Source organism: Armigeres subalbatus, chromosome 1 (genome assembly GCF_024139115.2).
Source record: "Armigeres subalbatus isolate Guangzhou_Male chromosome 1, GZ_Asu_2, whole genome shotgun sequence".
Lineage (NCBI taxonomy): Eukaryota > Metazoa > Arthropoda > Insecta > Diptera > Culicidae > Armigeres > Armigeres subalbatus.
This window is the reverse complement of record NC_085139.1, coordinates 80,689,549-80,751,853: the sequence shown is the minus strand read 5'-3', so window position 1 is coordinate 80,751,853 and position 62,305 is coordinate 80,689,549. Positions and strand designations below refer to the sequence as shown.

At 41.0% G+C, this 62,305-nt stretch overlaps 1 protein-coding gene and 1 long non-coding RNA gene across 2 annotated transcripts; one reads left to right on the top strand and one right to left on the bottom strand.

The window, feature by feature from the left end:
• Positions 1–6,176: 6,176 nt before the first annotated feature.
• On the bottom strand, positions 6,177–7,150 carry LOC134213905 (uncharacterized). The gene is made up of 3 exons (XR_009979581.1): positions 6,631–7,150; positions 6,418–6,564; positions 6,177–6,347 (listed from the first exon to the last, which is right to left on the bottom strand). It is a non-coding gene; the product is annotated as an uncharacterized LOC134213905 (long non-coding RNA).
• A 15,593-nt stretch (positions 7,151–22,743) lies between these two features.
• LOC134227533 (dihydrolipoyllysine-residue succinyltransferase component of 2-oxoglutarate dehydrogenase complex, mitochondrial) lies at positions 22,744–53,281 on the top strand. Its single transcript, XM_062709099.1, has 7 exons — positions 22,744–22,876; positions 23,004–23,193; positions 24,741–24,826; positions 50,471–51,163; positions 51,902–52,046; positions 52,114–52,419; positions 52,480–53,281. Exons 2-7 carry the CDS (start codon positions 23,098–23,100, stop codon positions 52,612–52,614), a joined length of 1,461 nt encoding a protein of 486 aa, XP_062565083.1. The 5' UTR covers positions 22,744–22,876; positions 23,004–23,097; the 3' UTR covers positions 52,615–53,281.
• Positions 53,282–62,305: the final 9,024 nt, after the last annotated feature.

Genomic DNA, 62,305 nt, shown 5'->3' with positions numbered 1-62,305 from the left:
TTCACCAACGATTTTTTTTGTGTGTAGATACAACGGTGGTAAGAAAAGTTGTGTGTCATATCTTCACTGTACGCGTACAGCGTGATACGAAAAGCATTGTGCGGAAATCATTTGTCTGTCGATAGTATAAGGTAACCTTTACTCGGCGTTGAATCAGGCTATGAATGCACACGACAAGCGGTAATTTGCCGCAAAACTTCTAATGTCAAACCAATCTGTCACGCCAAATGTCATCCGCTTAATTGCCAGCTGTTGTCAGTTTGACATTTTCCATTCTGTTTCAATATGAATCGAGTTATCGATTCACATAAAGACATCAAACGTGAAATATTTAAAGAATTACAAATTTAAAAGTTTGATTTTGATTTGTATGAAGCTCATTGCCCCGAACAAGAATCAATGGGTAATGCTATTAAAAACATGTCATTAGCTTTTACCTACATATATGATGGCAGACTAGAGCAAGTAACTCAGTATTTTCCCAAAATAAAAAGTTCCAATTGTAGTATTATTTGATTAGCATGTATTCCAAGTGTAGCATTCCGTTTCCGTGCATATCTAAATCGGCCTTTTTAATGTATTCTGTATTTATTACTCAATATTATACTGCTTCCGATGAACGTAAGTTTTCGTTCCGAATTTTCCGTTCAGTGTGTAAAAGGCTTTTCTATTTTCAAGTACAGTGTTGTTCTACTGAGCGATTCATTCGTGTTCAGACAAGAAAAGCGTAAAGAATAAAAATCTTAAAAGTACGCGCCTCGTGTTTTCTGAGTTATCTCCCCGACAACTTTCAGAAGTGGGATTGTTCACGCCGAATACAGGAAAACGCGCATCCGTGAAAATGAGTCGAATGACCAAAGGTGAATTGGTTGAATGGCTGCAGGAAAATCAAGTCGATTTTCCGCCGTCAGCTTCTGTGCGGCCCCTGCGAGCGCTCTGTGAAGACCATGTTGGGGCACAGGGCGGAGCGCCAAACGAAGAAGACGGTTCGTCAGTGCACGAGGAGGATCTGGATGTGGAATTAAGAGTGCTGCAGAAACGCAAAATGATCGCTAATTTGCGTCGGGAGTTGGAAGACATCGAACAAGCGCAAGGTAAACCGCCGACTATTCAGGACGTAATTGGTTCGGTCCAGCGATTTTCCGGAGGAGACACATCCGACGCGAACAGATGGCTCAACGATTTCGAATCTGCGTGCGACTCTTTGGAAGGCGATGATGATTTCAAGTTGAAATGTGTTCGACGTTTAATGGAGCCAGGAACGGAGGCGGAATGGTTCCTTCGTGTTGACAAATCCGCAAAATATCGACAGTTCCGTGTTAACTTCCTGGACAACTTCGGCCATGTTTACACCGTTGCTGAAATTGTCGACAAGCTGCTCAAAACAACTATGACGCCTCTCAAATGTCGGTTACTGCGTACATCCTGAGGATGCAAGAGATCGCCTCAAGGGCGAACATTGACGAGATTCAAACCGTACAGTTCATCATCGATGGGTTCCAGGACCGTTCAGCAAGCATTGCAGTCCTTTACCCGGCCAAGGATTTGGCCCATCTGAAGCAGCTTTCTCGTCGATATGTGCATTGCGTGAAATGTGTCCTGCGCCGATCCGGACTCAACCAGCGAAGCAAAAGATCAAGCCTACGACATCCAAACCGGAATCGCCAAGATGCTATAACTGCTCCGATATTGGCCATTTGTCTGCAGATTGTAAGGAGCCACGCCGAGCGAAGGGTTCTTGCTTCCGATGCGGTTCTACTCAGCATCAGCTTAAGGAGTGCCCGAGACCAGCCCCACGCAACAACAGCCAGGTGGCTCTAGTGGATGAATTTCGCCAGAATGCCGGTGGCGACCGCCAATCCGTTGGTGAACTAGGAGCAGTTCTCTCTGAGTTGAATATCGTAAGTATTGCTTTCTCAATTGACTGTAGCACACACTTATGTAACACTGTACTTTCCATGTTCGACACGGGCAGTCCAATTAGTTTTGTCCGACGCTCGATAGTTCCACAATCGATGGGACTGAGTGATAAGGCGAATTCAGGATACAAGAGCATAGGCAACTTCCCACTATGCACCTTTGGAGTTATTGGAGCATCTGTTTCATTTCGTGACCGTAAAACATGTTTAAGGGTACATGTAGTACCCGATAATTATCTTTGTGTTCCGTTATTACTAGGACGGAATTTTGAATGAATTTGGCATTACTTTATACGATACAAGATTTATCGATTCCGTTAATACAAAACCAAAATTTGAAATTGAAATTGGACCTGACCCAAATCGAATAAAAATTTTTGGAAACCTGTTACATTGTGCGTTCGATTATTCTAATGATGCACCTTCAGAACTCACTACCACTTGTAATCAATGCGATCGTCAGCCAGTTACTGCGATCTCTAATGAATCGAATTCCACTCCTGTCATGATCCCAATTGATTCGACTTCCGCCCAGTTAATTTCCGCTTCTTCCGCTGCTTCCGATACTTCCGTATTGTCTACTTGTTCCGTTCTGCTAAAGCAAAACAAACCTGTTACGATGATAGACTACTCTTCAGTTCCTGATGTGTTCTGCATTGATACGGTTGACAGTGATTGCAAGTATGTTATAAATCCAGAATTAAGTGTTGAACATCGCAATAAGATATTAAATATCATTCATAACGATTATCTTGACCTTGAGAATATACCCATTAAGAAGCATAACTACGAAATGAAGCTTAAGCTCAATTCGCATATTCCAATTAATTTCGCGCCAAGGAGACTGTCTTATTCCGACAAAATGGAAGTTGACCACATTGTTGAGGAATTGTTGAATGCTGGAATTGTACGACCAAGTAATTCTCCTTACGCATTTCCAATTGTTTTACGAACGAAAAAGAGTGGCGAAAAGCGAATGTGTGTGGATTACCGTGCACTGAACAAATTGACTGTTCGTGATAGTTATCCTATGCCGTTGATAGATGACTGCCTGGAACGTGTTGAAGGGAAGAAGTATTTTACAGTATTGGATCTCAAAAATGGGTTTCACCAGGTTAATTTAGCTGAGGACACTATTCCGTACACGGCCTTTGTCACTCCCAGCGGACAATACGAATACTTAAAGATGCCTTTTGGATTGCGTAACGCCCCAGCAGTGTTCCAGAGATTCATCAATGTTGTTTTGGCACCGTTCATCAAGAAAGGAACTGTTACGGTCTATCTGGACGATATTACTATAGCAACGGCTACGATCGAGGAACATATTAGTGTTCTGCAACAGGTCCTTCGTACTTTGGCAGGTTTTAGATTGGAGATTAAGATCAAGAAGTGTCAATTCTGTTTCACGGAGATTGAATTACTGGGATTTACTGTAAGTGAAAATGGCATAAGACCAAACAATTCGCACTTGGCTGCAATTGAAAAACTGCCAATTCCATGTGATGTGAAGCATCTCAGTAAATGCTTGGGCTTGTTTTCATATTTCCGAAGGTTTGTTCCATCGTTCTCAACAATTGCTATGCCTCTACGTGCTTTGACTAACCCTGGAGCCAAATTTCACTTTGACGAGAAATGCAAGGAAGCTTTTGAAACTCTACGAAGTAAGCTGGTGTCTTCTCCGGTCCTTGCTCTTTATAATCCAAAACGGGAAACGGAACTGCACTGTGATGCTAGTAGTGAAGGATTTGGTGGTATATTGATGCAAAAGCAGGACGATGGTAAATTTCATCCAATCGGTATTTCTCCAAACGAACATCCGCTGCTGAATCGCGTTATCACAGTTTCGAGCTAGAAACTTTAGCTATTATCTACTCGCTAAGGAAGTTCCGAATCTATTTGGAAGGAATTCCGTTTTGTATCATTACAGATTGTAACTCACTCACTATGACATTGAACAAAAAGAGTGTTAATGCTAGAATCGCTAGATGGGCCCTTGAGTTAGAAAATTACCACTACACTATCCAACATCGCCATGGTAGGCTTATGAATCATGTGGATGCTCTGAGTCGATTGAACAGTGCCAATATCGTAACTTACGATAACTCTGATCAAGTAGTTTCCGCAGTTAATTCAGATGATCTTGAGTTTCAACTTCAAGTTACACAAGGGCGAGATAAGGACATTATCGAGTTGAGAGAGAGGTTGGAGAGTGGAATAGTGAAGCATTTCTGTCTTGAAGATGGGTTGGTATACCGTTGTAGCTCCTCTGGAAAACTTCTGTTTTATGTACCCAAGGAAATGGTATCCAACGTAATACGTAGTGTGCATGAGAAATTGTGCCATATGGGAATTACGAAGACGCATGCGCAAATTCAGATGCATTATTGGTTCCCGAATATGAAAGGCGAGGTAGAAAATACATTAAGAATTGTGTCCGTTGTATTATCTATTCCGATCCTAATTCCGATTGTCGTGCTTTGCACAGCATTCCGAAAAAACCCGTTCCTTTTGATACGATTCACATTGATCATTTCGGTCCACTTCCCTCAATCGTTTCAAAGAGAAAGCACATTTTGGTGGTGGTTGATGCTTTCACGAAGTTTGTCAAACTGTATCCAGTGAACTCGACAAGTACGAAAGAAGTTTGCGCTTGTCTTGATAAGTATTTTGAAAATTACAGCCGACCAAGAAGAATCGTTAGCGATCGTGGAACGTGTTTTACTTCTTTGGATTTCACTTCGTACCTCTTGAACAATAACATTGAACATGTGAAGGTTGCTACTGCTTCTGCTCAGGCAAACGGTCAAGTTGAACGAGTTAATCGTATTATCAAGTCTTTGTTGGCTAAACTTACGGAACCAGTACAGCATTCGGATTGGTGTAAAATGTTGGGAAAAGTGGAATACGCTGTAAATAATTCAATTCATTCGACTACTGGCCAGACACCCAGTATACTTCTGTATGGAGTCCAACAACGTGGTCGCAATGTTGATGTTCTTTCCGAGTTTTTGGATGATAAGATGAATTGTGAACTTCGGGAGTCTGTCAGAGATTTGGAAACCCTTCGTAGATCTGCTGAAAATGCATTGAGCGTTCTCAAAATCGCAATTCCGAGTTACATGATAAGAAACATAGATGTCCCATTGTGTTTTCCGAAGGTGATTACGTCGTCATTCGAAATATTGATACAACTATCGGAACGAACAAAAAGTTTGTCCCAAAGTTCAGAGGCCCTTATCGCATACATAAAGTTCTTCCAAATGATAGATATGTAGTCAGAGATATTGAGAATGGTCAAATATCTCAATTGCCCTATGATGGCATAATAGAATCGTCGCGAATGAAGCGGTGGGCCGATTGGAGGGACGCAAGTGGTAGCGATTCTGAGATAATACGACATGAAACTTGATTATCTGATTGAGAAAGCAATACTCTGTGTTTGTGTATATGTTTGTGTACATATCTTGAAACTGTATTTTGTGATCGAGCCGATCAATAGTCAGGCATGGCCGAGTTGTAGTATTATTTGATTAGCATGTATTCCAAGTGTAGCATTCCGTTTCCGTGCATATCTAAATCGGCCTTTTTAATGTATTCTGTATTTATTACTCAATATTATACTGCTTCCGATGAACGTGTTTTCGTTCCGAATTTTCCGTTCAGTGTGTAAAAGGCTTTTCTATTTTCAAGTACAGTGTTGTTCTACTGAGCGATTCATTCGTGTTCAGACAAGCAAAAAGCGTGAAGAATAAAAATCTTAAAAGTACGCGCCTCGTGTTTTCTGAGTTATCTCCCCGACACAATGATACTATCTAGTAGAGAGTAGTAAAATCAATTCACTGTCGATTCAAAAGTCACCCATTATCTACTTCTAAAATGAAAAGTTCGAACTTCCGAAATTAATTGTAGAGCTGTGAAATTGAAATCATGCCACACAATCCGAAAACACGTTTTCAATACAGAGAGGCAAAAATTTGGCATTGCTTTGCTTTAGCCCAATGTATTTTCTACAATTATAATAAATAATTATTGTTATACACAGGATTTTGTTTTTACACGTTTTTTTGCTCGTATTTTTGATCGAGTGACTTCAATTTGCCACCAAACTCTTCGCAACATGTTTCAAAAAATCCAGAATAAATCAAAGAAAAATCACATGGTAATTAATACACGTTAAACATTTAGGATTAGTGGAAAATTGAGAAAATGTAAATCGCGTAAAAACAAAATCCAGTGTAATTTCATAATGTTCTTTATTCTTTATTTCCAACTTAAATTTATTACTTCATAGGGTTAGATTAATCTTGAATAATTGTGGATCCAGACATTTAATTGTTCTTATCTTGAATCCATCATATGTTGTCTATGGGGTACGATTCTTTAATCATTTAATATATCGGCTAGATAGGGACGAATCATTATTTTGTTCTGGAATAAAAATTCAATAAACATTTTGGTCAGATACTGCAGCCGATTTTCACTCCACTGTAACACGGACCGATCGCAATAGCGTTGCCCCACAACACTAGAAGAGTCGCACAGATCCCGGAGTCTTACTGTGGCTCGCCACCATCTCATCATGTGGCCCCGTTTCTTTTTGCAATCGCAATCCACATTGTTTGACGACATCCTTCCGTCAACATTCCTAAAAACATGTTTATCTATCAGCAATAGAAAAGCTAACATATAGGAATCTCGGTATCGAACTTACATTTATTATTCTTCCCATGGAACTGGTATCGCCTGCCTTGGTGTATGGTCCCGCGGAATACACTTTGTTGGTTGAATTTTGCCTGCTCCGTCATTTAGTCCAAAACTGTCACATCGCTGTCTGTTCGGAAATCAATTTATTCTGATAAAGTTGGTACAATCAACGTCACTATCGCGCACATATTTCGGTTGACTTTAACACCAGCCTGGGATGTTTGCTTGTCACTTCTTTCCAAAGGTGTGTTGATCACGGCTGGTATTAACATAGGAGCGAAAGAAACATTTGCTGCTCCGAACTATTACTAGCACTATTATTTAAAAAAGTTAGATTTGAAACGTTTTGTTATTTGCAAACTAATTTGCGAAACCAAAATGAACTGATTTGCGAAGTATTTTTGTTTGTTTTGATTTCGCTCTGACAGATTCTTTCTGCAGATTTTCCCATTAGAAATCTTGTTGGAAAGAAAAAGAATAGAGAAATGTCAAAAACTACTCGCGTGCACGCTGCGTTCCTGTGGGGAAAAGCGGTGAGTTTGCGGTAACTTTTGCCGCAAATGAGACGCGAGTCGACGCCGCGTTAACGCAAGTGCGTGTGCATGATTCTATGTGATGTTGGGTACTTCCTACCGCAAATGCGTGGACGCCGCGTGCACGCAAGTTCAAAACCGCTACGTGGACATCGGCCCTAAAGGTGCCGTCAGACGTTGCAAGCAAATCACTCGCAACGAGCATTTTGCTCGCAGAAAGTGACAACTGTCAAAAATTTGCCTGTCTGACTACACTGAAAGTGATTGCATGCAAACAAATGACAACTCGTAAGCAAACGCTCGCTTGCAATGTGTGACTGCTAAGCGTTAAAAATCTTCAACTCGCAAAAACGAAATTGCGCTTGCTAGTGCAGCACTAGCAAATTTTTCGCTCGCAAAAGTGAAAACGTTTTTAGGTGGCAGTGTTGCACTGCAAAAATAGGAATGAAATTAGATTTTGTGGCCCAAAAGCAAGTTTTTCGTTTTTTTTATATTGGCATGAGAGTAAATCTGTCATTTGCTTAAAGTAAAAGCTGCTACGTGTGACTGCAATTGCGAGTGCTCTCAGAAATCATTCACTCGCACGAGTGATTTGCTTGCAACGTCTGACGGAGCCTTAACTTTATTCCGGATAGACAATATTATTCCACAACAGTTTATGGTTTGGAAAATTTGCACGGCAAAAATTGTATTCCTATTTTTCTTTTGCGTTTATAAGGAGAAAACATTTTTTTTTAAATTATCCAACAGTTTGAAGGTCCGGCTGATCAATTTTTTTACAAAGCACGATTTTTATAATGTTCATGCTTACTTCATGCTTAAGTTTTATTATTTGAATTCAAGCGAATGGTCTTATATCCTTATCTTTTTAGAGAATGAAAGAAAGATAACGTTTGAATTGAATCTTTAATATTTCAACTGTCTAGTACTTTCCATTTAATTCCACCACGCTTTGTTATCTTTGCAGATATATTTGTTCTGCACCCATCTCCAACGAACGACGGAACAAGAAGAAGATGAGGAGCTGTTGGCGTGTTCCACTTTGAAGCGTCCCCGCCGTATATCAAGGCTGGCGAGATGCGAGACTACCAAACAAGAGGTCTGAAACAGAAATCTAAGCCAGCCAACTTCAGGAGCAGGGATTTCGAGTACTGGTTTACGACGATGACATCGATCGTATTCTGTCGGCTCGGACGGTTTACGGAATTGTAATTTATTCAAAATGAGTGAAGGTTTGTAGATTGATTTGGTTATTTTGCCGGAATTTCCGCGCTGAAATTTCGAACCCATTATGGAGGGTTATGTTTGTAACAGTCCATGGTTGTTTGCATTCCATTTCAGCTGCTCCGGATGCTATGTGGACCCCGTTCAAGCACCTCTTCAATAGTATCGACTCGTTCCTGTCGGCGTCCGGCAGTAGCGCTGGGCAACAATAGGAACAAAATGTGGCCAGTCTGGATGCGCTGCTGCGAAAGCATAAGCTGAATTTCACCACCCTGCTGCGAAATCCACCGAAGAATGCCAAAAGCCGGGAGGCAAGATTACAGACGGAATAACGCTGCCTGAGTTTGGGTGGTGGACGAGAGTGTGATTATTTCCGATATGTACGATTTGAACGTGTACATTGCGCTGGAATTACTTTGCACAGCGCAGCAGCAGATGCCGAATCATCCGGGGCTGCCGCCGGGCTAAGTGGCAGTATAGCTTAATTACGATGGAAGGAAGTCACTGACTGCGAGCTTGAAGGAGCTGTTTCACGCCCGGGTTGGTGTAAGTTGGTGCACGGATGCGCCGCACGAGATTACGCAGCTGATCACAGCGTACACGGATGGGCTTGTGGCTGATGGAGTGAATAAAATCGTGGATTTGCTGGGGGAGTTGGACGTAACGAAAGAACTGGACGTTCTGACGACGAATCGGGCGCTGAGTCCGCCGAAGCATCATCGTCAGGTACTGGATTTGTTCGAGGAGATTCGGGTGCTGTTGGCAACGTGTTGGTCACCTGGGCGACACATTGCGGGCTTCCACAAAAAATGACAGTGAAGTTGATCGGATACTTGGCCAAGTACAAGTCGACGGTATCGAGCGGATGAGTGGACAATGTGACGCTGGCGCTGTAGGTGGCTTTGATGTACGGGTTGGATATTGTAGTGATTCAGAGGTGGGAGGATGGGGAGCAGGTCGTGAAACGGCTGCCAATGGTGAGGGATCCGGAGTTCATCGAGGTGATGGATTCAGTGTGTCCATGTTGGGAGTGCGAAGGTTTGTGATCGGTTTTGTTGTTCACGATTGGATTGGATTTATATATATATAAGTTATCGAACACCCATCGAACCACGATAATCCTTCCACCGAGCTACTACGCAATAAGCTGCAAATTATACAACAACAACAACAACAAATAGCCCTTGCACTGGGCACCGTCAATGCATTGCCGTCAGCCGCCGATACCAACAGCAACATCAACAACAACACATGTGCACCTTAACCGACGTTAACCCGACACCATCGTTTCCCATATCAGCAGTCCAGAAGTAGGATGCCCAATCAGCAGGAATCACGACGTTGACGACAGCTAGGGCAATAAATTATTAATCAGCAGAAATAGGGTACTCGTAAGTTCCAATGTACAATAAATTTCATTCTGTTCGTAATCGTTGGTCCGTGAAGTTCTGTTTTCGAACTCCTTAATAGTTTAATTTTTAAAAAGCCTTTTGGCTAGATAGATAATATAACTGGCGCAGTCGTACGGATAAGCGCTTCGGTTTTTGCTCCGCGTGTGTTGTGTGTTCCAGCCGAAAGTGAAACAAAGTGAAATTGTGGCATCTAGGACACCATCGACGGATTATCGACGGATCGAGGATACACCCCACGGAGACTACCAAGCGTTTAGGAACTACACAGGATTCAACTGGACAGAATCAGCCGAGGGAACATCGGCAAATTAAACGTAAGTCAATTTTATTTTATATAAGTGAAAGTGTATGTTACTGAGGTCTAAGATGGCCAAAAATCAAAACTTAGAACATCAGGTAGAGGAACTCCAGCATCGACTGGAGCAACAAAGAATTCAAATTGAAAGGTTATTAAACATTCCGGCTGGACCTAGTACCAGTCCGCAGCAAGTTACAACCTTTGACATAACACGCATCCCTGATATCATAAAGTTGATACCGGGATATGACGGTGATGCCAAAGGATTGCCTGCTTGGATTAATTCCGTGCAGCAAAAGTTAGATTTCGCTAGAGCGCGCGTCCCCGCCGACGACAGAGATGCCGCTATAAATATTTGATCCTCAGTAATCAGGGATAAGATTACAGGAAAAGCAAGTGAAATTTTGATAAATAATCAAACAAAATGTGATTGGGATCACATTAAATCCCAACTTATTGATCGGTTTGGTGATAAACGTGATCTTGCAACCATAATTAGTAAGATCCCGTATGTGAAACAAGGAAGCTCAAGTGTTGAACAATTTTATGAGCAATGTTCTGAGATCCTTTCGGACCTCAATGCTAAAATTAATTTGGATCCGAACCTCCAACCATGCGCGAAAGCAATTGTGGCTTCCTACGAAGCAATGATTATGAACGCGTACATAGACGGGTTACATGAACCCATTTCCTCTTTGACTCGAACTAGCCGACCTAACAGTTTGTTGTCAGCATACCAACATGCGCTGGAGCAATCCAACGCAGCCGAAAGAAAGCGAGAAAAACTTAAACATTTAGCTAAAGTCAATGAGCCTAGAATTCAAAACCCTCCACTAAAACAGTCCTATTACCCTAACAACCATCGACCATTCAATAATCCAAATCCTTACCAAAATAGACCATCCGGTCCTCCCAATAATAATTTCAAACCAGCACCTCCTATCAATAACAACTTCTCACGCCCACCTTTCCAAGATAATCGTTTCAATCCCAATAGCAACCGAAATCCCCAACAAGGCTCACCACTTGCCATCAAACAAGAAGCATCCTCTGGTTCGAATGTGAGAAGATTCCACCAAATTAATGTTCATAATGAATACGCGGAACCTTCCGATGTCGTCGAGGAAAATGTTGTAGAGGAAGGCGATAACGGAGAAGAAAACCTAAATTTTCATCAGGAGATAGAACAACAGGAAATGGATTGAGTTTTCTGCCATATTTAGAAGTAAAGTTAGGCTCATATGCTCCACTCAGATTTTTAATTGACACAGGAGCAAACCAAAACTATATTTCCCCACAAGTCGTTCCTGCAGAATTGATACAGTTTGGTGTAAAGCACTTAGTCAAGAACATTAATGGTTCTTGCAAGATTAATCAATTCACTATTTTAAACCCCTTCATGCAATACAACGTTGACGTCCCTTGTCAAAAATTTAACTTATTTAAATTCCATACATTTTTGACGGTTTGATTGGTTATCAAACACTCCACAAACTTGGATGTATCATCGATACAAATTCCAATAGTCTCATTATAAATGGCAAAACGATTCCCCTAATGAAAAAATACCCCGACACCGTGGAATTAAATTTTCATGATTCCATCCATACCATTAAGGAAATCGAGTCATCCATTTGCTCTGGAGACTTTTACTTGGAAAATGATATGCAAATTTCTTCCAATGTGTACATCCCTTCAGGACTTTACAACGTTCGCAATAATAAAGCTAGTCTTCTTTTCGTTAGTACTCAACAGGCTCCTATCATTGAGACTATTAATTACGAACAACTTATCATGGACATTAACAATTTTGAGGAAGTAAAGTTCCCTTCGAACCCCCACAATACTGTTTATACACGAGACATTGTAAGTGAGGTTCGTTCTGATCATCTCAATACTGAAGAACGATCTAAACTTTTCCAATTACTCCGAAGCTACCCCACAGCTTTCTACAGGGATGGAGATGATCTTTCCTTTACTAATGTTGTTAAACATCGTATTAATACAAGCGATGAATTGCCAATTTACACTAAAAGTTACAGATACCCGTTTGTTCATAAAGAGGAAGTCCAAACACAAATTTCTAAATTGCTAGCCCAAGGTATAATCAGGCCCAGTACTTTCCCCATGGGCGTCGCCCATATGGATTGTACCTAAGAAACTAGACGCCTCAGGCAAGCGAAAGTGGCGCCTCGTAGTCGACTACCGAAAATTGAACAGCAAAACTGTAGACGATAAATACCCTCTACCTAATATCACCGAGATATTAGACAAGTTGGGTAAGTGTCAGTATTTCAGTACGTTGGATTTGGCCTCCGGCTTCCATCAAATCGAGGTGGATTCGAGAGACGTACAGAAAACAGCTTTCCAAGTAGATCATGGCCTATACGAATATTTACGTATGCCATTCGGTCTCAAAAACGCGCCGGCTACTTTCCAACGCGTTATGGACCATGTGCTCCGAAAGTTCATAGGCAAATGTTGTCTCATTTATATGGACGATATCATTGTCTATTCTACTTCTCTACAGGAACACTTAGAAAACTTGGGAAAAATATTACGAGCATTAGAAGAAGTGAACCTAAAATTACAGTTAGACAAATGTGAATTCCTTAAAAAGGAAGTTGCTTTCTTAGGTCACATTGTCACTGCCGAGGTGTAAAACCAAACCCTGACAAGATAGTAGCCATTCGAAACTGGCCCTTCCGAAAACTCAGAAGGAACTCAAAGGATTTCTTGGAATCCTAGGGTACTATCGTAGATTTATTCTAGACTTTGCTAAAATCACTAAGCCATTAACGGCTCCAGTTACGCAAAGGCGAAGTAGTGGAACATACTCAATTATTCGTAAAAACGTTTGAAAAATGTAAGGACTTGCTTACACAAAGTGATGTCCTCCAGTATCCAGACATGGATAAACCATTTATCTTAACCACAGACGCGAGTAATTTTGCTCTTGGTGCAGTCTTATCCACAAGGCCAAGTGGGAAAAGATAGACCCGTTGCCTTTGCCTCTAGAACGCTAACCAAAACGGAGGAAAATTACTCAGCCATAGAGAAAGAACTTTTAGCCATTGTATGGGCTACACAGTACTTCCGACTCTACCTATTTGGAAGGAAATTCACCCTTTACACTGATCATCAGCCCCTTACCTACGCCTTAAATTTAAAACGCCAAACACCAGATTGGTAAAATGGAGGCTGAAACTTCTAGAATACGACTTCGAGATAAAGCATCGCCCAGGGAAACAGAACGTAGTAGCTGATGCCTTATCCAGGATACCTAACGAAACGTCCCATGAAATCAATGTCAACGAAGAGGAACAATCAACGGATGATAGTTCTGTTCACTCCGCTGATACTGACGACTTGGACTTTGTTAAATGTACTGAGAAACCCATAAACGTGTTTCACAACCAAATAATTTTGAAAGTTGGCGCGGAAGACTCCGAAGTTTATGAGGAAATCTTTCCAAAAATGTACAGAAGAACTATAACAAAAATTAACTTTGGTATGGCAACATTATTCCGAATATTTCGAGATTACATGCGTCCCGGTAAACTCAATTGTATCCTCTGTCCAGAAAACATCATACCATCGATACAAACGGTATATAAAAACCACTTCAGTCGTTGTAAAACCTTCAAAGTATGATCTGATCTCGATCAAAATCAAGTAATAGAGGAAACTCATGAGACTGCTCACAGAGGAATCCTTGAAAACAAAGAACAAATTTTTAGAAGGTGGTATTTTCCAAATATGAAAAGGAAAATCCGTACATACGTCATCTTATGCCCTACTTGTAATAAGATGAAGTACGAAAGGAAGCCTTACAAAATCAAACATGGAGAAACCCTGATCCCTCACAAACCTTTAGATATCATCCATGTTGATATATTTATCTCTCAACCTTACATGTTTCTGTCTGTTGTTGACAAATTAACCAGATTCGGTGTCCTTTTACCGATCAAATCAAGATCTATCCCAGACATAAGAAAAGCTATTTTGAAATATTTTTCCTTATTCGGTACTCCTAAGTTGATGGTGTCAGACAATGAACCTTCATTAAAGTCTATTGAAGTGAGAGGATTACTGGACAATTTGAACGTACAACAATACTTTACCCCCTGCAATCGTAGCGAAACAAATGGGATTGTCGAGCGATATCATTCGACAATTGCAGAAATATTTCGTTGCAATAAACATAAGTTCCCAAACATCTCACCAAAAGAAATGTTCCTCATTTCAAACACACTTTACAATAACACCATTCACTCGGCAACCGGAATGAAACCACGAGAAGTATTTTATGGCATTAAAGACGGCCAAGAACGACCCCTAGACCTGCCCCTATTACTCGAAGCCCGTGATAAAATTTATGATGAAGTAATGTTGAAGATTTCAGAGACGCAGAAAAAAACAAATTTACAAAGGAACTCTTCACGTGAAAACGCACCAATATTAGAACCTGGTCAAGTAGTGTTTAACGAAAGACAAGGAGTCAAATCTAAAAGATTGGAGAAATTTAACTCTACAATAGTAGATCAGGATAACCAAATGACTTATCGCGACCGGTTAAATCGGAAACTCCATAAAACAAGGTTGAAAAGAATCAGGAAATGATGAAATGTATTAATTCTTAACTGATCAATCCATATTACGATATTAATCTTTTCTTTCTCCACCCTAGGAATGGACAGCTTGCGAAAAGCATGAAAACCCTATGAACCCCTGGAGGATTATACATTAACATTCCAATACATGAATTCAAATACCATACTCATGATTTCAAAATTTTAGGACACTCTTGCACGAAGTACAGCGCTCACACAGAAGCCTAAAGGAATATGATACCCCTGCAACAAAGCATTCCAACTCCTGCAAGCCACGCTTGGAGAGTAAGTAAAATATTCCCTGCCTACGAATCATTCCCTTCCGTTATCCTAGATCCCCACTTAAACCCTATATGTCTGTCCCGAACTAGCTCTGGATGAAAGAGCAATACCTCTTTATTATTGTTAACCCCCACTGAATCGATGTTATCTAACGTAAATATTATACAGATACCATTACGAACTACGTAACTCTACCTATTACAATTGATTCTCAGATGAATCTTCCCTTGTCGTATAAAAAATACATAAAATACGTAGTATTTGCAATTAAAATGATAGGAAACGTCAGACAAAACCTAATACTTATTATAGATATGGTAGTCAAAGAATTCGGAAACTAAAACAGATAATCAACAGAATACGTAGCGAATCGATTTAGATCAGACTAGTACACTAGCAATAAACCCTAAACTATGAAATTCCTCTTTTAGGCACCCTTCCTGATACTCATCACCCTTCCTTTATTGATTGAACCATCTAAACTTTCCCTGAGAAACCTCAACGAAGACCTCATTTTATTTTTAAGATATGGAGATTGGAGAATTCAAACCGGAAACTTAAAAATTGTACACCCCATTAACCTAACAATAATACAGGAATCTATTGATTACTTGACTTCATCCTTTTATACAAGAGTAGATAGCAAAAACCCTTTAGGAGGCATAGTCAAACACAAGATAAAAGCATTGTACAACAACTTTCTTCAAATAAAACCATCAGAACATCATAGAGCAAAAAGATGGGATTCGTTGGGAACTGGTTGGAAATGGCTGGCCGGATCACCAGATGCACAAGATCTTCATATCATCAATTCTACAATGAATGAGTTAATTACCCAGAATAATCAGCAAGTTCATATAAATAGCCGCATCAATACAAGAATTTCGGAGCTGACCAGCAGCATTAACAAAATTATCAACAGCATGAAAACGAACGAGCTAGCAAATGAGATCTCGGCTATCATTACAATAATAAATATTGATATCATCAACAAACTCCTAGAAGACATACAAGACGCCATCATCCTATCAAAAACAGCTACAATCGCCAACAGAGTACTTTCTATTCAAGAGATTTCGTTCATAAAATCGCTTCTACAAAATCAAGGAGTGAACATAGATGTTCCAGATGAGGCCCTACAACATGTCACCCCTAAGTTCGCCGCAACTCAACACACCCTCCTATACATCCTTCACGGGCCACAGTTAGATAATGTAACATCTTCTGTGATTCGAATTCACCCAATAATACACAAGAACCAAATTATTTATGATTATCCGGAATATGTCGTGAAAAGTGAAAATTCTCTATATACCACAAGTGAACCCTTTGAATTCGTTCAAAAGGCGAAATACCTAAAGGAAATGCACGATACTTGTATCTATCCCTAGTATTTGGGAAACAATCGATATGCAATTCCACGTTTTATAATAGGACATCTCAATTACTTGTAACGGAGAATACACTTTTGGTCCAGAATGCAAAAACCACACTCTTAGTAGTAACTGTGGACCAGACGATCGTACATTAGAAGGAAATTTTCTAATATCATTTGGAAACTGCTCTATCACGTTCAACAACCATTCATTTCGGAACAACGAAATCATTCAAGAGGCTACTGTAATCTATGGAGCATTACACAACATAAAAACTAGCTGGAATTACCATCAACATTTGGATATATTCACACTCAGCAACGAAACTCTCGAGACCCGAGACAAGCTACAACACGTTTATTTGGAGCAATATAGCTTGAAATTAAAATTTTGGACTTTAACCGGAGGACTTTCCAGCATCTACATCATCATCTCAATCATAATTTTCATTATAGCCAAGACCAGATGTCGAGTTCAACTCAAAGGACCGAGACGATCCTCACTTGGGGAGGGAGAAGTTATCGAACACCCATCGAACCACGATAATCCTTCCACCGAGCTACTACGCAATAAGCTGCAAATTATACAACAACAACAACAACAACAAATAGCCCTTGCACTGGGCACCGTCAATGCATTGCCGTCAGCCGCCGATACCAACAGCAACATCAACAACAACACATGTGCACCTTAACCGACGTTAACCCGACACCATCGTTTCCCATATCAGCAGTCCAGAAGTAGGATGCCCAATCAGCAGGAATCACGACGTTGACGACAGCTAGGGCAATAAATTATTAATCAGCAGAAATAGGGTACTCGTAAGTTCCAATGTACAATAAATTTCATTCTGTTCGTAATCGTTGGTCCGTGAAGTTCTGTTTTTCGAACTTCTTGTAATAGTTTTATTTTTTAAAAAAAGCCTTTTGGCTAGATAGATAATATAACTTATATATATATATATATATATATATATATATATATATATATATATATATATATATATATATATATATATATATATATATATATATATATATATATATATATATATATATATATATATATATTATATGTATAATTATTTGTAAATTGTTTTTCTTATCTTATATATAAAAATGAAATGGTCTGTGTTCGTATCCGCATAACTCGAAAACGGCTGGATGGATTTTTTCATTTCTTCAGCAGAAACATTCGTTACAGTTTCCGACGGGTTTATATGATATTTTCTAAAGCGAAAATTACGAGTAAATTTGAGCAAACCGTGAAAAACTAAAATTGTGATTTCTATGCGAACTTTGCATGGGCAGTTCAGAACGCACATTCTCGCCTACTATGCAGGACAACGTCTGCCGGGTCGACTAGTTGTATATAAATATAGTATTCTTGAATAAAAATCCAGGGTGGGTCGTTGAGCACAATGTTACAAGCACACATTTTACGGTGTATTGGAACAAAGAATTCACAAACTGTGGCACACTGTTGCACACTTTTGACATCAAATTTGCTAAATCTCAAAATGTGGCAACCCTGCCAAATATTGTCATTCTGCCCGCGTTTTTTCTCAAACATAAAATCTAGGAACTTTTTTCAAATGGGCGCAACTGTTGACCTTGAAATTTGAAACGATTCATACTCTTTCTATTCAGAATATTTCGATCAACTGACATTACTTCCAGATGGATCGAAATCTGTTATTTCTGTTGAGTGCTTCAGTTGACCAAAATATTCTGAATTAAGAGCACAATCGCCATTTCAAAAATCAAGGTCAGAATCAATTAGGTCCATTTGAACAAGTTCCTAGAAATAACTTTGTTAACATATTTTGTTTCCGGATTTGTAAACGGATTTTTCAGGACAAATAACATTTGTTAATGAGCATGCAGCAAGGGATTAAGGCTCGGATTCAGGTGATAATTTGTCGAGTTGGCGATTCAAAACCTCGGATAATCATCTCCGAAATAGACTATCGACTAGATATCGGTGGCATTAAAAATAAACATTAGCGTCTAGATTCGACAGGTAGGCGAGTCTTTTAGCAAAAAAATCAGAGGAGCGACATCCAATTTTTTTACTATGGATTTTGACAGGTTTGCCTGTTCGTTCTTTTTGGGGATAAATTTATCCCCAGTGTCAAATTACCCCAATACTGATTTATTTTGCAATAGTATGTGCGCGAATTTTGAATGTTTACGATTTACAGGAGAATATGATGCAAAACGCACATACCACTCAATAATGCAACATGATACAATCATGAGAAAATAGAAAAAAATTAACGAATTAAAAATAAGAACTATTTTACTCTCGATTCCATGCTTTAAACTTGAGAATGTTTAACTTATTTGCTCAATAATTCAGAATGCTACTTGCACAAGGTACTGTCGATGCCTTTGTTCGTTTATATCATGTTCACCCTCGGAATTGTTCGCAGTGCACTTAGAGTGCACATAGTGCACATAGAGTAGCAGGCTTAACAACACAGATAGAAACGCCGGTAGCGCCACTCAGTGACGAGTACCGTAAACATGGTGTAAGGAAGGTTGTTGTCTACACTTTTTACGGCTGCTGCACCCTGGAAGTAAATGTTATCGAAGTAAACAGTCGGTCCCTCATTCTTTAGAAAATTTAGGTGCAACTTACGTGACGGCGGGTGAATGAATTATTGGCAGTGGCTGATTTTCTACCCGCCGCTGTCACATCCAGGCGCTATAGTATATGCGTAAAATAGCCAGCATGAGTTAACCGCCAGAAGTTTGTATGGCGAAAGACATCTAACGCGGGTTTTCTCAACAGTAAGAACTTTTCACGAAAAACTATTTGGTACCAGTCATGTAGGAATGTGTCCGCTACTACGCCTACCAAATATTTTTTCGATTAAGGTGCTTATTTTCGAGATATTAAACATTAGATGCCTTTCTCCAAAAGATATTTTAGTTACTAGATAAAGATTGTCGCTTCGGTTCCCTTTGTTCTGCTGTCCGGAACATGTTGGGTACCAAGCTGTCAAATCGTATGGATTTTTCTTCTGTAACATTTATTTAGCTCCCCTATCCTCGCCAGCAAAAGATGTTCCGGGCAGTGACGACAGCGACAATCTTTATCTGGTAACTAAAATATCTTTTCTTTCGCCATACTGATTTCCAAAAGTTAACTCCTAGTGTGCCGCTGTAAGCACGCTCAAAGCAGGCGATTCATTCTATCCAAAGCTCATTCTTCAGGACAAATCACTATTTGTGAATGAGGATTCAGCAAGGGATTAAGGCTCGGATTCAGGTGATAATATGTCGAGTTGGCAAACATACGCGATTCAAAACCTCGGATAATCATCTCCGAAATAAACATTGGCGTCTAGATTCGACGGGTAGGCGAGTATCTGTTAGTAAAAAATCAGAGGAGCGACATCCAATTTTTTACTATGGATTTTGACAGGTTTGCCTGTTCGTTCTTTTTGGGGATAAATGTATCCCCAGTGTCAAATTACCCCAATACTGATTTATTCTGCAATAGTATGTGCGCGAATTTTGAATGTTTACGTTTTTATAGGAGAACATGATGCAAAACGCCCATACCACTAAATAATGCAACATGATACAATCATGAGAAAATAGAAAAAAAAATTAACGAATTAAAAATAAGAACTATTTCACTCTCGATTCCATGCTTTAAACTTGAGAATGTTTAACTTATTTGCTCAATAATTCAGAATGCTACTTGAACAAGGTACTGTCGATGCCTTTGTTCGTTTTATATCATTTTCACCCTCGGAATTGTTTATGTTGCATTCGCAGTGCACTCGTATTGGTGACTCAGAAAAGATGTGACAAAGATGGCGTAGCTTGTCATCCCCGTGAAAAAAAATGGATGGATCGGCTTTAGAGGTTTATAGACGAATCCAAGTAAAAATAAGAAGAAGACACACGACGGTGTTAACTTTGACAGATCCTACAGCACAGCATAGGAAGATCATTTTAAAATGCTTATAATAAACTCTAGAGAAATTGTAATTAAAATCTGATTAATGTAGCGTACGGAAAAAGTTCTGAATTATATATTTAGAAGCTTATCTAAATTTTTTGAATATTTTCCAAAAATGTATCTATCATACAGTTCGGAACTTTTTCCGTATCATGCTTCAATCAGATTTTAATTACATTTTGTCTAGAATTTATTATAAGCATTTTAAAATGATCTTCCTATGCTGTGCTGTAGGATCTGTCAAAGTTAACACCGTCGTGTGTCTTCTTCTTATTTTTACTTGGATTCGTCTATTGTGTTCCGGCGGTGGAAAGTACAGAATAGTTTATATCTTGGCTTATGGCAATGCAATATTTAATAATTGCATGTAGAAAACGTTTTGTTTATCTTCATACACTTCCGCCTCTGGTATGTTCCATATTCTTCCAAAGATTTTCTGCATATACAAAAATTCAAAGGACCTGTACCCTTGCCCCTACCTTCTGATAATTGATTTCAAAAATGAAGTAACTCGATGCTTATAGAGAGGTTAGAAGAGTTGTGAGCTCGAATTCCTCCTAATCTGCAACCGGGAAAATATCAGTAGATGCACAACCGATGGAAGCGGAAAGAGGATCAATCTGGCTGCTGCCTGTGAATAATATCAGCACAAACAGCAGGGACTGTTTTCGTGGTATTATATTTATGGAGTTGTTCTGACCCGTTCAGAATGATGCGAAGCGGCGCAGGCTCAGTCTCTCCGGTTCCTGCTGAAATTCTGTTTTTTAAAGATTACTTCCAGTTTATGCGGCGGGAGAAATGAAAAGTATATTTTTCAGTTTTTCACATTTGACAGAAGTCCTTTTTTTCTAATGTTTATGTTCGAACAGAGTTGCCAAATTTTATCATTTTGCCACATATAAAATACGGAACCTCGTGGCACACTTGAGGCACATGCATATAAATGGGCACGAATTGTATTGTGCTCAGCGTCCCTCCCTTGGATACATTTTTATTGTACACAGAATAATTCATCCGGGGCTTAGGTGAAACAGTCAAGGAAACAGTTGAGACTCGATGGTCAACTGTGATGAAAAGAAGAACAAGTGTTAAAACAAGAGAAAAGAAGCAGCGTCTTTGCAGGTCTCGTCTCAGCTGCCAATGCTTTAGAAAATTTAGGTGAAACTTACGTGACGTGAATGAATTATTGGCAGTGGCTGATTTTCTACCCGCCGCTGTCACATCCAGGCGCTATAGTATATGCGTAAAATAGCCAGCATGAGTTAACCGCCAGTAGTTTGTATGGCGAAAGACATCTAACGCGGGTTTTCTCAACAGTAAAAACTTTTCACGAAAAACCATTTGGTACCAGTCATGTAGGAATGTGTCCGCTACTACGCCTACCAAATATTTTTTCGATTAAGAGCATCATTATCGGTCGCGAGCATTTTAATCACCCGCGCAGCGCTTTCATTTTGGTTTCGTCACTCGTTTCCGTATGTGTCACTATTTTCGGCTCTCAATTTGGTTGCTGTATTCCGTACCGGTGACGTTTGACAGATGACAGTTCATCAAATAGCAGCGCTCTTATCGCGCTACCAAATTTGGTCACCAGTCAGTCGCGCTACTGTTATAGCAGCGCGTTTAGTAGCGTCCGGTAAAGTGTCAAGTAATGATACTGCGCTGCCAAACGGCTTAAACTCACCACCGGTAATCTTGCTCTAAGGTGCTTATTTTCGAGATACACTGGATTCTGTTTTTACACGATTTATATTTTCTCATTTTTCCACTCATCCTAAATGCTTAACGCGAATCAATTATCATGTGATTTTTCTTTGATTTATCCTGGATTTTTTGAAACATGTTGCGAAGAGTTTGGTGATAAATTGAAGTCACACGATCAAAAACACGAACGAAAAAAAATCGTGTAAAAACAAAATCCTGTGTATTAAACGTTAGATGCCTTTCGCCAAAATATATTTTAGTTACTAGATAAAGATTGTCGCTTCGGTTCCCTTTGTTCTGCTGTCCGGAACATGTTGGGTACCAAGCTGTCAAATCGTATGGATTTTTCTTCTTTGACATTTAGCTCCCCTATCCTCGCCAGCAAAAGATGTTCCGGGCAGCGACGACAGCGACAATCTTTATCTGGTAACTAAAATATCTTTTCTTTCGCCATACTGATTTCCAAAAGTTAACTCCTAGTGTGCCACTGTAAGCACGCTCAAAGCAGGCGATTCATTCTATCCAAAGCTCATCAGCCTTTCACGTAGAATGAAAATACTATCGAAAAATCAGGTAAAAGTTACGTGAATTTCAGGTGGAAAAAATCTACGTACTTTTTCAGGTGGAAAAAACGTGCAGATTTTTTTGGGTGTTGTTCGTAGTTTCCATACCGACCGAGTAAAGGCGCTGCATGACAAAACGTCATTATAAATGGATGCAGAATCCATCAACGTGCACCGAAAAGTTTGCAAAAGGCTCGCTCCAGTGACAGAACATCAGAACAGTGAACAGTCTGAAAACGTTGGTCGAGAGAAACAGGGAGAGTGGCAAAAGTGAGTTGAGTGCGGGCCAAAGGAAAGGCTGACGATTGTCGGTGTGATCATCTGGCTCCGATTCGTTTCTTGCTGGCATTTTATGTGCATAATCATAGGAATTAATTTTCACCTTCTTCGCAAGCAGTTGCTGTCGATATTTTAGGAGGACCCGTTTAGTGTGGTGAAACATACACGGTGCAAGTGGCCGACCAATTTTCCAACCCATATCTCTCGACGCGATGGCTGGATTGCTGTCGATCTCATCGCGTAATTTTCCGCGAACCGCTCTGAAAATCAGCGGTAGCCTTCGGTCTCTTGAAGGAGCCCCAAAGCAGGTAGGTTCTACGGAAATATTTCCTCGATGATTAATAACAGATATGAGCTGATGATATCCAGTTGGTTCGATCATCGTAGTCGAGCTTTCGGTATTATGTAATCCCGGTGGGAAATATTTGCGAAATCGTTCACTGGCTTGCTCAAATTGAGAAAATAAATCGCAGACACGATACTCATGGTGCTCCAGATACCAATTTTACTCTTCTACGATCAAAACGGCTTGTGTATTCGTTATGCAAATCGATTAATCTTGGTTGCATACATAGTTGCTTATCTGCTTGGAGCATCGACAGCATGCAGCGAGTGAAAATCCCGTCTTGTCGGGTGACTGTCACCACCTGGAGACTGACACGCCTGTCAAACTCATTGCATTGTCTCCCTCTCATCATTTTGGGGCTTTGGCTCCCTCACTTTATGACGACAGCTTTATATTGCAGGGGGAGCGTTCACCTGTCTCATCCATCTAAGCGAAGCAACTTGTAAACTGTTCTTCAAAAGATTATTAGATTAGATTATTAGTTAGCATTACATTCGTTTTTGGGATTTTATGCATTCGTATACCTTGAGGCTAATTCTATGACCCTTTCCGGGAATGTCGTAAAATTTGATACACCGGAATTTGATCATGTACCTTTATCATGGTTTTGCTTTCGATTCACTGATACAAACAAATTATAATGAATCGCCTGCTTTGAGCGTGCTTACAGCGGCACACTAGGAGTTAACTTTTGAAAATCAGTATGGCGAAAGGCATCTAATGTTTAATATATCGAAAATAAGTACCTTAATCGAAAAAATATTTGGTAGGCGTAGTAGCTAACACCTTCCTACATAACTGGTACCAAATAGTTTTTCGTAAAAAGTTCCTACTGTTGAGAAAACCCGCGTTAGATGTCTTTCGCCATACAAACTTCAGGTGGTTAACTCTTGCCGGCTATTTTTACATATACGTTAGCGCCTGGGTACGGCAGCGGCGGGTAGGAAACCAACCACTGTATCTGATTCATTGAAGTTGTATTTTTATTGAGTACGATATCCTAGTGGTTTTTAAGGACAAGGAAGCGATTAGGAAAATTTAATCAATATTTGAAGCAACAAAGGGTAATTAGGTCAATAAAGTAATATAATCCGGCAGGTACATATTTGAGTCATCATTACTATTACCTCTTTGAAACCTGGAACCTGAAACTGCGAAAACATAAATTGTATTTGTAGATGGTGGATTTCACTTCAGCAGTCTATGGTCACGCACGGATATTCAGACTGACTAGATAGACTTGACGGACGAACCGTACTCCAGACACCAGGTCAGATTTGGTTAAGTTCGACGATTTACTTTTCGGAACTTGGACGGAATTGAAGAACGTAGATTTTTTTAAATTTAATTTTGAGTTTGCAGAAAACAGTTGAAAAAAGTATTCTCCACAACGGGTAAGAAAGGACGGACGGACCCAAAAAGAATTGTCCGTCAAGCTCTAGTGTCTATTGATAGAATGAAAGTTTAACACAAGCATATACAATCTTATATTTTTTCTCTTTTTTTCAGGCTAGTTTGCGATTTGTTCACCAGGAGCGCAATGCTTTGCGAACTTTAATGCGGACGACAGCCGTTGAACACGTTTCGACCAACAGGTGAGTAAGGGAATTGCTGTTGGTTCTTCATCCGTTTTATTCATTCAAACAATCCGGAGTGGTTTTTTCTATTCGTAAGATTTCTCCTCTTTCGTCGGGGTTTGACCGCACGTCGCCAACCGGGCAGTCTGCAAAGAGTTCGCAAATCGTCTTTCAATCTGATCGATGCACCTTTGATCTCACCTTCCCTTCTTGTGCTCGTACGATCGCTGTTGGAATGCATTTTGCGCCGGGTAACAGGGCTACGTACCTAGCCCACCGTAGTTGGTCGAGTCTCGCGGTATGAACGATGGGTGATTGTTTTCAACAGATGGAATTCGTGGTTCATTCACTTGCTCCGTAAACCATGTTTTATCTGCACTCCATAATAGATGCTATGCAGCAAAGACTCCCAAGTGTACGTTTATCCTCTACGAGAATTGTCCAGGTCTCATGTGTTTAGAGGACTACTGATTTAATGAGCGTATTGTAGATAGCCAATTTGGTACGACATCGAAGTCGTACTCAAAAGTACGTACGATTTTCTGCCACGATATGTCTCCAAGTTTCTCTGTCGGTATCGTCCAAGTGCACCACAAGTGCACGAAATCATTACCCACGTTGATTACGTTACCAACAATGAATCGCCTGCTTTGAGCGTGCTTACAGCGGCACACTAGGAGTTAACTTTCTGAAATCAGTATGGCGAAAGGCATCTAAGGTTCGATTTCTCAAAATTAAGCACCTTCATCGAAAAAATATTTGGTAGGCGTAGTAGCAGACACCTTCCTACATAACCGGTACCAAATAGTTTTTCATGAAAAGTTTCTATTTTCGAGAAAACCAGCGTTAGATGTCTTTCACCATACAAATTTCTGGCGGTTAACTCATGCTGGCTATTTTGCGCATATACTATAGCGCCTAGATGTGGCAGCGGCGAGTAGAAAATCAGCCACTGCCAATAATTCATTCATTGAACCCATAACCTCCTTCATATAGAGCAGGAAAAAGCGGTGGCCTAATGACTGCCAAGCCAAACTGAGAAAAACCACAGCGGAATTTGCTTAACATGTGCTTTATTAACATACCTATCACCATATTGTTTTCTTTTTTGGTCTTTATTAAAGAGATTTTCAGCCATAGACCATCTCATCTGTTTTCTGTCATTTATTTAGGATGTACATTGTAATACAATTCCATGGATTTTGGTGAATTTAAGTCACATAATTAGAAATACTCGGAAAAATGATGCGTGAATGCAAAACTTTATTCCTCAATTATTTATTTTCTCGCTACACGTTTGCTGGAAAGTTCCAAATCTTAAACCGGGAGTTTAAAAATATAAATGAATCGCCTGATTTGAGCGTGCTTACAGCGGCACACTAGGAGAACTTTTGGAAATCAGTATGGCGAAAGGCATCTAATGTTAAATATTTCGAAATTAAGCACCTTCATCGAAAAAATATTTGGTAGGCGTAGTAGCGGACACCTTCCTACATAACCGGTACCAAATAGTTTTTCATGAAAAGTTCCTAATTTTGAGAAAACTCGCGTTAGATGTCTTTCGCCATACAAATTTCTGGCGGCTCTTGCTGGCTATTTGCGCATATACGAAGCGGCGGGTAGAAAATCAGCCACTGCCAATAATTCATTCCTTTACGATTCTGTTTGGAATTTTTGTTTTAGGTTTTATTTATTCAATCGTCTTCGATGGTATCGTACAGAACAAAATTAAACATCACACACAACGTTGAAATTTCTCAAACAGGAACTTAAAGGGCTGTTATACCCATAATTTGTCAAGTGCAACAATTTTTTACATCAATAGAAAACACAAAAATTAATTCTCGATTTTATGCAGATTAATAAGTGCTTTCGCAAAAATTTGTTCAAACATAAAAATGTGATTTTTACAATGTTCATTTCATTTATTTAGTCTACATCTAAACAGATAACACTGAATCAACAATTTGACGCCACAATGCACGGTTCGAGGCCGCATCTCTCCATCCTCGAATACGCCCCACGCTCGGCAAGTCGTTTTGCACCTGGTCTGCCCATCTCGCTCGCTGCGCTCCACGCCGTCTCGTACCTGCCGGATCGGAAGCGAACACCATCTTTGCAGGGTTGCTGTCCGGCATTCTTGTAACATGTCCTGCCCATCGTACCCTTCCGGCTTTAGCTACCCTCTGGATACTGGGTTCGCGTAGAGTTGGGCGAGCTCGTGGTTCATTCTTCGCCGCCATACACCGTCTACTTGCACACCGCCAAAGATGGTCCTAAGCACCCGTCTCTCGAATACTCCGAGTGCTTGCAAGTCCTCCTCGAGCATTGTCCATGTTTCATGTCCGTAGAGAACAACCGGTCTTATTAACGTCTTGTACATGACACATTTGGTGCGGTGGCGAATCTTTTTTGACTGCAGTTTCTTCTGGAGCCCGTAGAAGGCCCGACTTCCACAGATGATGCGTCTTCGTATTTCACGACTAATATTGTTATCAGCCGTTAGCAAGGATCCGAGATAGACGAAATCCTCGACCACCTCGAAGGCATCCCCGTCTATCGTAACACTGCTTCCCAGGCGGGTCATGTCGCGCTCGGTTCTGCCCACAATCATGTACTTTGCAAATGTTCGGCCGACAATGTCCATGTCATCCGCGAAACAAATCAATTGACTGGTTCTGTTGAAAAATGTACCCCGGCTGTTACACCCGGCTCTCCGCATGACACATTCTAGCGCAATATTGAATAACAGGCACGAAAGTCCATCACCTTGTCTTAGTCCCGGGCGTGATTCGAATGAACTGGAGTGTTCGCCCAAAATCTTCACACAGTTTTGCACACCATCCACCGTTGCTTTGATCAGTCTGGTAAGCTTCCCAGGGAAGCTGTTCTCGTCCATAATTTTTCATAGCTCTACGCGGTCTATACTGTCGTATGTCGCCTTGAAATCAACGAACAGATGATGCGTTGGGACCTGGTATTTACGGCATTTTTGAACGATTTGCCGCACAGTAAAGATCTAGTCCGTTGTCGAGCGGCCGTCAACGAAGCCGGCTTGATAACTTCCCACGAACTCATTCACTAATGGTGACAGACGACGGAAGATGATCTGGGATATCACTTTGTAGGCGGTGTCGGATCCACGAAATAATAAGAACTCAAATCATATTATTCAACTCGCACTTTATTCCGTACTAGCGCCTACGATGCTGTCGCAGTCGACTCTCGATTCCAACTAACCTACTTGGCATGAATTGTTGCCAGTCTTCTTTATTTATCGTTCTACATTAATGTTGTTTCTTAAAGGGCCTAGTTGTCCCCGACATCCCCCCTATTCTTTCAAGTCCCAAACTGCATCCGTGTGATACTCATTTAGATATGTCGGCCTCCTCTGCGTCCTTGTTGGTCGGGTATTGTTGCCAGTAGACTTGATGTCAATAGCCGCATCTTGGCTGAAAGCGTTTGTATTTTTCTCTGTCAACAGTTCCGCTGGACAACTTTTGGATGACGTGTTCTCTAGCAAACGTTTCAGGTGTGCAACATTTCGGTGTACTACGCGATTCGATTTCAGCGACCGTAAGGTGGCATCTGAACCATCCAACCCTGTAATTTCGTATTCCTCCGAGGCAAACGTGGAAGATAGTTTGTTTTCCTTAACCATTCGTTTACAAACAACCACGTCTCCCACTCTTAATTCAGATGGTTTAGCTTGACGACGTGTATTCGCATACTCCGCATCTTTGAGCTTTCTTTCCCAGTCTCGATCTCTAATCGCTTCTTGCTCTGTTCGTAGTGTAGCATCGTTGAATGTTGGAAGTTTGTCTCGCATTGTCCGTCCGAACATAAGCGTTGATGGCGACACTCATGTTGACGTATGAGGGTGGAATTGTACATCAACAAAATCGTTCTTAAGTCCCAAATCCAATCCGGGCTTGCAGTTTCTTGACTTATTTTGAGATGCGTAAGTATAGTTTGATTTGCCCTTTCAACCTCGCCGTTTGCTTGCGGCCAATAAGGTGTCGTCTTCAACAACGAAATGCCGTACTCTGCACAAAATGACGTGAACTCATCACTGGTAAACTGTGGCCCATTGTCGGATCTGATGCTTTCGGGCACCCCGAATCTACTGAATGTCTCATGTAAGACCTGAATAGTACGCTTGGCTGTTATTGTTCTCATGACAATTGCCTCTGTAAATCTACTATAATAGTCGACTATCACAAACAATGAATGACCGGAAGGTAGGGGCCCCATGAAATCGACAGCTATATCTGCCCAAGGCTTTTCCGGCATTTTTACACGTTTCAAGGGCTCCGGTGCTCCGAGGCAGGACACCAATGTGCATTCCTTGCATCGCTTCACGTAAGACTCGACCTGTTTGTCCATTTGCGGCCACCAAACCTTCTGTCGCAATCGTCGTTTCATCGCTGCCATTCCTGGGTGTGCCTCATGCGCCAAAGTAATAACACGATCTTGTAGCCGTATAGGGATGACTAGTCGATTACTCCTCAAGAGCACTCCGTCGACGGCGCATAACTCATTCATATAAGGCTTGATCTCCTTCGGGATGAGATCTCGATTTCCATCTTGTAATGCCTCCAGAACTTTTGAACGGTTTCGTCGTCTTTCGACTCCTTAGTGACTTGTTCAAGCGTTACTGCAATTGGAACTCCCTCTGAAACAATGTTCCTAATGTACCCTTCGGTCGTATCATCAAACGTGGTATTCTCTTGTGCGCACAATCTTGATAGCGCGTCGGCTATATTGTCGGTTCCTGGAATGTGCTCTACTTTGAATGTATATGCTTGAATTCTGAGAACCCAACGCTCAATTCGGGCACAAGGTTTTGATCTAGGGCTGAATAGAAATTTCAAGGCTTTGCAGTCCGTCAATAACGTGAACTTTATGCCTAAAAGGTACAATCGAAATTTTTCTACTCCCCAGACTAACGATAATGCTTCGCGTTCTGTTTGGAAGTATTTTTTCTCTAATTCGGTCAGCGCTTTACTGGCATAGGCAATAACCCTGTGTCTTCCTTGGGAGTCTACTTGTGAAAGCACTGCTCCGAGTCCAGATGGACTAGCATCGGTAATTAGTCTAGTTTCGTCCTTCGGATTGAAAAATCCCAAATGATGAATTTGACTAATTTCATCTTTAATCTTCTGGAAAGCAGAGGATTGTTCAAGAGTCCACTCAAAGTTCCCTTTAGAGCGAAGTAGCTTCCTTAGCGGTTCTGTTAAAGAGGCTAGATTTGGAACAAATCTTCCGACGTAACAAACCAACCCAAGAAAGCTTCTTAGCTCGGATAAATTGTTTGGCTGCCGAAAATTTTGTATTGCTGCTATTCTACTTTCAGTTGGTTTTACACCTTGCGTGGACAGCTCATGACCGAGGAATTCCAAGCAATCAACGTTGTATAAGCATTTCTCTTCATTGAGTAGGATCCCGTATTCTGAAAATCTCTCAAGTAGGGCAGCCAGTCGTCGGTCATGCTCTTCATTCGTGCTGCCGTGAACAATTGCGGCGTCCAGATATACTATTACCCCATCTAAACCCGCAACAACAGACTCCATCACCATCTGAAAGAGCTCTGGTGCACAACTTACTCCGAACATAAGCCGCTTATACCTAGATAAATAATACTGGTTAGGTGAATAGGTATATAAAGAACAAAAGATTTTTTTCTGACAGTCTATAACCGTTTGTGTGTTTCTTTTATTTAGTCAATATGTCTACCTGAAAAGTCCCTTCTTGGTAATAAACGTGGTGATTGGTCTTGAGCGCTCCGATATTTCGACCTGATGATAGGCGTCTTTGATGTCAATTTTTGAAAATCGTACGGCCCCGCACACAGATCCAAGCAGCTCGTCCACAAGGGGTAATGGGTGTGACTCGCGCAGCACAGCTTGGTTGGCTCTGCGCATGTCAATGCACAAACGAATTTCACCAGAGTCCTTCATCACTGGCACAACAGGTGATACCCAAGCGGATGGGCCTGGTGCCGGCTCAATGATGTCCATTTCCAATAGGGAACGCAGCTTTTCCTCTATTTTTGATTCCCAAGCAATCGGAGGCCTTCTGTACGATTGTTGTACTGGTTGGATGTTGTTATCGATTGGTATCTCGATAACCACCCCTCGGATTTTAGGGAATGGCGATGTTGCGATTGATTCGACTGTATCCACATTGTATCCAACTTTCAGTACATTCAGGGATTTCGCTGTGTGGTCTCCAAGTAAACAGCGTTGGCCATCTTCGACCACATAGAACTTGGCAATCGTCTTATTCTGACCTGCTTCTATCTCCGCATTGAATGTTCCGGTAATTTTCATGGGTTGCTTACTGGCATAACCAACGAGTGATCTGTCTGCTTTTGCAGTCATGTCTATTACATTTACCTTAGCTTCTTTCAATTGTTCCCATATGGTTTGAGTGATAATGTTCGCGTCCGAACCTGAGTCGATGGTCATGGGTACCTGAACTCCTCCAATTTTGAATGTAAAGACATTTCCTCCCATAGCGTAGAAAACATAATCCTTCGATTGACCTTTCTCAATTTCCTCAGATACCGCACGGACCTTCTTCGCCTTAGGACATGAAGCGGGAACGTCCAATCGACGCTTCAAACCCCCGTTGCTGTAACAACGTTTCGCCCAGTGCCCAATCTTCCCACAAGCAGCACACTTTGTCTGTTTAGCAGGGCATTCATTGCTTCCATGGGTATGCCCTCGACGTCCACAACCATAACAGATGAATCGATTGTTAGGCTGATGTCTGGGTTGATAGCCAGATTGGCGCTTGAATGATTGCGCTGTGTTTCGGAAAGATCGATTTGATACCGTATACACATTCTGTTCCTGACGCTCAATAGGCCGGCTCAATTTCTTCGATTGGTGGTATGACTCTGCCATGCTTGTACCCAAAGAGATCACTTCGTCCAATGTGCGATCCTTCTGTAACAATTTTGTGCGTAACTCTTCAGAAATACATCCCTGGGCAATCCTGTCGGCTTTGAGCTCATCCACCACGACCGGATCGTAATTACATCTCGCAATCTGTTTTCGCAACCGCATGATAAAATCCGTGAATCTTTCACCAGATTGTTGCGTAATCTGATGAAACAGGTGTCGTTCATACGTCTTACGGCGGAAAGGCTCAAAGTATTCGTCAAGGCACCTTATGGCCACGTCGTAGTAAGGCGGGTCGATTGCAACGTGGGGTACTTGATCTATTCCTGGTAGGTGCCGAATCAATCCTTGCAGACCTGGTCCACCGAGATAGGCCAGCTGCGCTCGTTTATCTGATTGTTTCTCTATGCCTTGGGCTACGAAAACGGCTCTAAATCCAGTTTCCAAACTTCCCACTCGGTTGGCAACTGGCTGGTGTCAGTAGTGACATCGAAAGGCTTAATCCTGCTTTGCAAAGCCATCCTGTGAAATTTATTATTTTTGTTTATCTCAACTCAAAGTATTATAATTCATCAACCTCTCAAATATTGTTTTGATGTGCATTACTCAAAGATATCCTTTAAAATTAATTACAATTTCATATTTTTCATAGATTTATTTATTTATACATGGCAGTTCATTCATATTGATATGTAGAATAATTGTATTGAACTTACCCTTGAAAATCATGCAAATGCTCAAAAAAATCATTTGTGATACATTTGTACTGATGTACCTGCACCAACAACATCTATTGGAAATGTTCCAACTAGTCGATGCCAGTTTTATATACTTACTTTACCGTGTTTACGTTTTAATAATACGCATTTTTATCCTAAGGGTACATAGCCCCTATTTTGTGAGTACATAACTACCTAATGGCTCACGGGTACACAACCTCTCAACATTTCACACTTGGTACATAACCATGTTTATGGTTGGCTTACGCTCTTAGTTACTCCAGATACATAATCTCACTACTATATCTTTGTTCCACTTTTTCAATTTGGTAACATAACCTCATTTTCTTTCTTTTAATCCACAATCCATTAGCATTTTTTTGTTCGGGTACATAACCTCTTTTTTTCATGTACATATACACATTTTCATTTTACATTTGGAACACGATCTTATTCGTTCTCTAACCTCAACCCATTTTGCTTCTGGTACTACATGGTATCACGTTTTTTTCTATATGGTAACATAACCTCATTTGTTTTCGTTTGGTACACAACCATCAACATTTTTTCGCTTGGGTACATTATCCCATTCTCTTTTGTTCGAAACACAAACACTTCAGTATATATATACATATATATACATTTTGACTTTCACCTATCCCCATCACATCTCTCTCTATTTCGCTCCTCTGTTTCAACATCGCAACACATTGTCTATCGCTGAACCTTCATTTTGTCAATTGGTACACAACCAATACTAGTACAATACTTTTGACGGCTTTGGGCACAAGACCATTCCACTGTATATAACCCGTATTCCTTTTCAATTTTGTAATGGTACATAACCTTACTTTTATTCCTCGATTCACTTGCTCATTTGGTACAAAACCCATATCTCTTGCGTTTCAACAGGAGTACACAACTACCGAAACATACTTTTTTCTTCATGAATTCTTGGCTGAATTCATTTTTTTTCTCGAAACACTACTACCAACACCATACATGCATTCCATATTCCAACTATTTTTGTACTTCACCTCCATTTTGTTTTCTTGATTATTTGAATATACTTCATTTCAACGTTGAGAATGCACATCAATAATATTTGTTATAGGAATATTTTTGTTCTCTTTTATTTCACTTACGTTCGCACTTCACGCCGTTCACCTTTGCTCCCAGATAAAATTTTCTTCCGCAATGCCAAAATGGCGCTCACTTCCAACCCAATGAAAACTGAGTACCGTCGCTAAATATGCACTGACTTTTACGAAACCGAATTACTTTCGCGATGTTTTATCCCGTCGTCGCCAAATATGTCGGATCCACGAAATAATAAGAACTCAAATCATATTATTCAACTCGCACTTTATTCCGTACTAGCGCCTACGATGCTGTCGCAGTCGACTCTCGATTCCAACTAACCTACTTGGCATGAATTGTTGCCAGTCTTCTTTATTTATCGTTCTACATTAATGTTGTTTCTTAAAGGGCCTAGTTGTCCCGACAGGCGGCATTAAGGATGGTTGGTTGGTTTGGTTTGGTTCTTTATTATAGACCTTTTAACCGTATTGATTATTCGGGTCCGTTAAAAAGAAAGGAGGAATACAGAGTTAATAATTCATTTTATCATTGTCACTGCTTTCTTTGCTTGCTGCATTGGCTGTTTCTCGATTGGCTTCGTCATGGTGATCCAGAATTGCGTCCTAACTATAATGATAATGAGTGTGGTCCGTTGGTATGCTGGTGTAAACTTCTAGCGTTTGGGTAATGGTGATAATCTGGTCTTCATTCACGGTTGTTTATTTTGGTTCGTTGATGTGGATACAGCGGTTAGTATAGAGTTCTCTATAAAGCTGGTGTGGCAGGTTTGCTTAGAGCAATTTCAGCAATTTTGCATCTTTTAAGAAGTTGCTGTTTTTTTCTAACGTTCTGGCGTCGTCTCCTAGTAAAACGTGGAGTGAGGATCCAAGTTGGTGTTTTTGTCTTTCTTGTTCGTAGAGTCGGCAATCTATCAGAATGTGTTCAACTGTGATCCTGATGCCGCAAGAAGCACACATGGGTGGATCTTCTTTCTTTGCTAAGTGACCGTGCGTGAGTTTAGTGTGCCCAATTCTTAGCCTTGTGATTACTCTACCGATGAATCTGTCGCTATTGTAGGAAGAAGGCCATTCAAAAGGTATGTTTTTGATCTGCCTTAGTTTACTGGTGTTGTTGTGCCATGTATTGCACCATGCAGTTGTTATGCGTGCACTTGTTAGTCGTTTGAAATCTTCGAGTGGGGTTTTTATATCGATGGGAGTATTTCGAGATGCTCCTTGTTTGGCTAGCAGATCCGCTTTCTCATTTCCAGTTATATTTACTTGAGCTGGTACCCAGCATAGCGTTGTGCTTCCATGCTTTTCTTGTAACATATTTGTGATTTTAGCTATCCATGGATGATGCGTGTTCTTATTTGCTACGGCCTCTATAACACTTCTTGAATCGCTGAATATGACGTTCAGTCCTATATTGCAGTAATCTAAAGCTGTTATAATGGCAAATGCTTCCGCGATGAAAATTGATAGGTGTGAGGGTAGACATATGGATGTGTTTATGTTGTTGGAGTGAATTCCGCATCCGACGCCTTGTGTTGTTTTTGATCCATCTGTGTATATGTGGTTGTGGTGTTGATATTCAGTGTTACAGAGTTCCTTAAATTGAATTTGTTTAGCTTTCGGCGGGAGTTTGTCTGGAATACCTGTGTTAACTAATTTTGGCTGTTCTTTCCAGGCTAGTAGGTTTGAAGGATTTTCACTCTCAATTTCAATGTATGGTATGTAGTATTTGGTCATCATATTTCTTGTTTCTTCTACGATATGAAGCTCTGGAGTTAAAATTCCTCTGGCTAGCTGTCTTGTTGTATAGTTGATGATTTTTTCAGTCGTTATGAGATGCAGTGGGAGGAGACCACTTTCTGAAAGAATACTGTCTATAGGACTGGAGTGGAAGGCGCCGGTAGCAAGGCGAATTCCTTGGTGATATAGGGGTTCCAGGGTTCCATTTTGCATACGTTGTTTTTATTAGCACGCGTTGTTATAGTAGCTCCGTATAATAATTTTGGTAAAATAACCATTTGTAGAATATGTAGAAGGCATTTTCTATCAGCCCCGAAACTGGTATTGCTGAGACATCTCATTATATTAAGTCGTTTTTTGACCTCGTCTCGTGTCGTTTTAATGTGAAGATTATAGTTGAAATTTTTGTCGATCCAAACACCTAGTAACTTTTGATGATTAGTGAGTGGAATTTCTTCGTTATTCAGAGTTGGGCTGGGTTGATTGTTTACTTTCCTTCTTCTTCCCGTATGCATCACAGCTGATTTGGGGCTGATATTTCAAAACCAGTAGCGTCGATCCAGTTTTGTATGGAGTCTAGGATTTTTTGGACTTTTGCGCGAGTCCATTTGGCTGATTTAGAGATAACTGCTATTGTTATGTCGTCTGCGTACATTTTTATGAATGTATCCTTTGGTAGAAAGTCTCTTACGCTGTCAACGGCGAGTAGGAAAAAGGTTACGGCCAGTACTGATCCTTGTGGAACGCCGTTCATTTGAGTTTTGATATCTGATAGTTGATCTTTGTATCTCACTTGAAATTCTCTGCGTTCTAAAAAAAGTTTGCAGAATCTTGCCATATTACCGGATATCCCTGCTTTTGCTAGCTTTTGCAGGATTAGACGTCGCCAGGTTCTATCATATGCTTTGGATAAGTCCAAGAACATGATTTCTGCATGTTTTTTATTGTATATGCAATCTTTTCCGAAGTTATCGATGAGAGTGAGAACGTCTGTTGTCTGGTGTCCTTTTCGAAATCCATATTGTGAATTTCCAAATATTTTGATTGATTCTAGATGTTCCATTAGACGTTTGTTTACCATTAATGTAAAATGGCAATTGTTTTAACATTGCGTTGTGTATTTCGTCCGGGCCTGGTGAAGTACCTGTAAGTTTATCCAGCTGCACGAGAAGCTCATTCATCGAGTATGGTATGCATAGGCTTGAATTCTGGTTGCTTTTGAAGTGAATTGGATTTTCTCTTCTTTCTGTTTTTTCTGTATGAATTTTGCGGAGTATGTTTCATCGGAAGATTCTTTGTAAAAGTGGTCAACTATGTGGTTTGCGATGTCAAGCGGCTTCGAAAGAACTTTATTGTCCGCAGCAATAGCCCATGTTCTTGATGGTGAGCCTTTCTTGGATATTGATCGGATGCGGTTCCAAATCTCTGTGTGGTGTGTTTTCGTTGATCGACGAGGCAAATCTTTCCCAAGTTTTCCGTTTTTCATCTTTAATGATTTTTTTGCATTCATTTCTGGCCAGTATAAATTCGTCATGAATTAATTGGTATGTTGGATCATCTGGTTTAATTTTTTGCTTCTTCCTTAAGGCTTTTCTCCTCTTCTTAACCGCGTCTGCAACGGTTGAGTTCCACCAGGGTACTGACTTTGGGTGGGCCTTCGTAGAAGATTTGGGTATAGATTTAGAGGCTGCTGTTTGTATCGCTTCTGTTATTTGTTCTATAGAGTAGTTTGTGTTTGGAAGAATGAGTTTCTCAATTTCAGCTTCATAAGTGCTCCAGTCAGCATTTTCAATTTTCCATCTAGCTGTGCGATTTCTGGTTTGTTTTTCGGTACCTATGATGATTGGAAAATGATCACTACCGTGCAGGTCGTTTGCTGTTGTCCAATTTAGTTTGTCGGCTATTTCGGTGGAGCAAATGGTAAGATCAATGCACGAAGTTGGGTTCGTGTTATTGTTATAGTTTGCTGAATGTATGAAAGTAGGGGTTTCATCATTCAAGATTGTTAGATTTCGATCGTTTACTGTTTACTGATTCGACAATTTTTCCTCTGGCATCATCTTTTCCTGATCCCCATCGATTGTGGTGGGCATTGAAGTCACCAGATAGTATGAATGGTTTAGGTAGTGTGTCCAAAATAGTTTCCAATTCCTTTTTGTTGATTTGCTGGCTAGGTGAAAGATATATGCTACATACAGTCATCTTTCGCGGTATATTGACCTCCACTGCTACCGCTTCAAGAGTTGTGTTTAGTTGCACTGTTTTGTAATATTGATCCCTGACTTGACTGCAATAGCTACTCCGCCTTGACCGGACGGTCGGTGGCGGTATATTATTTTATACCCAGTGAGGTGTATGTTTCGTGCTTGTTCTCGAATGTGCCTATGTTTCTGAGATTCCTTTTTCTGCTTTTGTGAGTACTCTGTTTCAACTTGCTTCAACAGCGATTCGTATTCTTGCTCGGCCCGTTTCCGAGCTGCTTTCTCTTCAGTGTAAAGCTTGTAACATTTCTCAAATTTTAGTTCCAGAGCATGACATTTTTCGTGTATTTTTTTTTGTTTCGTCCTCCCTTAATTTTTCTCTTTTAATGCTGTCTTCTAGTGTATCTGCCAGGTTTTTGATTCGATCATCTCGCATTTTGGTGTCTTGCTGGTGTTTTTCTTCTAGGCTTTTCGTTATGGCTTCAACAAAGTTCTGTTTTTTATTGTCAATGACAATTTTCCGTGCTTCTTCGAACGAAATTTTCCGGTCTACTTTAACTTTGATTATGTTCGTTTCGTCGATCCATTGAGGGCATTTATTGCTTGTTGAGCAATGGTCGCTCGTATTGCAGTTGACACATTTTTCTGTTTTTTCGCAATTGTTGTGGTATGCCTTGCCGCACCTGAAACAGATTTGTTCGGCGGTACATGAAACGGCAATGTGACCGAATTTCAAGCACTTAAAACATCTTCGCGGTCGGGGATAATACGGCCTCGTAGGAACATTCATATACGCAATTTTGATACTTTCCGGCTCATTGGGACTGTTGATTGTCAACAATAGCGCGGCGGTTTTTCTCAAATCTCCGTTAACTTTTTTCATAAGCCGACGTATACCAATTACTCCCTGTGATTTGAGTTCTTCTTCGATTACTGTTTCTTCTTCATCAATAACTTCACGGCACGAAACGATTACGCGACACTTATTCAGGGAGAGATGTTCTGTCACAGCAACGGGTGTATTGTCACCGAGCTTGGTAAGCTTCACCAAGTTTTTCGCTTGTTTCTCATTTTTTGTGTGTACAATGACCTTTCCGTCGCGGTTTTTTTTTTATTTTTTCCACTTCACCACAGTAACTAGACACTGTTTTTTCAATTAAGAATGCGGAAACCTCTTCCAGGTTTTTCGATTCTGATGCACTTGCTATCACTAGAAATTTCCCATTTGTCGGAGGTTGGTGCCCCCAACGAGGGAAGCTGTTTATGCCGCCTGTCGGCGGCATTTTCTTAGTTTACACTAGTTCAAGTATAATATTTAGATAAACTTCTTCTTAGTATCGTAAATTTGACACAATTGAACGCACTTGTTTTGTGTAGATTTTTGCTGAATGGATACGGTTACGGTTTGTGTCACTGCACTTGAAATACGAAACCGATTGCAATAATTGAACAGCGATTCGCGAAAACGTCTTACCTCGGCAGGTGATCGAACGGTTCTCGATTAAGGATGGTGATCGCTCGAAAGTTCTCACACTCCAGCTTGTCGCCTTTCTTGTAGATGCGGCATATAACCCCTTCCTTCCACTCCTCCGGTAGCTGTTCAGTTTCCCAGATTCTGACTATCAATTTGTGCAGGCAAGTGGCTAGCTTTTCCGGGCCCATCTTGATGAGCTCAGCTCCGATACCATCCTTACCAGCTGCTTTATTGGTCTTTAGCTGTTGGATGGCATTCTTAACTTCCCTCAAGGTGGGGGCTGGTTGGATTCCATTGTCCGCTGAACTGACGTAGTCATTTCCTCCGCTGCCTTGACTTTCACTGCCTGTACTCTCAGCGCCATTCAGATGTTCCCCGTAGTGCTGCTTCCAGAGCCCTCCTTAGCCGTGCGGTAAGACGCGCGGCTACAAAGCAAGACCGCAGAATGCTGAGGGTGGCTGGGTTCGATTCCCGGTGCCGGTCTAGGCAATTTTCGGATTGGAAATTGTCTCGACTTCCCTAGGTATAAAAGTATCATCGTGTTAGCCTCATGATATATGAATCCAAATGGTAACCTGGCTTAGAAACCTCGCAGTTAATAACTGTGGAAGTGCTTAATGAACGAGGTGCGAGGTGGCTCTGTCCCAGTGTGGGATGTAATGCCAATAAGAAGAAGAAGAAGAAGTGCTGCTTCCACCTTTCGATCACCGCACGTTCTTCCGTCAAGATGCTCCCATCCGTATCCTGGCACATTTCGGCTCGCGGCACGAAACCTTTGCGGGATGCGTTGAGCTTCTGGTAGAACTTGCGTGTTTCTTGAGAACGGCACAGCTGTCTGACGGCATCTCCTCGCACTCCGCTTCTTCCAGGCGGCGTTTCTTCTCCTGAAAAAGGCGGGTCTGCTGTCTCCGCTTCCGTCTATAACGTTCCACGTTCTGCCGGGTACCTTGCTGCAGCGCGACCGCCCGCGCTGCGTCCTTCTCCTCCAGAATCTGTCTGCACTCTTCGTCGAACCAATAGTTCCGTCGACTTCGACCCATATACCCGACGTTGTTCTCCGCTGCGTCGTTAATGGCTGCTTTGACTGTATTCCAGCAGTCCTCAAGAGGGGCCCCATCGAGCTCACCCTCTTCCGGCAACGCTGCCTCGAGATGCTGCGCGTATGCAGTGGCGACATCGACGACCGCGGCGGTCGTCGGTACCGAACATTGTTGATGACGGATAGTTTTGGGCGCAGTTTAACCATCACCAGATAGTGGTCAGAGTCGATGTTAGCGCCACGATATGCCCTGACGTCGATAATGTCGGAGAAGTGCCGTCCATCAATCAGAACGTGGTCGATTTGTGATTCTGTCTGCAGTGGTGATCTCCAGGTGTACCGATACGGGAGGCTGTGTTGGAAGTAGGTGCTACGAATGGCCATATTCTTGGAGGCGGCAAAATCAATTAGTCATAGGCCGTTTTCGTTCGTCAGCCGGTGAGCGCTGAACTTTCCAGGAGTCGGTCTAAACTCCTCCTCTTGGCCAACCTGAGCGTTCAAATCTCCTATGATGATTTTGACGTCGTGGCTTGGGCAGCTGTCGTACTCACGTTCCAGCTGCGCGTAGAATGCGTCCTTATCATCATCAGTGCTTACGGAGTGTGGGCTATGGACGTTGATTATGCTGAAGTTGAATAACCGACCTTTGATCCTCAACCTGCACATTCTTTCATTGATCGGCCACCACCCGATCACGCGCCTTTGCATATCGCCCATCACTATGAAAGCTGTTCCCAGCTCGTGTGTGTTGCCGCAGCTCTGGTAGATGGTATGATTACCTCTAAACGTTCGCACCATTGATCCCTTCCAACTAACCTCCTGCAGCGCTACGATGCCGAATCCACATTCCTTGAGCACATCGGCGAGTATGCGTGTGCTCCCGATGAAGTTGAGAGATTTGCAGTTCCACGAACCGAGTTTCCAATCGCTAGTCCCTTTTCGTCGCAGTGGTCTTCGCCGATCGTTCCGGTCCGTACTCTCTTGTTGATTGTTCGTTGCTTATGGTTTTTTAAAGGCTGGCTTGCAGGGCCTGACACCAAACCCCCTAAATTTCCGGAAGACCATTCCTCCTTATTTCCGGTGGACCATGGTGCACAGTTTCACTTAGAGTCCCTCGCTGGCACTCGGACGATGATCAGCCGCCCCTAACAACAGAACAGACGCTGTTGTGAGCCGATCCTGACATGGAGAACAGACGCTCAATAAGATTTGCACCTCCGGAGAGGAGCAGACCTCACCCTTCCCTGTCAGCATACGGCTATAGTTCCCACCCGTTGGTTACCCGATCTTCCCTAAGGTTGCTCGTATCCCGGCCAGCACCGCGGGGAGGTAGGGATAGGAGTTGCTGGGTAAGAGGCTAAGGACCGCGAGATGGGGTCTATTTTATTCCTTCAGGTACGCGAAGTATCAATGGTACGCTTTACCCAGCATTTGCCGTGCCGACAGCTACTGGATACAGAAATTGATTTTACACCATAATCGCAATTTGAAATATGCCTAATATTGAACAACTCGACATAATCAGAATGCATTCGATTGATTTTAATATTGTTGATTCAAACCTTCTAAAATAAGGCGAAATATTTTTTTTTTTACATTTTTGTTCAATTTCAAATTTTGTACAAAGTTTACAACATGAAGATCTGATATTCCATACAGGTAAAGGACTTTTCAATAGCTTTTTTTTTGTTCTACGTAAGATAATGGAGGGATCTCTGCAAGTGCCGATTTAAGATGTGTCCGGTATTGGGAGGTGTCCGGCGCTCCTATACTAATGACATTCTTTCCTTCAAGATACAATAATGAAACATTTATTCTCTTCCCGTATAGAAGTAATAACAAATATAATGAAAAACTTTTAGCAAGAAATGACTCTCGAACAACATTCGAAAGCTATACTGCCGTTCTACGCATAATTGTCCCATGTTACCTTTGATGAAAAAATCCAAACTCGAGTCAATTTGTCCCACCAATTAAAGAATCGATTCGATCTTGAAATTTAACAAATATTTTTGGGATGTTATGAGCGTAGGCAACACTTTTCCAGGACATAAAACGAATCCATACTTATTTAAATGGTTTTCGGCTCTATTATCATCAGACAACAACTTCATTTTTTCAGTGGGACAAATTGACTCGAGTTTGAAATTTTTCATCAAGGGTAACATGGGACAATTATGCGTAGAAGGGCAGTATAAAGGTGACGAGAATTCCTGAATGCATACTAAAGGCAATTTTTGAAGCTATTTTCAAAGAAATTTCCAAAGGTATTTTCGAAGAAAGAAATTCTAAAGGGGTTTTGAATGAATTCCCGAGGTTCCCGAAAAAAATCACAAGGAATGAATAATGTTGTAAAGAAATCCTGAGGGAAATGGCCAAAAATTTCTTCCTGGAGTTATCAAACATACTGGAATTTTCTAAGGTAGTTCTGAAGGAATTCATATGGAGATTTCAGGATTGTCAAGGAGCTTGCTAAGTAATTTCTAAAAAAAGAAGAAATTCCTAAAAGAATCTTCCGAAGCAATTCCCAAATTAATTTCAGAAAAACAATTATTAGCAAATTTTCAATGCCTAAAGAAATTTCCAAAGGAATCCGTTTATGAATTTCAGAAGGATTGTTTGGAGAATTTTTGGAGGAATTCTAAAATAATTTTCGAAGGAACTTCAAAAACATTCTCTGTAGATATTTCAAAAGAAATTTGTGAAGGATCTTTGGAAGGTATATCCGAAGTGAATTACTGAAAAAATTGTAGAGGATTCTACAAAGTAATTGCTGAAGGAATTCCAAAGAAATTTAATAAAAAAATCCTGGAGGAAGTTTTTACTTAAAGGATTCCTGAAGGAAGTTCTGGAACAAGAGATGAGCCAGCCTAGGGCTGAAAATCTCTTTAATAAAGATAAAAAAAAAGTTCTGGAATATATCTTAGAAACCCTTCGAATTTTTGGAGAAATATCTTGAAAATTTCAACATTTATTTAATTTCTAGATTTATACCCATAAAAAATTAAGGAATTTCTGAACGACGTCTTGACGGAATGTCCAACGGAATTCTCGAGAAAATATAGAATTGTCGGAGTTGCTTAAAGTTGCTTAAAGTTGCCTTTTCTTCCTGAAGGAATATTTGGAGGAAATTCCGAAAGAATTTCCGAAAGACTTTCTGGAATTCGATTACGGAGGAGTTTTGTAGAACTCCTTGAGGCAATTTCCGAGGAAATTACCGGATGAAAATCCAAAGGAATTTCTGGAGGAAATTGCGAATAGATTACTGAAAAAACCCGAAGGAATTCCTGAAGAACTCTAGGAATTACTTCAGAAATACCAGTAGGCATTTCCTCTGAAAACTAGCAACCCTATAACCAGAGACCGGCGGAGTGAAAAACTGTCGATATGGCAACGTATGAAAATGCATGAAATCGTGAAAATAATACTGGCAACCCTTGAACTTTTGCTTGCTTCTTATGGGTGCAAAAGTAAACAAGTCGAAATGGAACCGCTTTTGACGGTTCGATTGGAAACAAGATGGCGTCTTCGCCGATCTCTTATTCTAGTATTTCTACTGAAAACGTATTAGGATTTTTTTCGTAAATGCCTTTGAGATTTTTTCTTGATTAATGACTTGTGAGGTAAGTCAGATTTTTTCGTTTATCGGAAAAGATGTTCAATTTTTATACACACAGTTAAGTTTGCCAATTAATTTTTTTTTTTTATGATAAATTGCGAAAAAAGATTCGGCTGTCGGAAGGACTTGAACCCACACTTTTCTATTGAGTACATGGATGTATTACCAATTATACAACAGCTGTCCTTGCGAGAAGCTGTTCCATAAACAGCTAATAACAATGGGATATCAGTCAATTCCCCGTATCCATCGAATCGACTTTGGTAACATAACATTTCACACCTTTTCTCTCTACCCATCAACAAGCCTTTGAGATTTCCTGTAGAAATTCCTTCAGATTTTTTATGGATTCCTCTAGGAAGAGGAAGGGAGGTCTTTTAGAAATACCTACAAAAACTCATTTAGCAGTTCTTTCTGGAATTATTTTCGAAAATCCTTTCAGATTCTTTTTAGAAAATGCCTTCAAAAATTCATTTGGAAATTCCTGCACCCTTCAAAACCCTTCATGAATTTCTTTAAAAACTCCTCCAAAAATTTGCTTGAGTACTCCAGATTGTTTTTCCTTAAATAATTTATAAATAACGTCCATTACTAATCAATTTTTTTGAAAAACTTACTAGAATAAACACTAAACAAAAAAATTCTACGAGACGAGCCAGCCTTGGGCTGAAATAAAGACATAAAAAAAACTAAACGAAGAAAAATCAGAATGTATTACTGAAAGATTTTCGGAAAGAATTCATGAAGGCATTTTTGAAGGAATTCCTGCAGAAAGTTCTGAAAGATTTTCTGGAGAATGTTTTCAAGGAATTGCTAGAAGAAGTTCTGAAGAATTCCTTTAGGAAAATTTTGAAGAAATTCCTTATGCTATATTTTGAAGAATTTATTTAAGGAATTCATGGAATAATTGCCAAAGAAATTCCAAAACGAGAAATTTCCGAAGGAGTTCTCATAGAAATTTCCAAAAGTATTGCTTTAAAAAATTAAGGATTTCCTAAGCAATTTTTGGAGAAACTCCTAACTCCTTAAGGAGTCTCCGAAGGAATTCCCAGCGGAATTTTCGTAGGAATTCCTGCAACCATTTTCATATACATTCCTTAAAAAAATCCGAAGGAAATTCGTAAAGGATTTTCTGAAGAAATCGTTAATGGAAATTCTGAAGAAATCGTTAGGAATTTCGTACGGAATTTTCGATGAAATACATAAAGAAATCACTTGTCATAAGACGAGTTAATACAATCCCATTGAATTCCAACACTTAATTGTATCTTGACAGATACGTATTTCGACCTCAAAAGTAAGGCCGTCTTCAGTGTCTCGTACTTGACTCGACTTACGAGACACTGAAGACGGCCTTACTTTTGAGGTCGAAATACGTATCTGTCAAGATACAATTAAGTGGTGGAATTCAATGGGATTGTATTAACTCGTCTTATGACAAGTGAAGACATTCCACTAAAAAGCTCAAAATAATTTTCTTATCATAAAGAAATTTCCAAAGAATGCCTGAAGTAATTCTCTAAATAATTTAAAGGAAACTTTTCGGAGGAATATCTGAAGGAATTTCCAACGAAATTTCTTCATTTATTTCCGAAGTAATTTCTGGAATATTTTCCGAAGCAATCCTTGGAGGAAATTCCGAAGGAAATCTTAAATGAATGTCGAAACGATACTTCTTAGAATATTTTTGAAGTATTTGAAGAAACATTTCCTGAAGCTTTTACTATAAAACATTAAACAATTTCAAAAAAATAAAATCAAATTAAAATTTCGTAATATTTGAAACTGCCTGACGATTCAATTAAATAATTTTACTAAATACTATGCGGCCAGGCGACATTTTCCCAGTTCTGGTTTACAGTGGCAGTTAATAAAAAAGAAGGGTTTTCAACTGATGCTCGCAATATACAAAGCGGTTTTCATATTCAAAAATTAATTTAAAACTTAAAATTTGTTATTCGGGACACAAAGAAAATATTATCAAGATAATGAATGTTCTACTAAACTGGATATTGGTGAGCTGCAATGATTTGCCTACAACAATGCCAGATCGTATATTGGGGAAATGCTTATCTAATCTTCCGGTCAATGTCATCGTATAGTGCATATACTCCTGTATATATACGATTATGATGCATCACCAATGCTGCGATGTGCACGTATTACCTGGCAATTTAACTGCATTGATTGTCTGCCTTTTCAGAATTCCCAGTAATATTCCGTTTAAATATCACAAATGATGGTTAATTGTTTGTGCCAAGGGAAAGAAAAGTGCAGTGGGTATCGGCCAAGTTCCCCCTGGCGGTGCTAAAATGATAAGCGGGAACAATACCTAATTCCATTTAAATCTTTTAGTATCATTAGTGATTAGCACGCGTTATTATTTTATGTGGGGGCACGCATGGAACATATTTTTCAACGCGGGTGTCAGGCGGCTGACCCATGCTCGACCAAAATAGTAAAATTTAGCTAGAATATTTTAATTTTGTTTGATTATTTTTATTTTATTTTTATTTTTGCCATCAAATGATTAGGAGCTTATTTTCAACATCACATAACGCAAGAGAGGGTAAAACTCTGCGTTGGATAGAAAAGTTTAGGATTCGGTGCAATGTTGCACTGTCGTGTAGAGGCATGGTTGTCTCGTGTCGTTTATGGCGATGTCGTTCCCGCATCTATGACGCCTTTGCTTGAACAAATCATTTTATGTAATGGCGGGACATGTTAATAATTCATTCTAGTTCCTAAATATTTTGGTAGATACTTCTGGAGACTGTCAAGGCGGTGGGAGGGACATTGCATACGAGTGGCAGAGGCGGCTGTGCTCTGGGCGGCAGCATGGTGAAAGCAGTTTCGGGATAGTTAGGATTCAGTTTTCATACTTAAGAGAATATCTAGAATAATGTTATATTTTGATGAGCCAACCTCTATTTTTAATCACGAGCTTTATTTAGTAGCATAGGTTATCAGTACTCGTAATATACTTAATTCGGTGGGCACGCTTGGAACACCTTTTTAACTCAAGTTCGAACAAAATTGTAAAACTTAATCGCTCTCTTTTCATTCAGTTTAATTATTTTAATCTTTCTGCGTCAAATGGTTAGGTATTTGCCCCCCCCCCCCTTCTGCTCCCTCCTTTTTTATTTTATGTTTCCAAACTTAAACCAACGTGATCACACTAATCCCAAACTGCACGTACCTCTATCATATCAATCTACATACGAATCTACATACAAGAAGCGACAATCACCAGAAAACGAATTTCAATCATTTCCCTTTTACCATAAGTATAAATCATCTAAGCTATAATAAACTCTATCGTAGCGATCCCGAACTGTCTAAACATCTAAACACTGTCTATTATGAACATAAACACAACCGTTTCTATCTCTACAAACATAATAAAAAGGTTCCATAGCAGTCGCTAGAGCCGGAAGCAGTCAACAAGCCGCTCCATACTCTCCTCCTCTATCTTCTATTATCTCACAATTTTACTACCCTGAAACTGAAACCCTTATGGGTCTGAAGCAGAGGACGGGACACTCGAGCCTACCAGTCAGTGGATGGAAAGGTCCGTTGTGATAAAGGGTCTATCACAAGCCTCGGATAACCTGGAATAAGTTTTCCACGAGTCGAGTTCACATTGATTTCATGAGTTCTATAAATTAATCGTCACGTTGAAAATTTAAGCCAGCAGTGTAAACGTATTGCCTAATGTCATACAACGTAGATTGGCCACGGCCCGGGGATACGTTGAGTATAACAAGAATATAACAAGAATAACAAGAACAATGCCAGATCGTATATTAATTGGGGAGGAGCTTTGGGCATGTATTCAGGCCCTCACAAAAGTATATGTACCACAACAAACATATTTTGCGAGTCACATACAAGTTTAGGTGCCCGACAGAATGATGCTTTGACTTAGACGATTCCAAAAACCAGTTAAAAATTTATGTATTATTTAATAAAGCCTATAAAGCCTCATTCAAACTCTCAATCTAATCAACCAACTAATTGATGAACCAAGATATTATATGTCCATCGACTTAAATACACCATCACTTTTGGTAGATTTGAAATTGAATTCTGACGAGTTCCACCTTAACATAATTTTTGAATTGTCATAAGACGAGTTCAGTACTATTTATTGCCTGTCATAAGACGAGTTTATACAATCCCATTGAATTCCACCACTTAATTGTATCTTGACAGATACGTATTTCGACCTCAAAAGTAAGGCCGTCTTCAGTGTCTCGTACTTGACTCGACTAAGTCGACTATGGTCGAAATACGTATCTGTCAAGATACAATTTAGTGGTGGAATTCAGTGGGATTGTATAAACTCGTCTTATGACAGGTGAAAACATTCCACTAAAAAGCTCAAAATAATTTTCTTATCACTATTTATTGCTTTATTGCTATTATTGGTTTAGAGATACGTATTTTGACCTCAACTGTTAGGCCATCTTCAATGTCTCGTTATCGATTCGACCAAAGTAAATTGATTTTTTTATTGCTATTGGTCATCGGCGTGGCAAAATTATGACCGGCGGCGCGCCGACCCAAAATCGTCGGCGGCGGCGGCGTGAGTAAAACCACCGGCGGCGGCGGCGCACAGGTCTAATCTTGATGCGCAATGCCACCCCTGATTAGACGTCAGCAATCTCCATAAAGAGACACAAATGAGGGGCCGACTGTTTACTTCGATGAAATTTAGGGGCAAGCCAGAGTAAACACGACGTGCGATGCGACGCGATGCGACAGTGCAATTTGACAGCCTGTTGATCCGTCTAAGACGTCTTAGACGGTTGAATACATTCCACTAAAAGAGCTAAATATATTTTTCTGAGCCTGTTGATAATGATTGTTATTCTTTTACGTGAGTGGCGTCGCGTCGCGTCACCTGGCTTGCATTTTACTTCCAGGGTGTAGAAGCCGTAAAAAGTGTAGACAACAACCTTCCGTGGACCATGTTTACGGTACTTGTCACTGAGTGGCAATACTCCATTGCACAGTGACGTCACGCACGACTTTTGACAGGTACTGGTCCTGTTGTTTACAGACGACTTTATTTTAATTTTCAGATACTTCTATCATTCTTTGGATTTTATGATCGATAATTACCTAAACTTATCGATAATTACCAATATTTCAATGCGGAATGTACGGAATGTCTTCAACATCGTGAAATATGCAGATTCAATTTGGATCAAAAAAATTCTAAGTCCGAAACGTAAACAACAGGACCAGTACCTGTCAAAATAGTGAGGTTAGGTTTGCCGCGCGCAATGACCTATACCGGCGTTTCTATCTGTTTTGTTATTGCGAGAAAAGAGAAAAATTCTAATTTTGCGGAGCAAAGAAGAAGAAGCAGACTGAGTGTCGGAAACTTCAAAATGGCATGCACTGTACGAAAAGTGTTGATATTTCTTGATATCAAGAAGATTCGAGAAATCTAAAATGTTTCAAAATCACATAAATATATGACAAAATGCCTTCAAAGTACCATAAAACTTGTTTAAAAAATATAGCGGCATGTAACACTCGTTTAAAGTTGCATATTCTCGTTGATTTTAATAATCAACATTCACACCGAAAAAATAAACCAAATTTTTTTACCGTGCAACAAGTGATTTGACGTTTGCGGAACAGCTTTCCGACAGTCGACCGTCGGACCCCGGTTCGAATTTTTCAATCTTCTCGCAATAAACCACCCCCCTGAAATGAGATGTAGTTCTTGAAGCCGTCTACCGATTGGGTGGCGCTAGTGTTGCCTTTCCCAATTTAAGCTCCGTTCATACCGCCGCGAGAGCATTGGCGATTGGCGCTTTGATGTTGCATGAAGAAGAAGAAGCAGAAAGATGATAATCAAAAATATTCGCACGGGAAAACATACGAAGAAATTTTTGAAACACTTCTTCAAAATTCTAGAAGCAAAAAAACGGCAAGCAGTACGGGGTTAGTCTTGTTTTCTACTGCACAATAAACACAATATCGAGTCAAGTATGAGACAATGAAGACGGCCTTACTGTTCAGGTCGAAATACGTATCTGTCAAAGGTACAATAAAGCAAGGATGTTATCGATCATTTAGTAATTCGCGTTCGATCATTTAGTAGTTTGTCAATAACTCATTCCAAAAGCTGAATTTCGAAATGTGTTGTATGGTGGACTTCTAGTGCGAAGGGTTTTCTACAACTCTGCCTAATGGTTCGTTGTTTGAATACCATTAGTAACGGAGTTATAGTTAAAGTTTCAGTAACTTAGTAACTTACAATCATTTAGTTTAAGTTACTGCAACTAGCGCTATAACTCCGTTATTAGTTGAATTCTAGCAACAAACCATTAGGCAGAGTTGTAGAAAATTCTTCGCACTAAAAGTCCACCATACACCACATTTCGACATTCAGCTTTTGGAATGAGTTATTGGCAAACTACTAAATGATCGAACGTGAATTACTAACTGATCGATAACATCTTTGCAATAAAGTAGTGGAATCAAATGGAATACTACAAACTCGTCTCATGTCAAGTACATACATTCCACTAAAAGCTTAAAATAATTTCTGTATCATGTCATCAAGCTCGTAATCAGTATATGCTATAAGCGCTTTAATTAGTAATTAGTAGATTAGTCGTAGGTACCTACTTGGGCTTTTTCCGTCATGCTCTGGGAATGCACTGAAATAGCATTACTAGTTCGAACACTAAATATAGAACTAGTGGTGGTGTCCGATCTACAAAGTTTCAAAATTCTTTGCGGTGAATTTGAAACATATTGAACAAGATATTTTCCTCACTTCCCCATATTAGGTATTCTTTCAAGCACGACTTTAAACATTGTTTTTCCTTATCTTCAATTTCAGTCCTACGGCCGCTTCCAACGCCTCCTCTCGATGGATGCAGACCGAACGCAGCATCTTTACCTCCTCAAGGTTACTTAACTCTGAGATCGTTAAGGTGCCCCCGTTTGCCGATTCCGTATCGGAAGGTGATGTCAAGTTCGAAAAAAAGGTCGGAGATGCCGTTGCCGCCGACGAAGTGGTCATGGAAATCGAAACGGACAAAACCACGGTGGGAGTGCCGTCACCAGGGCACGGTATTATCGAGGAAATCTACGTTTCCGACGGTGACACCGTCAAGGCCGGTCAGCAGTTGTTCAAGCTTAAAATTACCGGTGAAGCTCCGAAGGCCAGCGCACCTAAGGCTGAAGCACCGGCGCCCGCTGCAGCGGCTCCACCTCCACCGCCGCCACCACCGGTTGCAGCAGCCGCTGCACCACCACCACCGCCACCGGCTTCGGCAGCGGCGCCTCCTCCACCGCCCCCGAAACCGACCGGTCCTATCAGTAAAATGCCTGTTGCTGCCATTCGTCATGCGCAAGCAATCGACGCTGCCACTGTTAAACTGCCTCCTGCCGACTATAGTAAGGAGATCACTGGCACCAGAACCGAACAGCACGTCAAGATGACCCGAATGCGGCTGAAGATTGCTTCTCGACTGAAGGAGGCTCAAAACACCAACGCCATGCTGACTACATTCAACGAAATCGATATGAGGCATGTATTCACAATGAATGAATTATTGGCAGTGGCTGATTTTCTACCCGCCGCTGTCACATCCAGGCGCTATAGTATATGCGCAAAATAGCCAGCAAGAGTTAACCGCCAGAAATTTGTATGGCGAAAGTCATCTAACGCGGGTTTTCTCAACCTTTGGAACTTTTCACGAAAAACTATTTGGTACCGGTTATGCAGGAAGGTGTCCGCTACTACGCCTACCAAATATTTTTTCGATTAAGATGCTTATTTTTGAGATATTAAACATTAGATGCCTTTCGCCATACTGATTTTCGAAAGTTAACTCCTAGTGTGCCGCTGTAAGCACGCTCAAAGCAGGCGATTCATTATTGGCAGTGGCTGATTTTCTACCGCCGCTGGGACACCAGGCGCTATAGTATTTGCACAAAATAGCCAGCATGAGTTAACCGCCAGAAATTTGTATGGCGAAAGACATCTAACGCTGGTTTTCTCAAAATTAGAACTTTTCATGAAAAGCTATTTGGTACCGGTTATGTAGGATGATGTCCGCTACTACGCCTACCAAATATTTTTTCGATCAAGGTGCTTAATTCTGAGAAATCGAACCTTAGATGCCTTTCGCCATACTGATTTCAGAAAGTTAACTCCTAGTGTGCCGCTGTAAGCACGCTCAAAGCAGGCGATTCATTCACGAAGCAGTGTTATTAGGTTTTAGACAGGAGAGTACACTGACATGATCCATTTTAATAATTCCAGTTTCATCATGGACTTCCGCAAGCAAAATTTAGAGGCCTTCCAGAAGAAGTATGGCATGAAGCTGGGCTTCATGTCGGCCTTCTGCAAAGCAGCTGCTTATGCTTTGCAAGATCAGCCCGTGGTTAACGCAGTTATAGGAGAAAATGTGAGTTTTAGCTAAAAGCTTCCACGAAAAATAGTGCTCCATTAACGATTAACGTATTTCTCCACAGGAAATTATCTACCGTGACTACGTTGATATCTCGGTTGCGGTGGCCTCACCGAAAGGTTTAGTCGTACCGGTGCTAAGGAACGTCGAAGGAATGAACTTTGCCGACATTGAGCTGGCCATCGCCGGTCTGGCGGACAAGGCCAAGAAGGGCACACTAGCTGTGGAAGACATGGACGGTGGCACTTTCACCATATCTAATGGCGGAGTATTCGGATCCCTGCTCGGTACGCCCATTATCAACCCCCCGCAGAGTGCCATCTTGGGCATGCATGGAATTTTCGAACGTCCTATTGCCGTTAAAGGACAGGTAATTTCTCATAATACCTTCAAAAGATTTGTTTTTATTGTTTCGCGTTTCATTAAACAGGTTGTAGTGCGACCAATGATGTATGTTGCACTGACTTATGATCACCGATTGATTGACGGTCGTGAGGCTGTGACCTTCTTGCGCAAGGTCAAGGCTGCCGTGGAAGATCCCCGCATCATGCTAGCAGGATTGTAAAGTGAACACACCAACATGTTACACTTTAACAAGCAAAAAAGTCAGTCGCAAATAAGAACGATGTAACGTTATAAACGCATAGGGATCATAACGTGGTCATCCGAAAAATATTTTCAAAACATCAAACAGCAGAATAGTTCAAAATCGTTTTTGAGAAAACGAACTATTCGTGATTATAAGAATCTGATTAAAAACAAAACTTAAAGCAGTAGAACGGTCATTACGTAGGTTCGTATAACTACAAACACGCGGACTAAAAGTGGCCCCATTTTACACGCACCGCTCTTATACATCGTTATTGTTTTATAAGGAAAGTATTGCTATTTCATCCGCTATGGTAGTTTTCTCTTGAGATAGAACTCAAGTTGTTGATACATGCGATGTCCCGTGATCCGTCGTATGCAATAAACGCTAAATAAACCGATTGTTACAGAACACTTTTTTTTATTTCGCAACCACGAACATAACAAGGGTGCCAGACACTATCCCAACATCACCGGTTAGGCATAACATAAAATACCTAATGCAATTTACCATTATGCGCGAGCGCATTGTTACGAAACGAATTTGAGTGCAACAAGTAAAAAAAATGTTTAAACATTTCGAAACAGGAAGGAAGGGAACGGCAACAATTTCAGAGAAATAAAATAACGTGCTAACAACTCAAGCTTGCTGTAATAGTTCATTTTTTATTCGAACAAAATTCTTTAACAGGAACTGTTTTAGTTCTTTATCTCAAAGCTGCTTTATTCCTCGTGGTCGGGTAATCAATTGCGCATGCGAAACAAGTGACAAAAGAAAACCAACGTCAAAGTTTTGTTTTTGTCGGAGATAATAATGACAAAGATCCGACCATTTTGTCAGCAATCGTAGTTTCTGCGTTTATGGAAATATTCGGGAATCTAAATCTGATTATACGAAAACAGCATTGTATTCTTGGAAATATCAGAGCATGCAAGGAAAATGATTTCTGTCATATTGTGTTCGGGTTCTGATACAGGCTTGATGCCAGGTGCGTTTGTCAGTGGCAGTAACAAACTTTGGTGATGACAAAGGGTGTATTAGGCGTTGCTCGAATATTGATTCCATGCTTGTGGAGGAAAGCAAGCAAATTCAGTCGTGAATACTCATGTAGAGTAAAGCGAGGTAAGTTTGCGCACGGGGTAAGAGTGCGCACTAGAGTTTTCTAACAACATGAGCATAATAAATTGTCAATACTATATGTGTTTGACACATCACTAAGCCACCGGATCGTATATGAAAATAAAAAACATTTCCGCTGTTGTTTGGTGGAGTTATGAGGTAATTTGTATTTGTGACAATTTTGATGTAGTTTTTGCATAAAATTTTATTACGGTACATACTTATTACTAAATCAAACTTTCAAAGCATTCCTATCAAAAGTTATTCTTAGGCAAAAGTTAGGTGCGCAATCTTGCCCCACTTTACTCTAAATAAAAAGGAACCAATAAAATGTATGTTTCATTGTATTTCAAACATGTACTTGATTATGAGACACCAAGTGTTTCACGTACCTGCCTGATAAGTTGGAAGTTATTAAATTTTGCTTGAATCATTCGTTCTCGAAAATATTGAATATTGAAAAGTAGAAAACGGATTCACTGTTCAGGTCAAAATATGTAAAGTTTCAATTCAGGTGGTGGAAGTAAACGGAATGGTATTACCACGTTTTATGATAGGTGAAGACTTATACTGCAAAATGGTGGGTTGACATCAAGGAAGGAGCGCCCAACAGAGCTCTGGTCCCCACAAGTCCCTATCTCACGCTTCCACGGGTCGTCCGATGACAAAAGACCGCCAGCTAAGGGTTGTGTACTTAGTTGGTAGTGCAGCCTGGGCACTGTTGTCCTTCTGACATCAGCTAGCGTGAGAAGGTACGCCTCGAGTGTCTGTTCACCAGGAGGTGCGGCTCAAACAGCGTCTGCCTGGTACCCAGCGGCTGATTAACGAAATGCTGTATCGCGTCAGCTATACCTAAGGTGGCAGCCCCATCATCGCGATGTAGGTAACGCGACCCCGGTAAGGTAGCTTACTGAAGCCTCTCAAATACCACGAAAAATGGAGATAGAGGAAAAAGAGAACGTTATTTTTGGCAACCGACCCGGCAACGAAATAAGGACTATGATTGGAAACTCGGTACCTGGAATATCAGGACCCTAAATGAACCTGAACGAGTGAGCCTTCTGGCTCGTGAACTGCAGAAGGTTGGAGTGAACGTGGCTGCTATTCAAGAAGTCCGATGGCCTAGATCCGGAGAACGTGAATTCCGAGCCGTGGACCCCACGACCAACACTGCATTCAAGTATAACATCTATCACAGCGCCGGTGAAAAAGCAGAGCATGGAGTTGATTTCGTAGTGATGGGCAAGCAGATGAAGCGAGTGATGCGGTGGAAACCCATTAGCGAACGAATCTGTGTGTTGAGGATACGGGGCAAATTCTTCAATTACAGCCTAATCAACGTTTACGAACCGACAAACGATAAATCAGACGACGATAAGGACACGTTTTATGAATGTCTTGATAAAGCCTATGGTGAGTGCCCAAAGCATGACGTGAAAATTGTTATCGGAGACGCCAACGCTCAGGTCGGTAGAGAGGACTTTTTCCGTCCCATAATCGGTAGGGAGAGCCTTCACTCCGCCACCAATGACAACGGCCAACGACTAGTAAATTTCGCTGATGCCAGAGGGATGGCCATCAGTAGCACCTACTTTGCACGAAAGAACATTCGAAAGCACACCTGGAGAAACCCAAATGGTGAAACTTACAACCAGATAGACCATGTTCTGGTGGATGGGCGCCATTTCTCGGGTGTTATCGATGTGCGGACATTCAGAGGTCCGAACATTGACTCTGATCACTACCTCGTTGTCAGTAAAATTCGATCACGGTTGTCAACTGTATCGAACGAAAGATCACAGCGAACGATGCGTTACAATATCCAGCGATTGTCGGCGGAAGGAGTATCTGCTGAGTACCGCCAGAAGCTCGACGAACGGATAAGTGCAATCAACGTTAGCGACAACATCAACGATCTATGGGAGTCGATCCATGGAGCGGTGAGCACAACAGCACGAGAAGTGGTAGGCACTGCACAGAGGCGACTCAGGACGGGTTGGTTCGATGTAGAGTGTCAGAGAGTGACAGACGAGAAGAACGTTGCCAGAAGCCGGATGTTGGTGTCGGGTACCCGATCGAATAGAGATCGGTACAAGAAAGCAAGAGCAGCCGAAAAACGAATCCATCGCAGGAAGAAAAAAGAGTACGAAGAACAAGTTATTAGTGAGGCGCAGGAAAAAATGGAGCAGAACGATATGCGGAGGTTTTATGAGTCTGTCAATGGTGTGCGGAGAAAGACAACGCCATCCCCCGTCATGTGCAACGACCAACAAGGGAATTTTCTGACAGATAAAACTGAAGTGGTTGCCAGGTGGAAGCAACACTTCGAGACTTTGTTGAATGGAGGAAGTGACGGTGCATCGGTGAACAGAATAAATATTAGCGACGATGGACAAGCTGTGGAGTCACCTACACTAGATGAGGTTAAAAAAGCTGTTAAAGAGCTGAAAAACAATAAGGCTGCGGGGAAGGACCAGCTCCCGGCTGGTCATGGCAGTGAGCAGCTTTATGAAGCTCTGCACCATATTATGTCGAAAATATGGGAAGACGAGGAAATGCCTGCTAGTGGTTGGACGGCCTCATTTGCCCTCTCTTTAAGAAAGGGCACAGACTGGAGTGCGCCAATTACCGAGGAATAACCCTCCTTAATTCGGCGTACAAAATTATGTCCCGTATTCTGTTCAACAGATTGAGACCGCTTGAAGAGTCCTTCGTCGGCGAATACCAAGCAGGTTTTCGTGAGGGCCGATCAACGACGGATCAAATGTTTACCCTCAGATAAATCCTTGATAAATTCCGGGAGTACAACTTGCAGACACATCATCTGCTTATTGATTTCAAGGCGGCGTACGATTCAGTGAAACGGAATGAATTATGGCAAATTATGCTTGAACATGGTTTTCCGGCGAAACTGATACGGCTGATTCGTATAACATTGGAAATCAAGTGTAAAGGTTGCGGATGAAATATCGACGTCATTTGTTACCTTAGATGGATTAAAGCAGGGTGATGCACTCTCGAATCTACTGTTCAATATAGCGCTCGAGGGGGCGATTAGGAGAGCTGGTGTGCAAAGAAGCGACACCATTATCACAAAATCGCATATGCTCCTGGGATTTGCGGACGATATCGATATTATCGGAATTGATCGCCGTGCCGTGGAAGAGGCTTTTGTGCCTTTTAAGAGGGAGACAGCGAGGATTGGACTCACGATCAATACCAGTAAAACGAAGTACATGGTCGCTGGCAATCAACGTGGGTTCATTAGTGGTGGTGGTAGCGAAATGGTGCTGGATGGTGAAAAATTTGAAGTGGTAGAAGAATTTGTGTATCTTGGAACATTAGTGACGTGCGATAATGATTTTACCCGCGAGGTGAAAAGGCGTATTGCAGCTGCAAATAGGGCTTATTACGGACTTCGTAACCAGCTTAAGTCCCGTAGTCTGCAAACGAAAACAAAACTCGCGCTATATACTACTCTGATTCTTCCGGTGGCTTTATACGGCCATGAGACATGGACGTTAAAGAAGGCTGATCGGAGAGCTTTCGGAGTGTTTGAGCGTAAGGTGCTGCGGACAATACTCGGCGGTAAACAGGAGAACGGTATCTGGCGACGTTGCATGAATCACGAATTTTACCAGGTGTATAAAGGGCTGGATATTATTAAGCTTATACAACACGGCATACTACGGTGGGCTGGTCATGTTGTTCGTATGCCAGAAGAACGTGAAGCGAAGATAATATTTAGTAGAGAACCTGGAAGAGGCCGCAGGCTTCGTGGAAGGCCGCGTACTGGCTTTTTGCAGTTGAAGAGGACCTGAGGGCGCTCAATGTTCTGGGCGACTGGAAGCCGCCCTCTTATTCGGTTCTATTTGATGTCCTAATGCTCTGGACAAAATTTCAGCCAAATCGGTCAACGTTTGGGTGGTGCTAAACTCGTTGGAAGTTTATATGTAAAAATGTATGCAGAAACATCCAAAAACAGTGAATTGCAGTTGGACGGCACAACTTACAATGAAGAACTATGATACTCATTCAGATCTTGAAGAATTTAATACAGAATGTTATGCAGAAAACCGCGAGAAGATTAGAGTTTGCCCGGCTAAGTTATTAGCATTTCTCTGAAGTGAGGTTTGAGCAAATTTCGTTTATTTACCTTTGAAAAGAAATAAATTCACCCCTACAACACTCCAGTAAAATGCTAATATCTTTCAGTACATTCAAAGTTAATTGCCTATATGCCGGGTATTAAGCCACCCGGAGTGGAAATTAATTACTATGTTTGAAACTTGATTATGCATATGTACAACATGTGATAGATTTAGTTCGGAAAAGGTATTGGAGGGTAACCGCCCCTTCGGTGGGGTTTGATCCCACGACCCCAGTTCGCATGACAGGTGCTTTCCCATCGGTGCAAAGCAGCGCCTGTTGCTGGTGAATTGTGCAAGAAGCACTGATAGCGTTCGTAGTAAAAGGCGTCATAGAGCCTTCCTTCGATTGTGCCGATGGCACCGTAGTAGCAGTCTGTTCGGCAGCGACAACCATAGACGTAGAGTTCACATGTAGAGTAGAGTGGTGTCGCTTCTTACAAACCTTGCAGGACATGGTAGAGGAGCAATGTGCAGTGACATGCCCCTTCCGCAAGCAGTTGTAGCAAACTCCGTGTTGCTTTGCCTTCTCGTAGCGTTCTTTCGGATTAAGTTTGAGAAAATCCCCACACTGATTACACCGATACTCGATGGATGTTGCCAGAGATGCTGCTTTCAGCGGAGGAATTTTCGTGGTTGCGATGCTGCTGAACTTTTTAGGCTTGCTTGTTGGCTCGATTCGCTCCAGCACTTGACTCCGGGAAGTGAGGAACTTGATTGTGTCTGTAATACTGAGGAATGTCGCCATGATCGATGCTGCTTTCTCATAATTTTCTCGTCTCTAAGTCGAGCTTTGAAGCCAGGATGCTGACGACGATTATATCCGATAGTCCGTCCATTTCAAACTCATAGAATTCGAGTGCATCCATGTGTCAACTAGCTCCCGTAGCTGCTTGCCACTTTCGGATGTCATCGAATTGAGGCCAACAATGCCACTGACGTGAATGTCGACAATCTTCCTTTTATCTTCGAAGCGTGCTGTTAGATGTTCCATTGCAGCTGCAAAATTGCCGTCGTTGATCGTCTGTTGATTGATTGTTCCGGAAGCTTTGCCCACCAAACATTTGTCGAGGTGGTAAAGCTTCGTCGCATCCGATTCGCCACCGTGCTTGCTCATGACATCCGTGAAAATTGCCTTGAATTTAAACCAGTTTTCTGGTTTTCCATCAAACGTGGGCAGTGGAGTGTGTAATGGAGCGGATTGTACTCGAACTGGTTGGGATTGCACCGGAGCTGTTTGGACGATCATTTTGATGTTGATGCTTTCCTTCTTGTTTCGCTCCTGGGGTCATTCAAAAATGACGTCCCAAGTTTTAGGGAGGAGGGGTCTAAGATTTTGTGAAAGCACATTTACTAGGTATTCAAAAAGCGTGACACAGGGGGGGGGTCTAGAAATCCCAAAAAGGTAGTGGACGTCATATTTGAATCGCCCCTCTAAATCTCCTCGAATTCAACGTATTTATCTTCCTGCTCCGTAGCATAAGTGCGTAAATTTTGATCTGGAACTGGTTGAATTCGTCGTAGGCAGCGTCAATCGTCTTCAACTGGGTGCGCAACAAAAACTCATCCGGAACTGTTTCCGATTGTTCGTGCCTGAACAGAACATTTCTGATCCGTCCCCATGAAACATTTGACAGATGGGAAATTTCTTGATATACCGACGAAGTCGGGTGCCGATGAAACCAACTGATTTTATCACCGACTTAATCAGGTGTCAAGGAAAACAACTGTTTTTATCATCGACGAAATTGGGTGGCGACCAAGGTCTCGACGAAACCAGTAGATTTTATCATCGACGAAATCGGGTATCGTGGAAATCGTCCATCATGAATACCAACTAAATCTGGTGCCGACCAAATCATTTGTATGGATAACCTATTTTGTCGGGTGACTCTCAGACATTATTTATATCCACGTATCAATCAATGGATTAAGTAGTGTTTATATTCCCGATTAAATCGGAATAATGGTTGATAGATTACATTTGCTTAGCGTACTGTTTACTTATGAAGATGTTGTGATTATTAAACGAAATATAATTATTAAAATGTGAATATCTATCACGTAAATTGCAAAATGTAGTGCAATATGATGGCAAGTATGTGTGTTTATGTTGAGAATGTGTGCGCGTGTGTGCGCAAAAAGTATCGCAAAAATGTTCGGCAATTATCCTTAACTCGTAACAAATTTCGACGGGAAATTCTGTTTCCTATTGAAAATTGACCGGAACGGACAATGGGCTCAGAGGTTATGGCCGGAATATATTCTTTTATATTTTTTTCGTGTAAAATTTATTCTTCATTACAGCTTCTTATACAAAAACGCGTAAAGATCTAGCCTATTTTTGGGTACTTTATCTTAAACTGATTTGCTCGCAACAGGTTTCATTCGACAAGGATTCCTATCCCATTATGATAAATTAGTCGGATCTATATGGACTCTGAAGCTATGGCCAAAATACAATTTCAACAAATACGTAAAAAGTTCTTTGCCAGAGATTATGGAGGCTAGGTGAAACAACTTTCGAAGGCAGGAATGTATCTATTGAGAATGGTCTAATAATGATCAATTTTGAGTCTACATTCTATTAAGGTAAAGTTTAATGTTTTTCTTCGTGCGTATTTATTTTTAAAGTATTGATAAATCATCTCTCTTTTTCCGTCAGCCTATTTCCTTACAAGTGACAAACATTGGCGCCAGGAAGACGACTTCCATACCCGGGCCGTATACGATCGTCAACGCATGGGCCGGCGCATACGGCTTTTTGCCCTAACTGTATAGGATGGCGTAACCAATTATTTAATGTCTTGCCGGGATGTGAAGCAGTCTCTGCAGCACCACTCAACCATCGGCGATGTCAACTAAAATCGCCCAACTAAATAAAAATAAATCACCCTATTTCGTCGGGTTATGTTTGTTTTCTGTTTTAAACATCCGATTTATAGCTTAATTTGGTAGAACAGAAACAACCGATTTCATCGGGAATCGTCCATTGTTCTTCATAATATAATTACTAATCGAGCAATTAACTTACTTTTCATCAGCCGATTCCGTCGGCTATATTTTATTTTTGAATTGAATAAGTTGATTAATCATGCGATTCTTTAGGTTTTCATCGGTCGATTTCGTCGGTTTAATTGATGTTGTGCCCTAGAATACGTTAGCCGATTAATCTGCCAACTAAGTTGCTTCAAATCAGTTGATTTGGTTGGCCGATTTAATGTATCGATTAATCGCTAAACGCCCCTGTAAAACTCCCATAAGCGTCTGTGCAACAAACAACCGATTAGTCGGCTGCAAAGTACCTAGGCCGATCCAACCGACGAAAACCGACTAAATCGGGGGAAAAGTAGGTGGGATGTTTTATGGGGGTGTAATTTTGCCGTTGACGGCTCCGCGTTGTAGAACAGTTGCTTGAAATTCTTCCGCCATTTTCTTTTTCTGTTGCTGGCGTTCCCCGATTGGCGTGCTAAACACTTCCGCTTTATTTTCCGGTTTCTTCACGGGAGTTGACGACATTTACCCATCCATTCGACCGGTGGGTCCTTCCGCGTTTGTGACGACCGAAACTACTTCGAAATCCGGCGATGTAGGACCAAAATGTATCTGCGAAAAAAAGAAAACGCGTGGACTGTACTTGATGTGTTTATTTCGACTGACTTTTGAAAAAGAAAAAATAACAATAATAATAAAAGCTGGAATGTTATTCTGGACAGCGTTGCCAAATGCACCGATTCGACGAAACACTATTTAAAGTACACCTAAATTTCAGTCAATGAATCGCCTACTTTGAGCGTGCTTACAGCGGCACACTAGGAGTTAACTTTCTGAAATCAGTATGGCGAAAGGCATCTAAGGTTCGATTTCTCAAAACTAAGCACTTCCATCAAACAAAAATTTGGTAGGCATGGTAGCGGACACCTTCCTACATAATCGGTATCAAATAGTTTTTCATGAAAAGTTTCTTATTTTGAGAAAACCCGCGTTAGATGACTTTCGCCATACAAATTTCTGGCGGTTAACTCTTGCTGGCTATTTTACGCATATACTATAGCGCCTGGATGTGACAGCGGCGGGTAGAAAATCAGCCACTGCCAATAATTCATTGAGCTGCAATTTTCACCAGAAGTCTATCTTAGCAACATTAGAACAGATCTAATAGGTATGTCATATAACTCTTACCCGTCCCACTAAAACCAAAACCCTTTCGTCAGTCTGTGTCCCCCGGCCTGCTACTAAGCAATACATCAGGGGACCAAGACTGACTTGGAGGCGTTAAGGTGCCGTCAGACGTTGCAAGCAAATCACTCGCAACGAGCATTTTGCTCGCAGAAAGTGACAACTGTCAAAAATTTCCTGTCTGACTACACTGAAAGTGATTGCATGCAAACAAATGACAA

Excerpts from the sequence above, each read along its gene's own strand:
- LOC134227533 (XM_062709099.1), top strand. The coding sequence starts at position 23,098 with ATGGCTGGATTGCTGTCGATCTCATCGCGTAATTTTCCGCGAACCGCT. Across the intron at positions 51,164-51,901 it reads TTCAACGAAATCGATATGAG|TTTCATCATGGACTTCCGCA; the intron begins GCATGTATTCAC and ends TAATAATTCCAG. Across the intron at positions 52,420-52,479 it reads CTATTGCCGTTAAAGGACAG|GTTGTAGTGCGACCAATGAT; the intron begins GTAATTTCTCAT and ends TTCATTAAACAG.